At 41.7% G+C, this 70,081-nt stretch overlaps 6 protein-coding genes across 9 annotated transcripts in view; 2 read left to right on the forward strand and 4 right to left on the reverse strand.

The window, feature by feature from the left end:
• trabd2b (TraB domain containing 2B) overlaps nucleotides 1-6,064 on the reverse strand; it is a 71,877-nt gene extending 65,813 nt beyond the window's left edge. For both annotated transcript variants that reach the window (XM_071526132.1, XM_071526131.1), the window contains exons 1-2: nucleotides 5,688-6,064; nucleotides 1,942-2,511 (exon numbers count right to left, since the gene is read on the reverse strand). In XM_071526132.1, the coding sequence (XP_071382233.1) occupies nucleotides 1,942-2,511; nucleotides 5,688-5,804 (687 nt within the window). In that variant the 5' untranslated portion in view covers nucleotides 5,805-6,064. The remainder of the gene's footprint in view (nucleotides 1-1,941; nucleotides 2,512-5,687) is intronic.
• A 19,776-nt stretch (nucleotides 6,065-25,840) lies between these two features.
• On the reverse strand, nucleotides 25,841-31,966 carry lpxn (leupaxin). The gene is made up of 9 exons (XM_071526127.1): nucleotides 31,885-31,966; nucleotides 30,930-31,021; nucleotides 30,560-30,624; nucleotides 29,685-29,781; nucleotides 29,013-29,258; nucleotides 28,648-28,821; nucleotides 27,737-27,818; nucleotides 26,917-27,065; nucleotides 25,841-26,318 (listed from the first exon to the last, which is right to left on the reverse strand). Exons 1-9 carry the CDS (start codon nucleotides 31,895-31,897, stop codon nucleotides 26,052-26,054), a joined length of 1,185 nt encoding a protein of 394 aa, XP_071382228.1. The 5' UTR covers nucleotides 31,898-31,966; the 3' UTR covers nucleotides 25,841-26,051.
• Nucleotides 31,967-35,543: 3,577 nt separating this feature from the next.
• On the forward strand, nucleotides 35,544-44,502 carry scyl3 (SCY1-like, kinase-like 3). 2 transcript variants are annotated; one of them, XM_071526121.1, is made up of 14 exons: nucleotides 35,544-35,802; nucleotides 35,916-36,113; nucleotides 36,891-37,076; nucleotides 37,703-37,816; nucleotides 38,005-38,061; nucleotides 38,178-38,280; nucleotides 38,465-38,576; nucleotides 38,658-38,735; nucleotides 39,466-39,605; nucleotides 39,760-39,950; nucleotides 41,627-41,798; nucleotides 42,105-42,275; nucleotides 42,373-43,178; nucleotides 43,816-44,502. In XM_071526121.1, exons 2-14 carry the CDS (start codon nucleotides 35,949-35,951, stop codon nucleotides 43,876-43,878), a joined length of 2,358 nt encoding a protein of 785 aa, XP_071382222.1. In that variant the 5' UTR covers nucleotides 35,544-35,802; nucleotides 35,916-35,948; the 3' UTR covers nucleotides 43,879-44,502. The 2 variants fall into 2 exon arrangements, with proteins under 2 accessions (XP_071382222.1, XP_071382223.1); XM_071526122.1 differs by lacking the exons at nucleotides 35,544-35,802; nucleotides 35,916-36,113 and having other exon boundaries at nucleotides 37,023-37,076; nucleotides 37,750-37,816.
• Nucleotides 44,503-44,915: 413 nt separating this feature from the next.
• On the reverse strand, nucleotides 44,916-56,934 carry firrm (fignl1 interacting regulator of recombination and mitosis). 2 transcript variants are annotated; one of them, XM_071526130.1, is made up of 23 exons: nucleotides 56,861-56,934; nucleotides 56,662-56,738; nucleotides 55,952-56,056; nucleotides 55,633-55,773; nucleotides 54,554-54,716; nucleotides 54,291-54,375; nucleotides 54,017-54,155; nucleotides 53,344-53,433; nucleotides 53,148-53,212; nucleotides 52,888-53,036; nucleotides 52,299-52,428; nucleotides 51,404-51,590; nucleotides 50,959-51,041; nucleotides 50,533-50,584; nucleotides 49,782-49,871; nucleotides 48,942-49,127; nucleotides 47,410-47,529; nucleotides 47,223-47,318; nucleotides 47,022-47,135; nucleotides 45,800-45,904; nucleotides 45,610-45,690; nucleotides 45,373-45,519; nucleotides 44,916-45,209 (listed from the first exon to the last, which is right to left on the reverse strand). In XM_071526130.1, the coding sequence occupies exons 2-23, from the start codon at nucleotides 56,713-56,715 to the stop codon at nucleotides 45,000-45,002; spliced, it is 2,592 nt and encodes an 863-aa protein (XP_071382231.1). In that variant the 5' UTR covers nucleotides 56,716-56,738; nucleotides 56,861-56,934; the 3' UTR covers nucleotides 44,916-44,999. The 2 variants fall into 2 exon arrangements, with proteins under 2 accessions (XP_071382231.1, XP_071382230.1); XM_071526129.1 differs by having other exon boundaries at nucleotides 56,650-56,738.
• A 6,042-nt stretch (nucleotides 56,935-62,976) lies between these two features.
• Nucleotides 62,977-65,434, reverse strand: LOC139649659 (14 kDa phosphohistidine phosphatase). The gene is made up of 3 exons (XM_071526134.1): nucleotides 65,230-65,434; nucleotides 64,655-64,779; nucleotides 62,977-64,477 (listed from the first exon to the last, which is right to left on the reverse strand). The coding sequence occupies exons 1-3, from the start codon at nucleotides 65,432-65,434 to the stop codon at nucleotides 64,385-64,387; spliced, it is 423 nt and encodes a 140-aa protein (XP_071382235.1). The 3' UTR covers nucleotides 62,977-64,384.
• Nucleotides 65,435-68,217: 2,783 nt separating this feature from the next.
• The window catches only part of sele (selectin E), a 5,124-nt gene continuing 3,260 nt past the window's right edge, over nucleotides 68,218-70,081 (forward strand). Inside the window, exons 1-6 of the mRNA XM_071526133.1 lie at nucleotides 68,218-68,336; nucleotides 68,474-68,552; nucleotides 68,655-69,059; nucleotides 69,252-69,356; nucleotides 69,453-69,653; nucleotides 69,889-70,080. Coding sequence (XP_071382234.1) covers nucleotides 68,334-68,336; nucleotides 68,474-68,552; nucleotides 68,655-69,059; nucleotides 69,252-69,356; nucleotides 69,453-69,653; nucleotides 69,889-70,080 — 985 coding nt within the window. The 5' untranslated portion in view covers nucleotides 68,218-68,333. The remainder of the gene's footprint in view (nucleotides 68,337-68,473; nucleotides 68,553-68,654; nucleotides 69,060-69,251; nucleotides 69,357-69,452; nucleotides 69,654-69,888; nucleotide 70,081) is intronic.

Consider the following 70,081-nt stretch of genomic DNA (forward strand, 5'->3'; position numbering starts at 1 on the left):
AGTCTCTATCTCTACCGTCTCTGTCTTTCTCTCTCTGGGTCTCACTTTTCTTTTTCCTGACTCCCACCCACACATTTTCTCTTTGACTTTTCGTCTATCCATCCTCCTGACCTCATCGCTGTTCCAATCAAGCGTAGAGGGATCCAATCAACCATAGTGTTCAGATTATATCGCAAATTATTATAATTGAGAATAATGGTTTCCATGTCAGTTTCATTTCAGCTCTGAATTGCTCTCGTACATATCTGGAAAGTCAGAAGTCAGAAGTCCAACAGTACTTTGTGCTCTGCTGGGGTGAAATTGAAGTTATTCATCATCCAATTTTGAATGAATTTCCATGGCAATAAAAAGGTTATCTGAATTTCAACGAACACCTGTCTCATAAAAATATTGACTTTATCATCCCTTGTAAATTCAATGCATTCTCCCTTTGCTTTTCTCTGAGGAACAATAGAGGACACTCCCTCGATACATATTGGAGTCGAATGGAAATTCTCAGGAAACAGAAACATTGCTTCCAACAGTTGGATACTGTACCGCAACTCAACCCTGTTACAATGTAATTTAAAACAGTGTTGTTATTAGGGGCAACTGCTGTGCCTGCCACACTAAATACACATCAACTTAAGGGCAGTTACACTGAGAACAGTTTAAAGCTGAAAAAGACAGAGGACATGAATTCCTTTAACATCACAAGAAAAAGACTTGTCTAATGCATATAATAGGCTACACAAATTGCAAAACACTCATAACGGCATTAGCACTTGTCCTCTTCGCTACTGAGAAGCACAGTGAGTCGAGCCAAGCTTATTTCTAGGGGTAGTAAAGCTCCCAGGCATGTGCAGGGCATTCAGTGCGGCTTTGACAGCGTAGTTAGGAGGTGCTGATGAAAGAGGAGAGGCTGTGTGAGCCCGCTGCCTCTCAAATTAGCCCCTTGGACCTGTCACATGGAGGCTCAGGCCCTCACAGATTCTGTTGCTCCACACCGCCGATGTGCGTGCATGGGGCTTTGCAATGCGTGCTGCTTATGTACCTTCGTGTGTGGCGTGCATGCAAAACACATGTGTTTGGTTGTCTCTGTGTGTATTGTATGAACACACACGCACATATTCAGATGTTCTTTGTTCTTAATGTGGAGCAAAGATAATATTGGAGCATAAATTAGAGGAGCGCATCCTCCCCGTCCTGTCAAGGCTCATCACAGATTTTTCTAGACCTCCCAGAGTTTGGAAAATAGACTCCAGCGTCCAGATTGGTGACCTCCAATTGACTAATCCAAGTCCATTCTTTAAATAGACCTATATGTTCCCCTCATCTTTTTACCATCACAGGAGAAATAAAAGACGGACATACTCCCCATGTTTCGCTCATCAAGTAATTAGGTTATTTCGTTCATCTTTCATTCTCCGATTACAGTGCGACACTAGCGATACCGCAGGGACCCAGACAGACAGTCTGCTTTAATGAAAGAGAGAGCTCTCCGTATTTCTCACCTTCTCTAATCTATTCTGCATGTACATCGCTCAGCCTGACACCCTCTCTGCCGATTCAGCTGTTGTGTCTGTTTGTTTAGTGAGGTCAACGAACATCCATAACCGTAAAGCTGTCTCCAGCGGACAGGATTTAATCAAAAAAAATTTCCCCCATACATTGTCTTCTCCCACATTCCCAACTGTTCCTTTCAAGGGATGCAACACCCTCAATCTGTACACACACACACACACACACACACACACACACACACACACACAGGCTGAGCAGTTCTCTACTTCTATATTTGTCACATACAGGGTCTATTCAAAGTGCTCAAAGCAGTGTCTTAAGAAATACGTTTCTGCAAGCAAAAGGACATATAGGGGTGCAGTTGGTATGTAGACTGGGTGCCGTGTAAATGCAGTGGATAAAATGCAAAAAAAGGAGAAAATAAATTAATTTCATTACCTGAGAGAAGTTGAGCCCGTTGAGGGGGTGACACTGCTCCTCCACCCTCTCCACCGCCCCTGTCGTCTTCCTCATCCTCTCGGCCTCTTGAGCCAGGAACAGGTCCAGCACCGGCGTCCCGCGGGACCTGACGTCCCACTCCGTCAGCGAGTTCACCATCAGCATCACCCACACGGGCCTCTTCCTCTCCCAGTTCCCTGCAATGGCGTTGAACAGGTAGTCGGCGTACAGGCCGCGGCCGCGCTGGTCCGCCGTCATCCAATAGGGCATCATGTGCTTGACGTAGTCCAGGTGCCGTTTGAGGCGGCGGTACAGGTCGCGGGGCAGCAGGGTCTGCAAGTTCTCCCCGTGCGGCAGCAGCTGGCAGCTGGTCAGCTTGGAGATGGTCAGAGGGTCGGTCAGGTCCAGCTCAAAGAAAACATTGGAGCTTCTGTGGAAAGCCCGCTTGGAGCTGTCAGGGATGAAGTCCCAGACCCGGGTGTAGGGCACGTGGATGGTACCAAATAAGTAGGAAGGCGGGTGAGGAGGCTCACGCTTCACTGTCCACAGGAAGGAGTTCATGTCACTTTGCTGTGGAGGAGGCAGAGGAGCGAGAGAAGGGAAGGGAAAGAGAGAATGAGGCAGAATGTAAAAGTATAAAGTCAGTATAGAGTCAGAGGAAAGAAAAATACCAGAACCATCATTTTGAAACTGCCCGACTAGCCTTAAAACTAAAGTTGACACATTTTTCCTCTGTTGTGGTTTACTGGCTCATGGGCTCAGGTCAACAAGTTAAATATTGGAATACCATTTTGAGATGAAGGCAGGGGAAGTATGAAGTCTAGTCAGCTCTGGGCTGTGCTGTGAGCGTACACTGCTGTGGTGCAGGCAGGGAGTTTATAGAGGGGCCTTCTGGACTGTAAACAGACCCCCGTGTATTGTTGAGGTGCATACCTCGGTTGCCAAAGCCTCTTTTGGGCTGGGAAGGATTTCGAAGGCTGCTGCCGCAGTGCAAATATACTGTACTGGAGCTCATAAAAGTCAAACGCTGAAAGAAATCTGGGCCTCGTTGTGACCCCACTACGATACCTACTTTTGTTTGTGAAATTGAATTTTACAGAACCAGGCAGGGAGTGCTGGTGCTGACAGCCATACGTACAGCACTGTTTTTATGTTTTATGGCTTAGGTTACAGGAAGTGTTTGTCTATTGTGGTTATGTCTATACAAAACAATGGCATGATGGAAATCAAATAATCACAACCATGGCAAATGAGCATAACGCTGTATTGCAAGCATACATCACTGTGCAAATGTGCTGTGCATGTGCTGTGACACCATGAAATTAATACTTTGATGTTGGCATCGTTGAAATATGAACAAGCGTTTATAAACAATATCAAAATTCTGGCTTCTGAGGCATGGGGTAATCAAGCAGACAGGGGATGGAACCTATTACTGTAAAATAAAGTTATTCTTAGAAAATGTTTACTTCTAAAATTTAATCAAGATTTCCTTCAACTGTGTCCCAATTATACTGCATGCTGCCAATGCTGCATTTGTCATATGAAGCTTTTCAAATGACTGCCAAAAGCTAGTAGAGTCGTCTTGTGCATTTGGGAGTTCTGTTATCACCATAATTAACTGCAACGAACATAATTTCTGGCACAGTCTTTTCCAAGACAAAATAAATAGTGAGCGCTATATTTAATTTCAGAGTGTTTAGCCTGTGCAAATACTGAAATGTTTAAACAGAGTTTGTTTCTAACTTTCTAACTCAATTTTCACATTGGCCGGGCCCGGCCGACACTGGGCTAACGGGAAAGGTTTGGATCGCATTACAGTGCGTTCTCCCTCTACATCATATTTTGGAGACACGCAAACTTGGAGAATTTTTGCATATGCAGCATTTTGTCAATCGTTAACGACCAAATGTGCGCGTCGGCCTATCCATAAAATAAGACTTAGATTCAAGAGAACATGGAAAGTGCGGTGGAGTTTGTCTAAGTCCAGAGGAGAGGCGAGATCCCTCTGCTAAAGCTACATGGACTTCTCTGCTCCAGAGCTCAGGGCTCCTTTTTATGGGGGTAATTACTTTTAACAGAAAACAGAGAGCACTGTACTGACGCATTACAAATCACATGAAGAGAAGGAGCACGAAGCCTTCAATGATCTCTGACAACAGTTCCATTATCCGCGTAGCCGTAATGAAACAAAAGCCTGTGATCTCTAACGACTCCCTAATGACCTCCTCCAATGTCTTAATAACACTGCTTATAGACAACTGCATGTGTCATTTTTTTATACGTTAATTCGCCTGTTGCTGAGATCATGTAATTTTTCTGTTGTTGTGAGGCCTTTTGCTGTTTTGTTTTGGGGGTTTTTTTGTAGCGGGGAATCTGCAGTAGAGCCAGGCGGCGCGTGTGCTGGACGTGATGTCTGCAGTCATGATTTTAATTAAGTTTCCCTTCATCTCCTCCGTCCATGATAAATTCACACTGAGAGACAGACGGGAGCGACAGCCCGGCCTGGCTCAGATTAGAGAAGACTCACATTAATTGAAGTGGAGTAGAGCCGCCTGCTGCACTGCTACACACTCCCTCACGGTATGAATTCAAGCCACTCCATAATTTTACCAATATGCCCGATAAGTGTTTTAATAGGCCGTGTTGCATTGAAACATGATCACTTCTGAAAGGTCAGTGAAACTTTTCCAAATAAATGCACATGAAGTCAAGTCACCCGTGGGTGTTCCCCACTTGCTTTTGTCACATAAACAGCCATAAAGTTGGCGAGCGGCACCAATTTCTCTTGGCAACCGCTTTCATTTCCAAGGCCCACAGCTTTTCTTCGTTCATGGAAGCTCAGGACCAAGTTAGTTAGCCTGAAGCTTTTCTGCGCCAATGCATGTGTTGCTTGAGGATTTACCTTCATTACCTGGACCTGGAACCATATGACACACAGCTAAAGCCTGTAGTCACTCAAATTAGATATTAGCAAAAAAAATCCATGGAAAAAATGTAGCATTATCATTATTATTATCCTTAGGATATTATTATTTTTATTGTTATTATTATTATTATTATTATTATTACTGATGTTGTCGTTATTGTTGGATTGTTAGATTGTCTATATATTGTTCTATATTGTTTTAGTAATTATCCAGGCTTTATATGATAATCCACATAAAAACTGTAATTATACCGTATTCATACTGCATTTCTAATTTAATTCCAAGCTGCATATTCGTTTTATCATCCGTTAAACTCATTTCACATCAAACAGATTATAGGGCAATAATAAATAGCAATCATGGGTTAAAAACGGCCGAAACCTTTGACCTTATTTACAGTAAGCACATTCATAAGGCGCTATAATAGAACATGGTGCTAACTTTACAACATCCCGGGGTGTGATATAGCACAGTCGTCCCCAAAGTGGGGTCCGCGGGACCTCCAGGGGTCCTTGAAGGGGTTTCAGTGGGTCACCAGCTAAATGAAGAATAGTTTTATTTCACTATTATTTCACTCCCCAGACGTTAGCCTGAAGGAACACATTAGGATAACCATTCTGATTACAGCTTTCACTGTCCCCACTTTTGGGTATCACCCCAATTCTGTAACTAACAACATCTTCTCAAATGGGGTTCAAATCGTATCAAATGCAGGTTCGTGGTCGAATGTGTATCTTCGGGTTCCCTGACATGAGAAAGTGTGGGAGCCCCTCATGTAGCCCCCTCAAACCCGCGGTCACAACCAGCACGACTCACCGACTTTGGTGCGTCGCACTGCCTCGGTCTGTCCGGTCGGTCTGCGCCCCGGGGTGCCACAGGGTGCAGGAGAGCGCTCAGCAGGACCCAGCTCAGTCCAGGCAGACAGACCATCATGTCGAGGCGAGAGGACACTTCTGACAGTCTGCTGTTAGACACTTTTATCTCTCTCCTTCCCCTTTGCTCTCTCTCTTCTTACTGTCCTTATCCCCGTCGACTTTGAAATAAAACGTTACCGGTGGCCTCTGGGCTCACATGTGCCGCTCGGCTGGAGGACCATTTCGCCCCTCCGTCATTCCCGACGCTCGTTACGGCTGATTTTTTTTACTTTTTATCTGGGCTGTCTCGTCTCCTTCCACTCGGTGCTGTCCCGACGCAGGAGCCGAGCTTTTTACTCTATGGAGAGTTTCCGCGGTGCGCTCCACAAGTTTGGAGCGTCTTGACTGGAAGAGAAGGAGGTGGGACGCTTTGAATAACCCCCCACCCCACTCCAACACACTCACACACACACAACACACACACTCCTGCTTATTTTAAGAGGAGGGGAGCGCAGGTTCAGAAGGGGATGACAGGTTTGCGTGAGTGAGACATGGACTCGAAAAGATTATGGGAGGGTGGGATCCTTAAAAAATCACTATAATATTCCTATAGAGACTTATAGCGTGTCTTTGGTACTCAATAGTGAGTTTTTATCTCTTGTGTCACTAGAATATTGCTATTCCTATAGTGTCCTGGGTTGGACACTATAGGATTGATTTATGAATTTTTAAACTTTACCATTAATTAATCTACAAGAAGTTAACACAATGAGAGAATGTAGAAGAATTTGATCATCATTTCACTGTTATCTATACAGGTAGTCATTGAATTCTGGACAAAATCATATCTAACAATAAAAAATATTCTCAGATTTGGGTCCGAGAGACAAAGTCTTATCTAATAGCGGTCCGTGGCCCTAATGTGAACCAATTAGGGGTCCTTGATATGAAAGATTAGACAATTAGGCTGAAAATAACTGTTGTAGTGTGCCTATGATACTCATTTATGGTTGATGCGTGACCTGTTATTTTTACCTCCTATGGTACTATTATAATATTCCTATAGGAACATTCTACTCAATAGTGAGTTTATAGTGACTTTCATACTTTATGGTATTTTTCTAATCTTTAATTTATGGTACTACTATAGGATTTTATATGGTATCATTTGTTGACCTATAGCAGCTACATGATTTTATATCATGTCTGTATCTGCTCATTACTGTAATTTCTATTCAGATGAAACAAACAGAGTTGGTGTTTGTTACAACAGTCTTTGGTCAGCTTGTCTTTTAGCTCAGTTGTAAAACGATGACACTTCTGTGCTGTGATATTTGTATGGTATCCTTCTAAAAAAGTATGATAGGATTTTCATAAGGGATAGGGAGTCAAAAAGTGTCAACAAAAAAGCAGATCCAGGAAGGCAGGTGGCACGCACAGTGTTGGCAGCCGGTCCTCTTCAGCAGAGTCGTTCAAAATATCTAAATGAGCAAAATTTCACATGTTGTCATCTGCTTCCTCTTCACCAGCATTACATTTATCTCTGTCACTCCCTGTTTGACAATCCTGCAGCAATACATTTATACAGGTCTTGTTGCAGCAGAGAGTGTCAAACCCCTATATGCATGATTAATGCGCACAAATAAATAGGCCCGAGTAAAGACAACTGTGAGAAGTGTTTTATTTATTTTCAGTCCAACACTCTTCTTAAGATGTATTAGTCATGATGTGGAGCAGGCTGATCTGGAATAAATGGTCATGTTGAGAGAAAGTGGCCCCTCTTTGTGCAGGCCACAGTGTCAGCGCTCCACTACTCCACTACGACCCCAGTTATTGTCCAAGTGGCAGACAGTGTGACAGAGTCAAGTAGTGGGCAATTTATCACGGAGACCCCTCAAACAAGTGGCACCGGGCCCCTGCCTGCAGGCCGACGGCAGACAGGCCCCGGACAAGCAGCTCTTTGTCCTCCGCCGTGTTCTCCCCTCCTCTCCACTCCTCTTCTCACCGCTCCTTGCTCATTTCTGTTACTGGGCAGCGCTGTGAGCGGCTGACTGTCCCTATGCGCTCATTGTATTTTCCATTCAGATGAAACAAACAGCTTGGGTGTTTGTGCTGAGCGTCTTTGATCAGCTTGTCTTTTAACTCAGTTCCACGTTGTAAAACTGTGACATTTTCTGCCCTTCGACCCTTCAACTCCGAAGACTTTTATTGGGTACCATTCATCAAGCTTTTAGTGGCATCTGAAAGGCAGAAAAGTCAATATTTCTTTGTTTTATGCCTCTGCACAACGGCCTATGTGAATGCAGCTTCAGATGTTTTTAGATGTGTGAAGGCAGTGTATAAAGGACTTACACGATGGAACCATGTAGATCTAATCTAATCTTTTTATCCTCGCTACTCTGTTTTCTCCCCTTTGTGGCTCTTGCTCCCAGACAGGTGTGGGATTTCAGTTAGCGGTTTCATCTGCTCTAATATGGCCACCTGCGGACTCAGGTACCTGCCTTAACCACACCTTGTGGAGGGCTTCTCTTTGAAGGAGCTTTTCACATTCTTGGCCGGTTAGAAGAGGGCTTATGAGCGGCTGGCTGCAGGAGATTCCTGGACGGGGGCCAGCACTTACAGCATAGCGCACATATAGCCGGGGACGAAAGAAAAGACTTTAAAGTTAATGTTCTGTTAGCAGACCACAGAAACGCTCACTTACAGAATGCACGTCTGGGGAGGCGTTAGGGGGGGGAGAGAGGGGGAGGAGAGGGGAGGAGGGGGGATGAGAGAGAGAGAGAGAGAGAGAGTGAGTTTCCATTCCAATCTGAAGCTATCTGTGAAATGTTAAACAAAGTCACCTATATCTGTAGCTGAGCCCTGCCAATATTGATATTTTCACCACTTTCATTGACGTTGACCGCATATTTCCCTTGAATGTGTGCATTATGTACACTTACCCCATATGGACAGAGAGAGAGAGGGGGGGGGAAGAGAGAGTGAAAGAGAGAGAGTGAAGAGACCTTGCTAATGTCTGCGGCCCTGCAGCTCTAAGGATCCTGTGTCTACTTGTCCTTGTGGCTCCACGGCTGCCTGTCTGTCTGATGTTGTGCAGAAGGCCTGCCACAAAACCCCGGCATTAACTCGCAGCCTCTCTGCCTCTGCATCATTATTTGTGTATCACTATGTCATGAAAGAGTTACTGCTACTACTGTTATTACTACTTCTACTACTACACCACATGAAAAGGAAACATCCTTAAACATCCACTTAACCGTTACGGAGAAGTGGCTGCTGAGGCTGGGAGTAAGAGCAAATGTTTTTGTTTTTTTATCATGCACACAGGGACCCCTAGTGGCGTGATGAGGAATTATGACGATGTACAGGACTTTTTCCTTGTGTCTGTGGACAAAGGTGAGCAGGACAGACAGAGACGGTTTAGCCGAAGGGAAGAGAGGTAGAGCTTCAAAGAGAATGTGAGTATGATGGATATAGAGGAGTGTCTCATAGCTTCGGGCAGCCATACTTCAGAGGGAAGAGCCTGATTGACTGTCAGACTGACTGGGAAGGCCACGCACTGAACTCTATCTCTCTGTCTCTCTGTCTCTCTCTCTCTCTCCCTCCCCACCCCTCTCTCTCTCTGCGCTCTTGCTCAGGCTCCAATATCCTCTGTCCCGCTTTGAAGATGTCGAGGAATAATATTGACTGAGTCTCTGGTGAAATGTTATTGTGGTTTCCCTTTCCGGACGTCCTGGGAGAGCAGGGGGGGTAAAAGGAAGGGATAGGAGGAGGTGGAGATGGAGGAGGAGGAGGAGGAGGAGGAGGAGGATAGGAAGAGGAGAAAGAGTGTGTTAGAAGGGAGTCAGTCTGCATCCAAAAGGAACTATCTGCCCTCAGACAGGTACAGATAAGTGGGAGGTTAAGACAAATTGACCGCAATCTCTTGTCTGCACTCCCACTGTATCTCTATGCTACGTATCTGGCTTGCGTCCGAGACTTTTAGCGAGTGTTTGCGGAACGTGCGCACACTGACTGAGATAGTGTTTAGTGACAACTGGTCTGTATTAGCATAGCGAGTGTGTTTCTCTGCAGAGGAGAGAGTCTCCCCTGTGGCGTGTAAACACATGCAGCGGATCGCTATCTATCTCTATCTCCATCTTCATCTTCCAGAGATCAGAATGAGAGAGAGCAAGGAGGGGAAAGATGGGAGAAGGCAATAGAGTGATAGGGGTCACGGTCAGGTTTGTTTTCCTAGTTGCGATGATGTATCTTATGGAATTTGTTCTGTCCTCATTTTGGGGTTAGGACAGGAAAGGGCAGTGTGAGTTATTTTTATTTGTTGAAAGTAATTTAATTGGTGGTTTTGATTTTCGGGTTGGTTTGATTTTTGCACTTGGGCATACAGACACACACACACACACACACACACACACACACTGATTCCCCTCACTGACAGCCATATTTGGACTTCTGGAGCCCACACTGCTCTCACATCAAAGGCCTGGCTGGCAAACACATCCCATGATGCACTGGGCTTTCTCCCACTGATCATTGGCTGAGCGAGTAATTGCATTATCCATATCTGGAGCCCCCTGCTATTCGCTCCCTCTCTGCCCCATTTATCCCTGAGAGGGAGAGGAGAAGAGGGGGAAGAGTGAAAAGGCTCCTCCTGCTGTTAAGCAGATCTACCTTTAGGCTATTAGAATGGTAAAAGAGTAAGATATGGAGGAATAATGCTTTTTCCCCACTCGCCATTACAACGACCATTGTGACGCCGCTGCAAATCTCAGCATCGGACAATAGATGCCGTGGATATCATAATATTATGGAAATAACAAGTATAGCTAACATTGGTGACAGTCAGCAATACTATTGGTATTCATTGTTAATCTCCTTATCCTAGCAGGACTTAGAGGGAGGCTGCCAATGCCAAATAAGGCCTGTCGAGTTCACTGGGGGAACATACTGTATAAACAATATGCGTTATGATACCATTTAGTTAAAGGCTCTGGTCTGCGCACATGAATTCCAGTCTCAAGGATCAGATGAGCTCTTCTTTAAGACGACATTGAATCAGGATTTGGACTTGACCTTCTTTTGAAGACGGTCATCCGCACTAATGAGGTTCTTTGAAGATTATCTTATTGTCCAAGGGGCTTTTTATGCCATATATATATATATATATTCACGGCATCAAAGCCCGCTTCAATAAAAGATATCATCCTAAAAGATCAACAGAGATGGGGAAGCAGTGCTCTAACCACCGTCTGGCCACATTGTTTTCATACGCCACCACCCCCCTTTCTTCCTTGCTTCTGTAATGTGAGTTTACAGCGCTGCCTGGAGATTCAAAGCCTGGCCTTGTGTCTGAGCGAGCGGAGGCTCTGTAGGTCCGGCCGGCCGTGGCGAGTTCAGCTTGGTGGCGGTGAAACCCTAACTGTGTTTATCCTGCGTTCATCCAGGGTTTATTTGGTGTATGTCTAGCACATCTCTGTCGGCCCCCCCAGACACACTCGCTAGCTCTGTGGCGGTATTGTGTACCGGCTGCTGTGGCTTATGTTGGATGTAATTGTGTTTGAGGGGGTAGGCTTAGTCATAGGCTGTTCTGAGCTTTGTTTACCCACATCTGTGAAGTCAGCTGTCCAAAATACCACACAGCCTGTACCTGCATTTCAGTGAATTCCCAGAACGAAACGGCAACTGTCTCCCGCGTGTAATCCAGCGATTGTTTTGGAGATACGTGTGCGGCATGAACAAGTGTTTGGCAGTATGAAAACACAAGTCTTCAGATGCCTGACCTGTAGAGTGGGTTCCTTCTGGGTCAGCTTGGTCTCTAGCAAAGGGATAAACAGGCTCGGCGGTAACTCGATCCTCACATCTCAACACACTCACAGAAATAGGCACAGGAGGGCAAACTTTTTGACTCCGACGGCCTGTCAAACAGAGCCGCGCATGAAGGCTTCACAGATAAGAGCGTTCAGATCTCAGTGATTAATATTGGACTTCAGCGGTGAGGAGAGAAACAGTGTGAGGCCGTGGGAGAGAGACATTTCAGAGGCCGAAGAATGTGAAAACCCCTTTTCCAGCGTGCATGTAATGTTGTTGTGGTAACGCAATATGACCTTTCATGTTTCCTCTCCATCATCCCCTCTTTTCTGAGTTTCTCTCTCTCTCTCTTTCTCCCCCCACATCTCCTTTTGTTTTTGTCTGTTTTGTTTTCCACCGTAGATCAAAGTGAGGCTCTGTAGACTGGTCTGTTCTCTCAAACCCAAAGACTCGAGTTCATTTGTCATCACGGCGGCTGTAAATTCATCTAAATAAGAGACGCGAAGAGAGGGAGGAGAGAGGAAGATTGGAAGCAGGGAAGCAGTGATGGAAGGGGGAAGAGGAGAATGAAATATGTCTTGAGGAGAAGAAACAGAGTCAAAAGGGAAAGGTGCTGATGGAGAGCAATTGATGTGAAGAGACGCAGTGATGCTGTAGAGGGGGCTGATCAGGGATGATTGATGATTCTGAATTGATAAAGTGCAGGCTTCAATTTATAACTTTAAAGAGAATTTTCAAGGGTCCACAATTAATGACAACGTCTTTAGAAAGAAGGCAAGAGGAGAAAGAGTTATAGGAGCTTTCTAGATCTGTCTCCGCTATAACGGGCTGAGCGAAGCCCGGCTGTGGAGCTTCATAAACACACACAGACACACACACACACACACACACACACACACACAGCTCCAGACTCCTCTCTGGGCGACGTTCCTACAGCTACTCTTCACTCACACATAGAGCTGTTCTCATGCTTGACAGGGAGCAGAGGGGCTGTCAACAGGCCCGGAGCCTGTCAAGAAGCAGGCTGTGCTGCCACGCTACACTGCTACATACACACACACACACACACACACACACTCATATACACACACATACACATATAGACATATGCGCATGGACACACAGTCAGGAGAAACACATGAAACAGCATGGCTTTATGATCAAACACACACACACACACACACACACACAAGGTCAGGAGGAACACATGAAACAGCATGGCCTTTATGACTGAACTGTAACACACACATACACAACAGAAACAAATTAAACAGCATGGCCCTTATGACTAAATACACACACACTCCCTCTCTCATGCACACACACACATATGCACACACACACATACTCGCGCATACAAATACACAAACCTTCCAGGAAAGGTCTAGAGAGGTAATTTTCTGCTTCTTCAGCTGATCCTGAACATGTGTCAAGGTTTATACTGTAATCTACTGTAAGAGACTGAGAAAAGAAAATACACCGACTTGGCCTCTCCTTTCATTTCCAGATTTATTTATCGTCCCGTCCGGAGCGCTGTTTGGACTGCCACAGGATGTAGTGTGAGAGCGAGTGCTGTCATGGCAAGTGTGTGTGTGTGTGTGTGTGTGTGTGTGTGTGTGTGTGTGTGTGTGTGTGTGTGCTTGTATGCTGGCATGTATGCGTGCATTCTTGTGTATACGTGTACCTACAGGCATGTATGTATGCTTGTATGTTTGAGCGTGAGTTTTTAAATTTGCGCGTGTGTGTGTGTGTGTGTGAGTGTTCGTGCATTTGTGCATGTGTGTGTGATGATGTCATTACCCACTCATCTTGGAAGAGACTGCCTTGGTGCATCAGGCAGATAATAATTAAAGGTTGTCTTAAGTTGGCTTCCCCATAGGCAACTTCACGCTTTTTATGGAACAAAGATTCCCTCAGTGGGAAGGTGCTTTGGGGAAAACAAGCCCAGAGTATCGCTCGGTCCCTGTTGCCTCTACTGCAACCCATCAATAACCCCATGATGACAGCCACCAGTCCCCACCTGGCCTCCTCATAGAAGATGAATTACAGCCTGAATCTGAGGCACATAGTCTCAGCCTGAACCCTAATGCTCAGGCTCAGGCCCAGCTGGTGGCATAGTGGGAGCCGTGACGCCCCACCAGGGAAGCCATTATTGACAACACACTAATGGACTTACATACTGTATAAGTAGACACATACATAGCTGTAAGCATTCGCACATGCACATATCCACGAGTTTGCACATACCACGCATACGGGCCCAAAATTCCATCTATTTATATACATATACACTACCAGTCAAAAGTTTGGACACACCTGATTGAATGTACTATGTTTTTCATGATCTTAAAGCCATTTTGATCTAAAGGCTTATGCTTAAATGCTTCAAATTTGTTTCATAGACAAATTTAAATCGTGAAGTTGATGCCTATGTTTGGATTTCTTTCCAAAGCCTTTGCCTTTCCATCAAGGCAAAGGGCGGCTACTTTAAAGAATCTAAAATATAAGATAGTTTTGATTTGGTCACTGCATAATTCCGTTTGTGTTATTTCATAGTTTTGATGTCTGTTGTTCTAAAATATGGAAAATAGTAAAAATAAAGAAAATGTGGTGTGTCCAAAGTTTAGACTGGTTGTGTATGATCAAAAATGTTTAATATAGACACTGTTGAAATTTTGAGTCAGTGGTTAAATTTACAGTTATTGTACTTTCAAAAATGTTTCAGTGTTAGACTACTTCAGACTACAGTCAACACATCACAACTGGACTTGGCCATGATTGGCGCCCTCAATAATCAATACTAAAATCGTTTCAGGCCAGTTTGCTGCATTTTAACTAGAAAGCCTCCGCTCAGCAGGTTTGCCTCATTTGAATTAGAGGAGCTGCTGTTGTCGGCCAATCAGGGTGCAGCATTGTGACTCTTCTGCCTGTGAGGATTTAGTCTTCAAATTCATTCAATAAATACTCTGAACTACATTTATTTGCACAACATCATGAAGAGCATTATACTTTTCTGGGCCGTTGTATATTTGAAAACAAAATAATGAAAACTGAATAATATGGGACCTTTTATCACACACCCTGTTCCATCCCTTCCCCGATGACAAACACCCGTCAGATGTAGATAGAGGGTGGCTGAGGGTGACTCTGGTGGTGTTCGGAGGCCTGACACCCTAAGGAGCTCAGGGTTTGTATGACTGGACTGAGTGAGTGAAGGACCGCAGAGGGTTAAAACATACATTACACTCCGGGGGGTTCAGGACAGCCGGTTGATTTATGAGCCAGAGCTGAGCCCAGTGCGGCATACTGGGTCGAGGCACGCCATCATGATTGAAAGTCACATCCGAGCCAATGTACCGGCCGCTCACTCACCGCACTGCACACGCCTACAGATGACTGTGTTATGTTTTGATATTTCAAGGTCTCTAATAAAGTTGACAGAATAGCATTTTACAAAGTAATTTGAGCGCACGGGATACAGAGTCTACTGTTCTTGTGAAGTGGTGTTTGGATTTGGCCCCTCGTAAGTCTCTCTCTCCACCCCACCCCCCCCCCCATCTCCTGCCATTTTATCTTTGCCTCCCCTCTGCTCAACTACATGCTATCCTGTCCTTGCATTCAAGTGCTATCAGATATGTTGAATTTCTTACTTGGAAATTTCACATGAACATCATTCAAAGTTGGATGATGAAGTCAAAAAGTTGGTGAAAATTTTGCTATGCGAGTTTCTGAGTTATGACACAATGATGACCTTTAACCTTCTCAGCATGGCAGAAAAATCAAGTTTTGTGCCAGTCAGCGGTAAGAAAACATACACATGCACCTTTATTACACATTTGCTGAAACTGATAGCATTTGTAGCAAGCGTTTTTTTAAAACAAGAAGCATCCAAATCCACATTGTCCTTTTCAGTACGTTCATTTTTGTTTATCGTTTGAATTTCTGACAAAATAGCACATAAATGTAATGCGGTTTAGCTGCCGACTTGGAAGTCCTGGATGGCAGACTTTCCCACCAGCACATGAACACACAATATATCTTGATGCTCACCCTCATCTCCCGAGATTGTGAAATATTTCTTGTAGTGTTTGGATGTGGTGGGGGGCAGGTTACAACTAGAGTCTTAGCTAGCTAGCAGCATATGGTGATAGCGTCTCAGTAGGCAGTAAATGGGCCATGGCAAGTTGACAACCATGCGGTTATGCAGACAGAAGAGGCAGATAGCACTGGTGGGAAGATGCAGGCCGGGTTACAGCAAACCACTCCACACTCCACACAGACCGATCTAAAACGAAATGTTTCGCAACACAGATGACCAAACATAATCCTCCTGCAGTTCACTTGGAGGGAATGTAAGCCTATTGTAACTGCAGTCAAATTACACTGACCAATTTGTGGCAATATTCTTTGATTCGGCACCAAAACTCAGTGTTTACATATCAGTGATTCTACTCAATAAAGCAATAATTGCTTAACAACTTATTTAATAAGAACCTCATCAAAGAGGCAGCTGTTAGGAGGGTAAATGATACAGTAAGTTAAGACTGTTTACACAGAGGAAATTCATTTGGATAAATAGCAATAAGTGGACCATTCATAGAAAAAATAAACATATTGTGAACACCACCATTAATCATTCTACTGTTCAACATTATATTCCACTAACATTCATTTGTCTAACATTTTATCATTGTTCCCAGTTTCCCCACGAGGATCATTACAGTTTCATCTTATACTATTACTACTTGTGCTGCTGCTACTGGTATTACAATCTGCTGTGCATCTTCACTTCTGCCTCTGCCTCTCCTTCTCTGTGGGTTTGATAGTCACATTGTTTTGAGTAACGTCAAGGCCTCTCTGCAGCGCTGGAAACAGATCCTCTCTTGAAATGTGTTTCTCATTTCATGCTATTATCATATCATTGGACATGTCCACATGCACTTTTGTTTTGAAGACTGTGGATTCAGAGAGTAAATGAGCCACAGAGTCAGTAATTTGAGCTCTAATCCTGCCGTAAGCCCCGACTGAGACTCCACTGTTTAGTGGAAACATTTCCGAAGCCAGACACCCGTTTGCCATTCAGAGAGGGAAAATGAAGAAGATGTTGATAAAAATGACTGAATAATCCTAGAGTTCCTGTTTGTCTTGGCTTTGTTGGTTGCTATGTGACTGTCTGACACAAAAAGACAGAGAGAGAGGGGGGGGGGGGGGGGAGGAAGAGAGAGAGAGAGGGAGAGAGAGAGGGAGGGTGGGAGAGAGACAGAGAGAGAGAGGGTTGCTGGTGTTGGGGGGAAAGAAACCAGTATTGGTGTAAAAATCACAGGGTTTCTGTATCTGAGTTTGTGGGTCTTTGCTTATGTAGTGCTGTCAAAGGACTGGGGGGAAGGAAAATCTGATGTACAATGGAAGGATCCTGTCATGAAACTGCTATAGCCGTGGTCATCAGGAAATGCAGCACAGTGTTTAGATACTGCAGGAACAAGTGGAACCAAGTTGCTGCATCATCTTGAGGCAACAACTTCAACATTGTACACCACAAACATTGTTCATATTTTTGTCATTTAATCTTGGATTCATTTTGAATTCTTATTTTTTCTTATACAAAAGAAAACAATCTTGTAACTTTGTGAAATTTGTATTACTTTTAATATAAGGCAAAGGTGAACAAAATGGCAAATCACAAATTAAAAGTTTACAATCTTTAGTACTTTCTGTTGAAGTGCTAAATACCCATGACAACTACAAAAGACAATCGAAGAATGACACATAAAAAACTAAACTAAATATTGTTAAAAAATAATAATACATAATAAAAATAATAATATCTATATTGTAAATTGTAATATTGGGAAAGATCAAATCAGGACTATTTTTCCTACAATAATAATAATACAATTCCAACATATGTTCTTCATTGAAACAATCAAATTAAATTAAATTATTGCAACCCACTGGCAGATATTTTTCTCCCTGTTTCAAATAAAATAAGATTTTAAGATTGAATATTATATTAAAAGATGGATATTTTTGCAGTGTACTGTACCCACTGAGGGAACATTTTTAAAAGGCTCCGCTACTGTGATAGATTAATGGCATGGGAATGACTGAAGTGGCAGGATTATAAAAATGAAGAAGTAATCTTTATGATGAAAGCAATGCAACGGTTTTGAATTACGGCACACTAAATCATTTTTATGCAAAAAAGTAACCCCTACTCCATCATCACATAGCTGTGCACCGGCACTGGGCTCAGACAGCGGCTTATGATTGCATCTTAATGGGTTTAGTGGGAACAGGGTGTCACAGAAAGTACTTGGGGATTAGTGATTAGAAAAATGCCTCCTCAGACCCGGAGGTTTGGAGCGAGCTGCTAATGTATCCTTCAGCAGGGCAAACCTGGACCCTCTCAGTCCAATTTAAATGGATGTTCTGTCAAACACGCCAGAGCTGAGGTGCAGGAAAATGGACGCCTGCTAATGAAATTACTGTAAAACCCATTGGGAGTTGCCAGGATGAAAAGTGTGTGTGCGTGTTTGTGCATTTCGCTATTAAACCCATTAAGATGCAATCATAAGCCTCTGTGTGTGTGTGTGTGTGTGTGTGTGTCTGTCTGTGGGTGTCTGTGTCTCTGTGTGTGTCTAGCTGCAGAGGTTCCCAGTGTTTTCCATAGCAGGCCTGTTGGAGGTTTTCTCCCCCTGCAGCGGCTGTGATTTATCAGCCAGCCAGCACTGATCTGCTCCTCGCTGGGCTTCCCAAAGCTCCACAAACCTCCACAAGCTTGTCTAAACCCAGGAGGCCATTCAGCTCTCAGTCAGCAGGGCCGTAATGCGGTTAACCATCACTCTTTAAAACAAATCTCATAATGATCCATGCTGCGGCCGCTACAGAGGCGGTGGATTTGCATCAGAGCCATATCCCCAGCTGGCCCCGTCCCAGTCCCAGACCCACTCTGCTCGGTTTCTGACCCCTGGTCCAAGCCTCAACCTCACCACCCAGGCTGGGCCGAAAGCCGATGCCCATCTAGCTGTCAACCATCCACCGTACAAACAATGCAGGGCAGCAACCCAGATCCAAGTCTGAACAACAAACCTCAACCCCAGCGTTGAATTGCCATCTATAACCCACGTTTAACCCCAGTGGAAACCCAGCCTCAACCTCAGCCTTCGAAACCAATGTCCTGTGATGTCAAGGCTCCTGGCCAAATCATTACAGGCTTACCCGCCATTCAAAACATGTTCTAACAATTACAAGAAGGGTTTAATTTTCCCAAACAGCTCCATCGATCGCAAGAATAGTTTCGCAGACTGTGCTGCTCAGACACACTACCATACACCCACACATGGACACAATGAAGCAGCATAATGAAACCATCTATCTTCCTGACACTAAAGGCTAGCATACAGAAGGAGCTCAGTGTCTTATAAATCGTTCTCATAACCCCAGCCAGTTTGGTCAGTGCTGTTATTGGGATCCAGATAAACTGCACCACACTCTCTCTTGCTGTGTGTCTCTCTCCCTCTCCCTGTTTTTCCGTGTGCTGCATGGCGGTCCAACTGAGACATTTGGCAGGAGATGTAAGGGAGATGAGACAAAGACATGGAGCGGAGGAATAGGAGATGAAGAGTTTTGAAGTTGTTTGGAGAACCTCCCACACCGCCTCCCTCGGGAACCGACTCCGTTTAACCCAAAGAGCTGGAGACACTGAGTTCACTTGGTTAAGGATCGGCGAACACACAGAGAAGTCAGTGATGCTCACACAGATATCTTTTGTGTCGACCAAACCCAAGAAGAGCAGAGTTTGCTTGGTTGTTTGCTTGTGTGTGTGTGTGTGTGTGTGTGTGTGTGTGTGTTTGTGTGTATTTGCGTAGACCAAATCCATGAATAGCATTTATATGTTTGATTTTGTGTGTATGTATGCATGTATATGCATGTGTGTGCATTTGTACTGTATGTATTTATGTGTGTAGACCAAATGTATGAATAGCATTAATGTGTTTGTTTGTATGAAAGTGTGTGTTTGTGCATGTGTGTGTGATTGTGTTAGACCAAACCCATGAATAGCACTTATATGTTGGATTATGTGTTAAGTTGTGTAGAGCCTTGAATAGAATTTTACATGTTTATTTGTGCGTGTGTCTATGCGTGTGTGTGTGTGTGTGTATGTGTGTGTGTTTGTGTGTGTGTGTGTGTGTGTGTGTGATTTTATAGACCAAGTCAGTGATGTGGGCTACACCAAGATAACTGTTTGTGTAAAAAACCCTGAAATGGTATTTATATGAGTTATATGAGTTGTATGTGTGTGTGTGTGTGTGTGTGTGTGTGTGTGTGTGTGTGTGTGTGTGTGTTTGCATGCGTGCATGTGTGTGTACGTGCGTGCATGTGCAAACACCCATACGCTTGCTGGTGTGTGAGAGAGTGTGAGATAGAAGAGAGCGCTCAGCGTTCGGCCAAGGACAACAAGAAGTTCCTTTCGGACAGAGGAGCCAGTCATGAATCAGGTGTGATACCTGCACCCAGCGCCAGCCGAGCGCCAAAACAAACACACCCAAAGTGGAGCCGCTTCAGCCCAGTCTGAACACAGAGCGCTAATCAGCCGCTGCGCTCCAACTCAGCTTCTCTCTGGGCTGCGTGGAAGTAATTACAGAGGTGTTGAAGTTGTCACTTTTCCTTTCCTGTTAAAAGCACATCCATTTGAACTCTAAAATACACACACACACACACACACACACACACACACACACATACACAAACACACACACAGAAACACAGATACTGTACATACACAATAATGGTGCACTACCATTATTGGTATTCCTTTAGCTCACCTATAGACCTATTCAGTCTACATAAAAAGACAAAGCCTCATTGCCTTATTAGGTGTCCCATTTTGTTATGAAAAATCTTCACAACATATTCTCTTTTAATTTAGTCTCACAGCATAATAAATTACATTGCAGTATGGCAAGCCATGGGGTTCATGCTGAGTGCTTTTAGGAGGGTCATTCATCAAGTCACACTGACCAAGGATGCCATGGTTACTGATGTTTTTGTGGTGGAAAAGTGTTACAGTGCTGTTATTGTGGTTGGCTACATTGTTACATTTTATCTGAGCGTGCCAATTAATCATGGGAATTTCTGACAGCAGGTGAAGTAATGAAGTTGCCTTGGAGTGACAGCATTACAGTGACAGTGGTTCTCTGAAATGTAGCCTTAAAGATGCACGCCACTGGAAAAACAACGCTGATCATAACCTTATCCACATTCCACAACTGTAAACATTCTTGTACAGATTTGTTTGGTTTTATACTTATTAAGTAAGTTAATTTGGATCTGTCCTCTAAATGATGTAAGTTGCTTTATGTACAGTAAATGTAAGAAGTAATGCAGTTAGGCCTTCGTAAGCATTCAAATAAAACAGCCAAATATCTAGAGAACTGCACCAAGATTCTTTCTTGGAGAATAAATCAGACTGAAGGCTGCAGCATAATATAGTTTAGATGTGGGTGCAATGGCTTTTTAATGTTATTTTAACATTAATCTGCATTTTTGTATGTCTCAAACATTTCCACTTGCGCATGGTAGAGGCAGGGATGTTTTAGTTTTTTCCTGGAAGGGTTTAAAGGGGAAATAGATATTACAGGGCCCACTGTCATGTCTGCTTATTGGGGTAAAATTCATGACAGCACACCCAATCAAATATTTAGAATCTACAATTTAATTATGTTGATTTCAAGAGATTGGAAAAAATAACTCTTTGACTTTGGAACACAGATTAGATAATGAAATAAATGATTTGATTCTCTGGTGAGGGTTAAAGAGTGTTAATGTTAATGTCATGTCTGCTTCTGGGTTCAGAGAGTTTATTTATGTTGGTGTTTCATGTCTGTTGTGTCTGGGATAAAGAATGTACCTCCGCTCATCTCTCCCATCACCAAAACTGCCCCTTTTTTAGACATGCACCCTTTGCACACACACTCACTTCTCCCAGCTGCGGTGCAGTGCTCCAAGCTAAATATCACAGGATTCAGATAGATCGGTCTATTTTTACATCACAGCACCGACTCCCACAACAAATTCTTCAAAGTATTCTCAGCTGTGTAGATGCAGTGGCCTAATGAGCTCATCAGTATGAATTCCCTGTGTACGTGGATTTGCCTGGTAACGATCTTACAGTAATCAGATCCGTGCAAGTTTTATTACACCTACTGGAGCTGTATGCGATTTCACATTGTCAGGACTGATTTGCAGCCGGAGTTGTCTCCAGCTGGCGGTTCCACGGACCTGTGTGTGTGTGTGTGTGTGTGTGTGTGTGTATGTGTGTATGCAGTTGTACTGATTAATGAGGCAGTCTGTACCTAAGCCCTATTTGACAGTTATGGGTTCCAATGCTGATGCGAACTGCTAGGTTTACAGGTTGGGCAGGGCCAGCCCAGTCTGGGTGTGACCCACAGTGGGGCTGTATGGGTCTGCACAGGCAGCCCTACCGTCCCCATCAGGGGTGGCCCAGCGGACACAGCCATTTTAAAGCAGGGGGTGGGGGCAAGTGTAGGGTTTCAGTGTCACGCAGGGGTAACTCTTGCAACTGCACTCCTCACCCCCTGCCCTCCTCACCCTACCTCCCTCAGCACCAGCTCAGTATCCATTATGCCCCAGTGTGCGCCTCGCTCCGCCGTGCCCTCGCCTTCCCTCCCCCGTTCAGCTGGAGCGGCCGTCTCATGGCCCAGTGCGCTCCCAGACCGTTCCTACCCTGTTTCACTGCAGTAAATGTCACCTGAGTTACACTCCCTCTGCTCCCCACAGACGGCCCTTTATTCACCGCCCTTTTAAAAGGACCCCCGCTCACATTTCATGTTTTCTCATTTTTACTATGTGCCAAAGAACCCCTTTCCTCCCCTTTTCATTCAGTCATACGATAACAGTCATACTTTTCCTGTGAATGCCAAATTTCCTATCCTGCATTATACTTTTATTTTCTACTTTTCAACTCTTTGTTTTACTCTTCTTTTCTACTGTCTTTGTAAAGTGGCTGCATTGTCAGTATTTCAGTAAGGAGAATACTGCGCTCCACAGCCAGGATTAGTGTCCAGATGTGTGTCTGAGGTTTTTCACCAATCTAAATTTAGGCTAACCACTAGTTTACAGCTCTTTGAAGCCATATGTAGGAAAGAGAGCGTTAAACAAGCCTTGCCACTCATAAGACTGTGTTGGCATGTTGAACCAGCGGCAGGTCCAGTCACAACAGCATGCAACTGTGACACTGAACTGTGCAGAGAAAACTTCTAATAATACAAGAACTGACTTACAATTACTCCTCTACGGAAGAGGATTAGGGCCACATGTGATTTGAAAAATGTATTTGAGTTCTGAGTTTAAAGTCAGAATTCTGAGAATAAAGTCAGAATTCTGAGAAAAAAGTCAGAATTCTGACTTTAAAGTCAGAATTCTAACATTAAACTCAGAATTCTGACTTCTGAGAAAAAAGTCAGAATTCTGACTTTAATAAACTCAGAATTCTGAACTTTATTCTCAGAATTCTGACTTTAAACTCAGAATTCTGACATTAAACTCAGAATTCTGACTTTATTCTCAGAATTCTGACATTAAACTCAGAACTCAAATAATTTTTTCACGTGGCCCTAATCCTCTTCCGTACTCCTCAAGTCACATGAGCATGTAAAATGTCACTATGATGTAAAATGCAAAGGTCTCAGATCAGAATTCCTACTCCTACCTGTGTCATGGAAATCATGAATATGTCAAGCTTCATCAAAATGTTTCAATTTAGGTGGCTTTACCATGTGGAATACACACTTTCCTGATCTGCTTGATTTTGCTTTTCATATGCTTCATGCTGGAAAAATATTTCTTTTGCAAGCTGGTCTTTTCAAATTTGGATCAGGTGTGCACTTCCCATTCTCTCCTGTCATACAAACTGCAAATTTCACAGGTCTCTGTGAACACATGTAACATTTAACAATAACTCTTAAATGAGTAGAATGGGAAAGCATCTAGGCCACAAGGCTGTTAATTCATAAAACACTCACAATCTGGGTTTTTGATATAGCATGACATATTCACACTTTTCCATGATGCAGGGTCCCTATTCTGTGCACTTTATAAGTATAGGCCACAAGAGACCTGGTCTGACAGTGATGACAGCATGATTAATGCACACCTCCATGCCCACTCACACACTGCCTTTACACAGCAAGTCTAAGTGGCCCTGTAAAAAGCTGAAGAAGTGTGCCTGCAGGCCAGCAAAAAGCAGCCAGAGTTCATCTGTGCATAAGATGCTGTTTCAGTTTGACATAGGTTAAAGGATAAGGCATTGCTTACCGTCAATAAATCCTATGAAAATAACAAAATCAACAATGCGTTTGCTCTACTCCCGTTACTTTCTGACTTCCCACGTACCGTTTTTAGCCGTCAACCTGGAAATCATTGGCTCCAATTGTAAGCTAAAAACCTTGAAATACAGCTCACAAAGACATAGTTTCAATTTTAAAAATTGCTAACTGTTACCACGAAAAGTCAGGCTGTTGTAGTTATTTTCAAATCAAATTCAAATGGGAACAAATTCTTCATGGGGACTATTTTTGGTGCTACGGAACTACTTTCCTGAGATCGCAAACGTCTTTACAGCCGGCTTATTAAGTTGTTTGAGGAAAAAGTCGGCTGGCCCGGGGCATCGCGATGATGAAATATGCTGCCCAGAGCAACGGCATGGCTCTTTGACGTGTTTTTAATCATTTTTTTAATACAATGGATTTCTATGGCTGCTGGGACATGGCTGCATTGGGCATCGGCTACATGGACGAGACTTGTTGGCAAAGCAAAATCATTGCTGATTTTGTTATTTTCATAGGATTTGTTGACAGTAAGCAATGCATTCAAAAACACCAGCCTTATTAAGGCTATAAGGATCCCAGATTATTGTTTACAGAGGTTTGCAATAAGAAAAATGAAAAATCCACCACCAGATACACTGTTAGATATCATCAATCTGATGTTCAGTGCATTCCAGGAGTTATTTGGTGATGAAGGGTTGTAAAGTTACTATTTTGGTGTGCCCACTTTCCCTCAACCTGCCTCGTCTACTTCCACTTTACTTAGTGATTTCCTACATTTCCTAGAATGATGTTCAATAACCCCCACAGAACAGATGTGAACTTGTTGCATTCAGCTGTGGATTATACGTGTAGGTGGAGAAATTGGTCTCTCTGCCTCTTCTAGGATGGATTTCTCCCTGTATGAGTGTTGAACGTCGGTGCAAAATAGCGGCTCTTGAAAAAAGCAGTTGCTCTTTGATTCAGAGAGACTGACACCAAAACTTCTTACTGCTGATGTTTTAAATAGATGAAAAAATGTCTGATATCAAACTCCATTGTAGCCATGCTGGAAATATCGTTTATGTTTGGCCAGTTATCAGTGAGAATAAGAAAAATACACTGTCAAACAACAAAATGGGCCTAGAAATGTAAGGTTCCTCACCAATAGCTGTTTTTAAAGTATTACAGTGTTTTAGGGTGGATTTTTCCTTTAACAGTCACAACATAAAGTAAGGTGCTGAAGGGATGCAGTGATGAGAGGGAGCTCCCTCTGAAACCACCTTTGTCCACTTCAGCACCTTCATCAATCTTCCATCGGCTGCAATAAAAGCGCCTGTGTGGAGAATGGGGAGGCTGTCTGAATCCAGTGCATGCCAGGGGGCAAATGGTCAGTCTGGGTAAGAGGAAACTCAGCTTGGCACAGCGGTTCCATGCCAGCGACTGCCAATACAAGCTATCAGGCCGCATAGACAAGCCCCTTGACAAACTACAGTCTGAATCTGCAGCCTCCATACTGCCAGAGAATATCTCCACACTGCCAAGTCTTATGGCAAACTGAGGATAGCTTTATGGAAACCATGGATTTTCCTTGCAGGAAAAACTGCACTTTTGTGTTATTCTTTCTACTTTTATAAATGTTATGTGATCATGATGTATGAAATCCCATATAATTTTAAGTGTCAGCGACACACCTTTTAGAACCATCCAAAGTTCACACATGTAAAACTTCATTCAGTCTTTTTATCACAGGAAATAGGTATTTTTCTGGTGTTTTACAACCGAGTGGTTTATTATCTTTCTATGTTTGCATTTTTTCCCTTGGTATTTTTACCTTTTATGTCAATAAGATACGTCACGGTCCAAGCCACCTAATCACACAATACCTAATATCAGCCTCCAAAATCCCTGTTAGACTAATTCCATTTAAAATATCAGGTACCTCAGACAGCCATGAAATACTGAAAAACTGAAAAGCATGAAAAGAAAAAGGTTTTATTGCTCATCTATTCCAATACAAATACTCCAATACAAATAGTCTTGATAATGATGACAAAATAATAATGGCCATGTTTTAATATATTATATACTCTGAAGGCAAATCTTAAAGTCAATAATTAAGTGGACAGCAATATACTGTTTGATATGTTTGCATGTTGTATTCTTTGGACCGTATGTTATGTATGTATGGCTCACAGAAAGAGTTTACTATGGCAGGGTGAGCAGTAGGGTTTCCCTTTCTGCTCCTTGAAGATGCCCTGGCTGAGCTGCCGCAGACAGAAGGCGCACACAAAGTGCTGCGGATGAAACTTGCGATTGAGAGCGGAGATGCAGCGGCCGGTGATGGGCTCGCCGCAGCCGCCGCACAGCGTGCCCTGCTGGGAGTGGAAGTGCAGCGAGCAGAGCGGTCGACCGTTCAGCTCCATGAAACAGCCATCAGTGAAGGGCTTCAGACAGTCCTGGGTAGGAACAGAAAGAAAAGGTAGAGAAAGTGATATGGAGAATGAAGGAAATGTGAGTTAGAGATTGGTGGGAAAGATGGAGGAAGATGGGTAAGAGTGTAAAATGTGTTATTGCACTTTTTGTAAATCACCCTGGATGAGAGTTTCTGCTAAATGCCTTATGGAGTAAGATTTGGGAAAGGTAAGAAAACCGTGTTGTGATTGTGTTTGCTATCATAATCAAATTCTGGGCTACTGTTAATGTATCATACTACATGATTTAACCAGATCTCCACTGAGAGCATTCTGTCTGTTTAACGGTAGCTTGTAGCTGAGTAAAGCAGAAGTAGAAGTGCACACCCAATCATTTCTGACCAGATGCTGGATACAAAAGTAGGCTTGAAGAATAATGAAAAAGATACCCACACTACGGAATATGGTTCCCTTGATTTATTTGCAACATTTCAACCACAACGTGTTCATCAGGCATAAGGTTTTCATCAGCCTTGTGGTCGAAATGTTGCAAATAAAGCAAATGTGCGGGTATCTTTCTCATTTATTCCCGGGCTTGTATCCGAGCCAGAGCCGTGTGTGTGGTCTGAGGTAAGAGGCTCACTGAGCAGACGAAGCACTCTGAATGCCAGGTGCCATTGGCTGCAGTCAGGTAGTTCTCCTTCACCGACTCCCCACAGCCTGAGCACTTTGGAGCGAAGAGGTGGTAGAAGTCCCTGTTACAGTATGGCTTCCCGTCCTTCTCTAGGAAACCTGGGGTTAAGAGGAAGACAGACTTACTGACTGACTAATTGGAGAAGGTAAATTAATATACACTAACCGGACACTTTATTAGGTACACCTGCTTGTTAACGCAAATAGCCTGCAAATCATGTGGTAGCAACTCAATATATAAAGCATGCAGACAAGTGGTTCAGCTTTTTGTTCGACCAAACATTAGAATGGGCAAGATGTGTGATCTAAGCGACCTTGACCGTGGTCTGACTGTTGGTTCACCATCTCAGAAACAGCTGCCCTCTTGGGATTTTCACACACTACAGTCTCTAGAGTTTACAGAGAAAGGTGCAATAAACAAAAAACATCCAGTGAGCGGCAGTTCTGTGGCCAAAAACACCTTGTTAATGAGAGAGGCCAGAGGAGAATGGGCAGACTTGTTCAAGCTAACAGAAAGGCCACAAATACTCCAGTATTTGTGTATTTAACAGCTCTTTACAACAGCGGTGTGCAAAAGGGCATCTCACAACAGGTGTACCTAATAAAGTGGCCGGTGAGTGTACATTCCATGTGACAAGCCTAGAATGAATTTCATGTTTTTTCTTGTTGTTGTGGTCTCTGATGGAGGGAAATAAAGTTATACAGTCAGCAAAACATCAGATAATAAACAAAACACAGTCTGACAGCAGAGAAGACTCTGAGGCTCTGACCATCAGGTCCAAACAGGTCTCCACAGTGGGTGCAGAAGAAATGCTCTGGGTGCCAGCTCTGGTCCATGGCTGTCAGGATGTTCTGGTGGAAGAGCCAGACACAGAAATATAACATGATTTTGGGGATCAAGGTTGGGGATAAAGTTTGTCTTTTCTAATTTTTTCTCATGTCAGAAAGCAGAAAAAGTTTGATCCAGAACCTAGTGAAATGAATCATAAGGGAAGCTGCATTAGTTTGTGATTAATGACTCTGGTCTGCAGCAGAGTCTCAGAAAGCCAGAGGGTTTTTTTTTTTCACTTACTAATATGATATGTGGAATACTTCCAGAAAGATTTACTGCAATGTACTGTGATCATACAATCCATCAAAGATGACTGTGCAACTGAAAGGATGTAAATATATAATATATAATTGTATGAATGAGTGAACAAATGAATGAATGAATGAATATGAACCAGTTTGAGATTTTTCATTTGTTTTTATTTGTATTGGTTTTTATTTTTATTTTATGTATTAGTTATTATTTGTATTACTTGTATAGTTATTCTACTTAGTTGTAGTTAGTTTTCAATGTCCAGTTTCTGTTTTAGTTTAGTTTTTTTTGTTTTAGTAGTTTTGGTGTGTGTGTGTGTGTGTGTGTGTGTGTGTGTGTGTGTGTTGGGGGGGTTATTTTAGGTTTTTTGTAATTGTGTATTTGTGCAATAAATCATAAATTATTTTTTAAATTATTTGAATGCATTGCATTTACAATTTTTCAATTAGTGTTCAGTAAAAAATTGCCAAATATTCTCCACCCCAAATTAATTATCTCTTTTTTTTACCATGCACATAAAAACACCTAGTTTTTGTCTCATTTTTAGTTTACTATAATAACCTTGATCTGAACAGAAGTGAATGCATCCCTTCCCACCTGCATAATGGGCCCCTTGCAGTAGGCACAGCGAGGAGAGAACAGCTGATGGTAGTCTTTGTCACAGTACGGCCGTCCGTCTCTCTCAAAGAAGCCGCTGACGCCCAGCTCCGTCTTACACGCCGCACACACAAAGTGCTCAGGGTGCCACACTTCACCCAGCGCTGTGATCATCTGGACCATTCCAGAAAAGTATAGAAGAAAATGTAAAGGTTGAGGGAAAACAAGAGGAGATTTTGAATAAGATTTTATGTGAATCGGCATAATTAGCCACCAGGGTAATAACTGCTGTTCTTGTTGTCATTTGTGAGCTATTTCTAAAAAACAGTAGATGGATTTCTGTTTGTTTATATGACTTACTGTACCTTTCCCACAATGCATTTGCCACAGGAAGCGCAGTGGCCCTTGGCGGTGGTGCGTACACCAATCTTCTCCAAGTCGGAGCTCAGCCCCCCCAGCAGGTCGTCTATAGCGTCGGTCTTTCTGCTGGGGGTCGAGGCCTTGGCATCTGAAGCTGCTGCGGTGCCGCTGTTCTCTGGCAGCACACCTTCCTTCCTTTTCACCGACAGCTTTTGTGTAAGTGGAGGCGGAGTTGAGGAGGGTGGTCTAACCTAAACGATAATTTGCCAAAACTTGTATTTAATTGTATTCCTGATACATTTATTTTTAAAAGAGCTGCTTGACATTCTTTTATTGAAATTCCATCACTGAGGCTGGTGCTGTGTTGAGTATATTAGGTTTGCCAATGCTGCCCTCTGTTGTTATATCTGCGTAATTTCACCAATCTGTTTACTGCAAGTCTAGTGCTTTCCCTTACCATGTCCATCAACACTGTAAATGGAACAGGTTTATGTATATGGAAACAGGGTTATGTATCTTAAACTGTCAATTCTTCTTGTCAATATTTAAGTGCAGGGATAATGATGTGAATATTGGCCCTCCTTCCAAAAACATTATTGTACACCAGCATGTTTGAGTCATCACAAGACATAATTTGCACACATTACGGGACCAGCACATGCAGCCACTATACTGACCCCCGGTCCCAGGCCCAGCAGATCTTCCATGATGGAGTCCAGCTCGTTGGTGGCTGAGGCCGAGCTCTGCGAAGCTGCCACAGGAGCCGGCAGATCACTAACACACACAGAAAGGCAAATTAGAGATTAAAGCATGAATATCTCAATTTAACCTGCAGGAAGACTAAATAGCCTCCCTTGACTGTAACATTCATATTAATGGCATATGTTGGCATTATGTTCTGCCTGAATGTATGTCCTGCACTTAATGTGGGATTGTGTATGTTGTTTTACCATCAGTGTCAGTGTCAGTGTGTAATGTGGAATTATGGACTGCAATATGTCTACACAAAAAGACTAAATCAAATTCCTTGTGTATTCATACTTGACAGATAAAAATGTATTTTTTTTATTGTGATTCTGAAAGGCTGGCTGATTGTTTACATGAGCTTTCCAATTCTGAGATCAATTAAAAACCATACTGGGACCCTGATGATACAGATTAGAATAATCCAGATCTACATAAAGATTAGATCTTGACTTGGTGTGATACTTGATGTAATTTGTAATCCATATAATTTGTGAGTTTTCCACCATTCTAGACAAAGTGACATCTATTTTCTTAAAAATTATTCCTGGCAAGTAAAACTCATTATGGAAACCCATCTAAATTACTCTAAGTAACTTTGTGAACAAAATATTAACACTTTTTCAAAATAAAATGTAGACCTTTGAAATATTATGTGATGAATTTGGGGTAAGATTTTTTTTTCTCAATCAGTATATAGTGTTTTGGAGTGAAACTCTCTCTCTCTTTACACTAGTTTCTACAGCAGTATCTAGAGTTTACACAGTGATAATAAGGAGTCAGCAGGAGTCGTGAACTTCCGGCTCACCTGTAGACATTTGAGCTGACAGAGTTGTTTCCTTTCTTGGTGAGTACAGCATAACCTGCTGGGAACTGTGGGGAATGAACAACCAACACAATGCAAATGTAGTTAAGGTGGAGATTTGATCTAATTAGTTGAATAGATTGAGGACAAACTGATGAACATAATTTTGCAAAGTTCCCAGATTTCAGGTCAGCGGCTTTTTCTGCCTGGTTGCCTGCTAAATGAGTTAGGAACCAACATGTAAATAGGTGATGCAACTTTATCATGTCATCCAGATAGTTATACTGTATGGTTGTATTTTAATTTGTGGAATTAATGTATTTAAGCAATGAACTCAACCAATCAACAACAGATCTTGTGGTTTTGTGATCACCTCTCCGCAAGAACCAGCGGCCTCACTGCTCTTGTTCTCAGGAACGCTCTCTGCACCACTTGGATTCAGGGCCAACTCTTCCAACAGCAAATCTATAATAGGATATGGGATGTAAATCATTGACTATACATAAACACACACACACACACACACACACACACACCATTCTGACTCTGAGATTTCTCTGTCTTTACTGTTAAAACAAATATGCATCATTTGCAGAGTGAGAGGCTTCCTGCAGAGCCATACGGTGTGCTTTTACACTTCAAGGTGTGAGCAGAGCAGTGCGGGGTTGCTACGTTCAAGGCAGCTTCCTGAGGATGTGATGACACACATATTGCAGAAGTGAAACTTTTGAGAATGTTGCAACACTCAGTAACAAATATTACTCTGAAATCAAAAAGCCTCCTTCACATACATCGCAAAGGCATAGACATAAGAAAGTGTGAAGATACTGTTGAAAATAAAGCCTGCTAAGGGGAAGTCTACAGGGTGGCTGTTGAAAATAAAACAAAAAGAGTGTTCTACGTTTAGCACTGAAGTCTGAAAATCACAGTCATTGTCTTCCCATATGTTTATCTGTATTTCCATGTCCTCTCATTTATTTTTTACACCACAGTGAAAATCAAAACAATTGTTCTATGCCTTACGAGACAAAAGTTGTATAATTCAGTGTAGTGCATCCAATAAACTATCAACTAATGCAACAAGATACTAAATAAATTACAATCTGTTGCATTATATATAAGCTTAGGGTGGATGAATGATTACCCACAGAGCAAATCAGGCACTGTAATGTTATGATCAATTCTTCATTTCACTTCAGATGTCTAACTATACGGCACTTGGTATTACAAATCATCCCTTCTCTGAATCTGTTTTTAATTACCATGATTATGCCATATCTTACGTAATATATACACAGTAAAACATGAAAGAGAGTACGTTCTCTTACCCAGCTCATCCATGCTTGCTCCTTCCCTCAGTAAGAACCTACAGTATCAGTGTATCTGTGTGTGTGTGCATGCGTGTGTGTGCGCACACTAGCCACAGTGTGTGTTTTCTGCAGCTGGTTAGTAACCAGGGTAACCAGCATAATCTCTCATCAGGTCAAAACGGTCACTTCCTCTGAAGAAGTTTGGTTTTCCGTTTTTACTGAATGAATAATTATTAATGTTTGTTGAGGACAATGAGCATTAAAAAAAACAGCTTTTGCATAATCTATCATGTAAAAGTTTTTTTTAAGTTCAATGTTCATTGACTTTTCCTTTTAAAATGGTAAGATAATAATAACTACCTATAAAGCTATAAAATGAATTAACAATTTCAAGGGATTTAAATTTATGACATGACAGGTGTTGTTTCCTGGTAGAAAGGAAACTGCACTGTTAGAGGAAACATTACCAAACATGGACTAATTTAGTATAGAGTGCAGCTGAGAAGTTTAAGTCTAATATACCCATTTTATGAATTGTTGATTGTGCTATTTTATTACTCCTATAATACAACAGCAAAACATTACAATATCAGAAAACCAATAACCTCTTCAGATGGTATCTTCAAGTATTGTAACTCATGTGTGTCTACAACCAGAAATTATTGTTAATTAAGATTATTAATATAGTTTTATTACTTACTTACTTACTGACTTACTTACTTATTTACTTATTCATTAATTTACTAGTTATGTTATCAGTAACTTTATTCATAAAAGTAATAAAGGTGCTATGGTCTTAAACTCATCTGTATACAGGCCAATATATCAACATTAGTGGTGTGATTATATGCAGCACTGCAATGCAATGTGGGATATCTCAGACTTCTAGGTGGATTCAGTTGTCTAATAAATGTACAATAGCTCAATCACATGCCCTACAGTATAGAAAGAGTTAACAGCCTATGCTGGTATGCAAAACATCAATTTTTTTTGACAAGTAGATAGATGAACACTTGAGCAACATTAGAAAATCATATGAAAGAAATCCTGTTTATATTAATTTTAAATCTAGCCGGACACAAGCAAGATTTTAATATATATATATATAATAATTTAATATCAATAATTTAAATATATGAGGCCATGGTGCCTCAAAATAATGGAAAATCTGTGGTTCTAAAGCTCTAAAGAAGAAAATTGGGAAAACTCTTCACTGAGCTGCCTGTGATGGGTTGCCATGGCAGTTAGGGTAGATGTACTCTATAGTATCTTGACCAGATTAAATCCCAATTAAACAGTGTCATATCGAGGGCTTGGAGCCAAAGGGGCGTAAGTGCGTTATAGCAGATTTTACAGGAGAGCCAAAACAAATTTTGATCAAACTTGTATCAGCTGCCGTTACCACATACTAAGCACAATATTTTAACTTTTTGTGTTATCAGATTGAGCATTACTATAAAAACAATACTGCTACAGTTTAAGTTGAATTATATTTGTTAACTTTTTTACTCAAAAGAGTGAAATACGCCTTTTTTGGCACAAACATTGTCCCAATACAGCCATGCAGAGTATGGGCGTAATTATTGTAAAACACATTCATTTTAATACAAATCTAGCAATTACACTTCAATCAACACTGAAATATAAAACAAGATCAGAATGAATATCTTTATCTTGAAGTAATGCTCAGCAACTTTCATCAAGGCCTTTAAAATTGTAGGCCACATGGAACATATGAAATTGATTGATACATTTTTTCTGTTAAAAACTTTTAATAAACCTTTTTAATAAACCTCTATAGACATAAGAAACTACTTTTGATTCTAAACTACTACTTTTTTTTTTCTTTTGCTAGTATAATACATTTTTATATGTGTCCCAGGACACATCACTTATTGATGTGTCCTGGGACATGTTCAAAGACCTGTAAAACTCCTCATAACACTGAGGGAGAACTTCAGCTACCAGCAGTCTGACTACCAGAGCTCATCTTGACCAGTTCACACTCCTGACATTATAAAATAACATTTTGAATCTATAGGCCTAAGTATTTAATGGGAATATTAACATATTTACATTAATCTAATATTGACCTAGAATATTAATTAGGATATGAATAGGACACTAAAAATGATGTGATCATGCTGCCATGCTAGCATTACTTATGTCAGCATGCATTTTGAGTTGACCTAAGTGCTGTTAGAATCCTCTGCCCACAATGCTTGTTCAGTGTCAATAGTGGGTTTTTCTTGGTGTCAAAAGGGCTTAAGTGCAGTTACGCCCTTTTGGCAGCAAACAAAACCCTACTTTTACTGTTCCGGCTTTCAGTTTTTGTTTAGTTAAAACTTATGGGTCATGGTTTCAGTTGTGTCCTTTTGGCACTGAAAAGATCTCACTGAGACCTTTCAATTGATAATACTCATATTCACCCAAAATCCCACTTACGCCCCTTTGGCTCCAAGCAACTCTCACCTCGTGTTGGTATTATATATCCATAAATGTCTGTGTATACACAAGCAGACACAGTAATTTATGTTGACTAATGGTTTTCACTGCACAGACGTTTTGTACAAAAATGAGCATCCTCTTTTTCACATCTCCCGCTCACTGAACCAGCAAACTGTGACATATAAAATGTGATGATACATCAAGCCTAACCGGTTTCCTGGGTTTGGCCTAATGTCAGTGTATTTAGAGAAGGCTACAGACACAATACAACTTGGCACAACTATAGCAGTTACCTGGCTAGTTGCCCTGTTATGAATCTTCTGGTCATACCACTGAGCTGGCACCAAATTGTTAGGAATACTGGACTAACCTGTATTGAAGAGCTGAGAGAGAGAGAGAGAGAGAGAGAGAGAGAGAGAGAGAGAGAGAGAGAGAGAGAGAGAGGTCAGTGCCTCAGATTTGCAATGATGATGTTTGGCATTCATAACCACAGTCAGTTTGTCTTAGGATGACTCACTGACCTCTCTGGAAAAAGTTCACAGCCCCCTTGAACCTCGGGCACAGATCAGATTGAGCAACCGTGATCTGGACGTGCAACCTGTCAAATCCTGTCATGATCAACTTCAGCTAGACTTAATCCAGTGCTGAGCTCCCTGAGAGGGTTGCACACATCAGTCATCATGATAAAAAATAAAGAAGTAAATCCCCATTTAGCCTCATTGGATTGCAGGCTGGCTTTCAAGATTGTGGTTTGACTCGGTCAACTATGCTCGTGTCATGTCACATAACTTTATTTCCGTCAAGAAAACACGGGATCTGATTATTAGTGATTATTATTATTATTATTATTATTAGTCAACAACTTTTTTCAAAGATGATTCGTTGAAGTCTATGGTGATGTCTGTCTGTTGCTACTTGAATTTTGCATTTGTGTAGTCACCTTGCATACCTGCGTTATCTCACACCACTCTAGTTTCAACCATTATCATTTAAAGTAGGGGTACTTGTGATTTTGTTTGAATTTGATACATACTACTAAATCGATTTAACTAGCATTATATACCGCATTATAATAAACAAATTGAGTACTGTATACAACTACTTTCCCAAATTCTCGGAGATGTTTTGCAGCGAGTGGATCATTTCTAACATTTTAACATGAAATCCACTCGCCCGGTCTGCGTGGTTTCGTCTCTGACCGGAAGAGTTTGTGTTTACAGCTTGCTCCACGTTAGCATTGCCGATTTGCCAGGCAGCGAAGACCTTTTCCCCTTTGTTAACTGTATTTGTAACTAACCGTCTGACCATTTTGTAAGACTACTTGGACAATTGTGAATGTTTCCGCGGCTAACATGAATGCTTTGTAGCGGAAAGGCTACCGACAAGCATCGCAATGACTAGCTGGCCAACGTAGCGGCGAGGTTAGCCAGCTAACTACTAAAGCTAGCTAACTTCTCGTACAGCACTAAAGCTCATACGGTGAAACAGGTAATATCATGTCACCTTCACCCTATAACGAGTATTTTTTTTGTGCGTTTTCACGACTGACAACCTCGCATCGTCAAATGCCCCCCCCCCCCCGTCTGTGTGTTATACGACAGGCTGCCCCCTCCCAGGTCCGAGAGTAAGCAGCCATGGGCGCGGAGAGCAGCGCCGTGCGGAGCTGCACCCTGGAGGAGCCGCTCCTCACCCTGCCCTCCGGACTGACCATGTACTCGGCGGTGCTCCAGGATGCAAAGCCTGCGTCCGTGTTTGTCCACAAGCAGGGCAACGAAGACAAAGTCAACAAAGCTGCTAAAGTAAGAAGGCTTCCAGATGTTGTTTATTGTGGGTGCCTTGCGTGGCGTAGTTCTCAGAGGGTTGGGGATGTTGTATCTTAGGTATCCAGAAATCTTGGGTTCTTCCGGACTCTGTGCAGAGTCCCATGATGTGATCATGTGCCTCAAAACGTTAGTTGTTAACCTAAAATTTCTGTATTAAGGTCCGATTGATAATTTGATTTATTGGACTGTAGCCTCTCCAGTCTCATACACAGATATCATAGGCCTATTTACAAGGGAGTTGATTTGTGTTGCTCTCAGGAGACTCACCATCCCACTAATGGGATGGTGGGTATTTTGTATTGTATTTTGTCCTTTGCAGAAAATTCTGTATTCATCATAAAAACAATACACAATATGCACAATATCAACAGTGTCATACAGTATATCTGCTGTTTAATTGTGTATGCAGTGTAATTAAATGTACTGTGTAAGCACCATATGTCACACTGTCTGAGTCCAGCTAAAGTACCATACTCTATTATAGAGCCAGTGCCACTAAGTGAAGTCTTTATGCTTTTACTTCCATTGACTGCAGTGCAGTCTGTGTTTGATTTAAGCTGCTGATCAGTGGCTCTGGCGCCATTGATCTTTTTGAATGAACACTCAGGCTGCATTACTACTTAGAGCCCTTGTGTTCTCACTCAGTTGCATGACACATCAATTTTATCTTTAATCAGTATCTTGAAGGAAATAATTAAATATAGGATGGCTGTAGGTGCACCTTCTGAATCTGCTTCCCTTCATATCCTGCAGCACCTGAAGACCCTGAGGCACCCGTGTCTGCTGCGCTTCCTGTCATGTTCTGTGCAGGACGGCGGCATCCACCTAGTGACTGAGCGGGTGCAGCCCCTGGAGCTGCTGCTGGACAGCCTCTCCCCGGAGGAGATCTGTGCAGGCATCTACGACCTCCTGCAGGCTCTCGTCTTCCTGCATGAGAGGGTGAGGGGGGAAACAGCATGCACAAGTTGCTCTGGGTGCAAGCGATGTAGTTTAGTCAGGACAACTCACGTATTGATATTAATATGTTTATAAATGGTTATGACAGCAATAAGTTTGGTTTTGGTGGAATAGATCTGCTTTTATGGCTCGCTGCTGCACATTAGACCTTAGGGAGTACATAACCAACCATATAGTACATAAAAGCAGATGTAAGCAGGTGGGGAGGAGGTGGGTGAACAGAAGCAGTAAGTCTCATGACAGCAGACACAGTAGCAGTGTGGCAGTCTGCACAGCGAGCTAGACAGTGAGTGAGTACGTGTCATTTAAAAGGTTTGACATTAGGTTGTGTGTGTATATTGATTGGTTCACTTGCAAAGGTGTGCTGCTGAGTTAGTCCAATCAGCTGAAGACACCAGCTTGAGTTTCCTGCCTGAACTTGTGTTGCTCAGTTAGAAACTCCCGCAGGCTTATTTGCATGGGATTTAAAGAGTGATAGTAAGAAAGAGAGGCCGCCCAGAGGGCATCATCATGGAAAGTAACTTTTAGCTTAAGTTAGTTTTATATCTCCAGCATGTGCCAGTGCTTCTTCCACATTAGTCATAAGTTCTTCCCCTGTCTCACTCCAGGGCAAATCAAGCCACAACAATGTATGCATGTCATCTGTATTTGTTAGCGAAGACGGACATTGGAAACTGGGAGGGATGGAGACTGTCTGCAAGTTCTCTGAGGCTACTCCTGAGGTAAGAGGTAGAAAATTAACTAACTTTAGAAAAAAGTTCACCATCAGCCCAAATAAATTCCCACGGTGCACAATGTTATTGTTTTTTTTCTTCCTAAAATATAAAGCACCTGCATCAGATATTTGAAAACTCATTCAGCAATATATCAAGTTACACATTTTGATTTTAAATTTTCTTTATCTCCTCAGTTTCTCAGCAGCATTCAGAATGTGAGAGAGACCAGTTCTGTTCCCCCAGAAGAGCGGGTAAGCATAATGAAGGCCAAGACGGAAAATGGAAAAATTGCTCTTGTTCTGAGATCAACAAATACACTTTTTTTTTTTTTTAATTAATCTGTTCACTTGAAACATGTTGTCAACAGGTTGAGGGCTTTAAAACGCTCCCTGATAAACACGCTCACTCTCGAGACTGTTTCTCTTTTGGAATGATGGTGGAGACCCTTATCCCTCTCCTGAATGGCTATGGTGAGTATCCAATGATGATTAATTTGACAGTTCATTTTTATTTTCAATAGAAGGTGTGAAATAGGGTGGAAAGATCAGTTGATTCTCATGCTTAAGTGTAATGTTTACTGATGATCTCAACCCTAATGTGACATCTTCTCAAATTTTATCATCGTTTACCTTCATCTTTTCTTTTTTTTTCCAGTGTCAGAGGAGCTGTCTGATAGTCTGAAGAGGACCCTGCAGGCAGGCTTGCTGAACTCTGACCCCTTGTCTCGACCTGCACTCAGCTCCTTGCTGACTCATGACTTCTTCAGGTTTGTCTGGTTATGTCTGCTGTCGTTGCCGTCTGTACATGATGAAAAGAATTAGATTGTATTTTTCCTGATACATAACAGGAATGACTTTCTGGAAGTGATGAATTTCCTGAAGAGCCTGACCCTGAAGACAGAAGAAGAAAAGAATGAATTCTTTAAGTGAGTAACAACTCCTCTTTTGTTTTATGTATGCTCTGTTTTATATGTAGCCTGCAGTGTTCCCCACAAGTTGACAGCTTACTTGTGGCAGTGTTTGTTTAGAATTAGAATGAATTACTGGTGATCAGGGGCAATATGCAATGAAATCTCTGCACTGGGCTCATGTTAGGTTTGTAGTGTTGAGCAGTGTTATAATTTTCCTAATTAAAAGTATCAAGTTAAGTTTCACTATCGTTTTCACACTGGGAGGCTCTGTGGAATTGAGTACAATGCTGCTGGTCTGTGTATCAGCAAATGACAAACATGTTTGTCCTGGGTCATGTTTGACCAACTTTTTATTTTGTGGTGGCCATGCTGATATTGTGCCATAGATGAGCATATGTATGGGAAACACTGGCCTGTTTTGTTTCCTAGCCAGTTAATAGTGTAATGTCATCATGTAGAACAGGTTCCTAAGATACACATTAGGATAGATACACATTAGACGGCAGACTTGTATTTCCTAAGCCCATCCTAGACATTTTTTTTGTTGTTCGACATTATTTCATATTGAATTATATAACTGTTTATATTGTAGACAGGTGATGATAATGATGGGAGATTCTTGTACATTCTCTTAGGGAAATAAGAATGAAATTCAACTAATGATTTTGCCAGGGAGCCCCTTAATATGCCAGCTGTATTTATTGTGTTTGTGTGTGTGTGTGTGTGTGTGTGTGTGTGTGTGTAGGTTTCTGTTAGACCGGGTCCAGAGCCTTCCTGAAGAGCTGATAGCTACACGCCTTGTCCCCAAACTCCTCAACTCTCTGGTGTTTGCAGAACCTATGGCTGTCAAAAGCTTCCTGCCTCATCTCTTAAGGCCAAAGAAGGGTAAGACGCCGTTTTAGTGAGGCACTCTTCATCCTGCTGGAATGGCTCCTCAGATCAATACGTCCCCTTTCAAAAACACAAGAGGCACAGTGGTCAGGCAGAACTGTAGTGCGATAAGCCACTCTGTCACTCTTCATCTCCTCTGTGTTGACAGATTCCAGTAGTGGCGGTAGCGGTGAAGAATGCCTGCTGTCTGTGTCCCTTTACCGGAAACACGTGGTTCCTCACCTCTTCAAGCTCTTCAAAGTCAACGAGGAGCACGTCAGGATTGTGCTGCTGGCTCACATCCACGTCTACGCTGAATTCTTCTCCCACGACGAGCTCAAGAACCAGATCCTACCGCAGGTGTAGTATTGTCACAATACCAGAATTTTTAACTTGGATACCAATACCAAAATAAAAGTTTTAGGGATGGGACGATACACTTTTCTCACAATACAATTCGACACGTGATATGGGGTTCAATATTCGATACAACCACGATACGATGTAATAAATAGTTTCAATGACAATAAAGTCTGACTGTGCAGAATTACGTTTATTTCTGAACCACAGATCTTTCTAGAAATGGCTTGGCTTGCTAGAATGAAAACAACAATTTAAAAATGTCAATACAAAGTGCCTGTGAAATTATGATGGACAAGCAAACTTATTTGTGATTACTACAGCAGAATAAAACATAGCTAATATCACAATGCATTTTTCTGCCCCACGATGCGCATTTTCACATTTTTGTGAAAACTTTATTTACATTTTCACAATACAAAATATATTCAAGTTGGACTATGGTTACATGTACATACTGACTTATCACCCCCACCCACATCCTCCCATCCAGGGTCACACAAACAACAAGGAGAAGAAAAAAAAAATGTTACCAGCCTTGTCCTTTTTGACCATTTTTGGTACTTAAATTAACCAGTTTACATAGATGACAGCTACATATTGTTCAGTCAAAGGATAGAGCGATCCCATCCCTATTAAGTTTATCAAATATCAAAACATTCTACAGTACTACGATACCACGGCAAACAAGAAAAACCATCAAGCAATGTCACAGAACAACTGAGATGCATTGCAAAGTTACTTGTGTTACCGCACTTGACCTGGACTGCTTTGTGGCAACTTTTGCACAGGGGTTTTGATATGTTGGTCAAGTGTCCACCTTTGTTGGTTCTGTAAGCGAAATGGATACATATTTCACTTCAGCCACCAGTTTTGTCAGCTAGTTTAAATGGACTGCGACTGCTGCAGTCTGCTGTCAAGAGTCAGACTGTAGTTCTGTCTATTCCACTCCTCCTTTTTCCTATTCTTTTAAAGAGTAATTCTGCAGGTGTCCTGGTGGCTCAGTGGTCTAAGACACATGCCATATAACCGCAACTTGGTTCTAATCCGGCCCAGGACCTTTGTCACATGTCATCCCTCTCTCCTAATCTTTCATGTCTCTTTTTGCTTTTATCTATTTAATAAAGGAAAAAAATGCCCACCCAGTGCACCCAGTTTGAGCTTCTCTCCACCTGCTGTGTGATTTTTAAAAAAATTAAAAAAAGTGCAAGAGCGTGGGCGTGAGAACGGGGGAAAGGAGGGTTTGGGGTTGGTCCGGGTTGGTGAGAAGAGGAACAGGGTGAAGTGTTTGTGGGCATGTGCATGCACTGATGGGCTTGGGTGGTAACCTTTTTTTTACCACATGACCTATCTTAGGACAAAATCCTTGAACACGGCTGCATTTTAACCACTGGAGGGCGAACTGAGCCAGGTTTAGTGAAAAATAAATATGGCACCGGCACATTTGGCCTCAAATGTTGACAGTATAACCAGCATTGTTGTATTTTAGAACTACGTAGTACCAGTCTATAACTCAAAAGCGTTTTAGTGTGGAGTTACTCTCGAACTATTTCAATGTTGTGATATGGATTTTATTATGAGTTATGAAGTATTGATACAGGTGTCAGTATATTTTGTAATCCCTAATATTTCCAATAAAGATCTTGTCTTCCCTTCCGCCCTGTCTTTGGCTGCAGGTTTTGCTGGGAATGAGAGACACCAACGACTCTCTGGTTGCCATGACGTTGCAGAGTCTGGCAGTGCTGGTGCCCTTGCTGGGGGCCCAAGTGGTGGTCGGGGGAGAGAGAACCAAGGTCTTCAAACGCACCACACCTAACTTCACCAAGTCCACAGAGGTCACCCCTGAAAGTAAGGAACACTGACCTAATGATAACAATAATAATAGTAAAAGAGCATTACTCATTCACTTTCCAGCACATTTTCCCAGCTGGTTCAGGAACCTTCTGGTCACCGGTTTGAAGAAAATCTGGGCATGGAAAATTAATGAGTATCGCTCTACCCTCCCTCCCAGTTGTAAATTTGTATAACTGTATCCATATGAAGTAGGGTGTTACTGAAAAGGATGTGCACACTCAGCAAACCATTCCTGGGTAAGTAAAGGTTAAAAAAAATAGCATTGCGTCGGTATTAATCTCATCTTTCTCTGTTCTTCAGCCTCTCCTGTCCATATAGTTGGAGGGTCCCACCCCCAGATGGCCCAGCCCTCTAAGGTCCTGAATTTGTTCCCCAAACCCTTAGGGGCTGTAGGCCTGGTCCTGGGAAACATGGATAGCCTACAGAGGAGTAGGGAGAATTCCAGGAATTACCCACTTGCACCAAAATCAGGTAAGATGACACCGTTCCCTCCATACTATTGATTTCAATTCACATTTCGACATTGTTATGCCTGACGCTCAGCCTACTTTTCTGATCTGTGTTTCAGCTATCACTAGAGAGATGTCGCTGCCTTTGAACGGCTTCAGCCCAAACAGTGAGGTGGAGTCACCGTCGTACAGCCCAGAGCAGACAGACAGACTAGAGGGTCCGGTGGAAGAATGGCCTGACTGGGGCGACCCAGAGGAAGGCGCCAAGGACAGAGATGGACAGCCAGTCCAGATCCACATCCAGGCCTCAGGGAGAGCCGCTCCAGTCGCCAGCAGACTGCCTCTCACACCGCAGGAAGTGGAGGAGCCATGGGACGACTTTGAGGACACTGAACCTACCTCAGACCTCTCCCCTACAGCTCCCACACCAGACCCAGTCATCCTCACCCCACCCAGAGGGGGCGCCACTTCTGCACCTATAAACCCCGCGCCTGAACCACTGAGATTGGCGTCCTCCAAACCCCTCAGATTGAGCTCCACCCTGCGAGGGTCCGCAGAGAGCAAGACCACTTCGTCATGGGACAACGGCTGGGGTCAAGAGGAAAAGGACTCACACAGCGTCCCATCAAACCCCAGGCCCAAGCCCACGGTGCCACAAAGGAACGGGGGGATGGGCGGTCTGGGGGAGGAGTTCACTATTGAGGTGAAGAAGAAGCCGGAGAGAGACCCAGAGCTGGACTTCTTTGCAGATATGGTGCCAGACATCAAGCTGTCCTCTCCCACTCTGCTGCTACCGGGGGAGAGCAGTTTGAGTGACGCCAGACTGTTTACGGCTGCCTCAGGAAACACTGAAACAACATGGGCTGACGCATCCATAGATACTTTAACACTCACTGCCAAGTTTGCAGCTGCAGACCTGACCGAGGTTAGTGTGCGTGTGAGTGTGCGTGTTGGATCAAATCTCCAAAGTTTTGCACAGCATTTTGACAGTATTAGGTGCAAAGTCACAAGTGAGGTGCAGTTAAGGTGGTTGAAAATTTTCTAAGCTTCTACAGCAATCTTTACAGGCAAAAAAAGGATACCTGGTCTCTTAATGTGAAAATATATGTACTTGTTTTGTAGTAAAGGATAGAGTGAGTGGTAGATAGGACTGCCACAATAATGCCAAACTGGATGGGTTTTTCTCAGTAGGTGAGGTCAAAAGCTGAATATTCCTTCATGAAGCCAGGTAAAACTAAGCTGTTTCATCTGTGTTGAGTATGTAGTGTGCTAAAGTGTTAAAGTGCACTATGCTGAACTGAATACTGGACAGATATAAAAGAAGTTAGCAATGTATTTGTCACTTGGCAGCAAGTTTATGAAAGAGCTTATTTGCCATCATATAATCAGGGTTTGTGTGTCAAACCCTGGTCATTTTTTTGTGATTTATTTTTATCTTGTCAATTGCCTAGACATTATCCTAATTTATGCATTGAAGCAAATTTCTTCCCATCTATAATTTGGCAGTCTCAATTAAATTGATTTTTTTTTTAATTCACATGTTTATTTTGTTTTTCTCTCAGACTGAAACAGATGGCTGGGGAGATGGAGATGATCTGAACTGGGAGGATGAGAACTCCTGGTGATGAACGGTCTCATCTGGAGCAACATTTTAGAGACTTACCACTGGAAAACTTCAATTCTCAAGATGCACCACCCTTAGAAGCGCCATTTCACAAACGGCCAATGGACTGGAACTTGCTCCCATATACAGGGATTCAGTCATTTAAAAATATGATGCAGTAATAATGAAATGGATGACTTGAGACTGTCATACTTTTTTGATATCATATACTGTGAGTTCCCAGACATTTAATATCTTTGTCTTCATTCATGAAGGTAACTTTACTTTTGTACTGGAAGGATGGGCTGCTTATCAGATGGTGGTTATTACCAGCTAGACTGGGACATTAATGAAGCCATTTTTAATTGTTTTGCCAAATGAGGATATTAGTGGACTTGTGATGAATCAGGACCTTAATCTGAGGTGAATGGCATCTTTTTTTTCTTTTCATCTGCTTCTCTAGTTTTTAAACTGTGCCATACACTTCATTACTGGCATCAAGATTCGGGTCAGATTTTGGCAGGACACTGACTTGTCCAAAATGTGACAAGTTTGATTTACAGGAGGCTTGCACTTTGAATGAATGTGAAATAGAGATTGACATAATTTATTGGTAGCTTTATGGTTGCTGGTGAAATAAAAGGTTTACGGTATCAAATGTGCCCAGTTCTTCTGTTTAAATAGTATTGTCTGAAAGAAACGCCTCTACACAAACTCCATATGGGTGCCAAATGCAGGAATTTATTATCAAATTAATCTGCCAACCTGGAATGTGTTATGGTTCAATTGCATGATTCTTAAGTGTTAATTGGGGATGACCAAATCAGGGTATGTGTAGTAGTATACACATCAGTCCTGGAGATGGTGGCTGTTTATGTTTGGCCGCACTGTTTTCCCAACAACCCCCACCGACCCATTCCCAATTAGTGGAGACTCCAGCCAGACTGATTCCTAAATAAAAAGGAATCTTCAACAATGCTTGGTATTCAAAAGGTAATAAAGTTTAATAAACAATTAGATGTCAGCTGAGACTGACCATAAATTGACTGTATAAACCATTTTAAAAAGAGGAGAGAAACACAAATGTCAACAGCAGCAAACCGTATACAGAATTTCACCAGTTCACACGTAACTGTGGAGCTGCTAGGTTGTGTGTTGGGTCGTGCTGATTTGAGTTATAAGAATCTGAAGCTCCTGTAGTCTGGATCCCAGCCACTGTGGAGGGGGGGCAGCAGTGGTGGCTTCGCCCTCGGTGAGAGCCTGTAGGGCCTTCAAAGCACTCTCAGCTGTCTGGACGTAGCGGCTGTACTCCTCCTCTGCACTGGTCTCCTGCCGCGCCCTCTTGGGGCAAGGCTGAGAGGGAGGCAAGTTGCATCATTACACAAAAAAATAATCTTTCCTTGAATTCTCACTGAGACAACATAATTCGATTTGATGTCAAACAAGTCTTGCTTTGACCAATGATTTTCCCTTTTCAGGTTGTTTCATTTATTCACATATTAATGTCACCACTCACCTCTGAATCAGCAGCAGCCTCAGCATCCAGCTTGTAAGCAACAGCTTCCTTATTGGTCTCCAGGCTCTCATTGTGCTGCTTAATAACTGGTGTCTCCAACTTGAGTCTCTCAAGCCGTGACTCCACATCTTCCTGTGCATTAACAGTCTACAACAAAACAAAGTTAACAATAGTCTCATTCACATCTATCTGTCCTGTTTCAGCTTGATCCTCATGATACATACTGGCATTCCTTACCTTGCTAAGGTAATTCACCACTTTGGTTTTGATCTCTTCTACAGACAAGCTCTGGGAAATCACCTCCTCATGGTTTGTCATCTAAAACACCAGAAGGACATATTCATAATGTTTATATCAGGGCATCAACAGTGTATAGGCCTAAATCTTTAACCTTAGGCCTACTAATATCTATCATTTCTTTCCCCACCTCTGCAAAGTGAGAAAAGGCCTCCAGAGCGTGCTGATGCAGCAGCCACGATCTGTCAGCCAGCAGGACTCCAAACAGGCTACTCAGCCGGGGAAGAACTTGATTCTGTGGGACCAAAGGGTGCAAAGAGCAAATGAAAAAACAACTATATCAATCCATAAAGGTTGTTGGGAAGATTTCAACATTGCTGAAACATGTTTTCAGCATGCATACCTCCATATAAATTTGTGAATAGTCAACCACCACTAAAGCCTTCAATGGTCATATATTTTTTTTCCATGTCCAATAACTTGCGTAATTACATTTAGATTGTACATTTTAGGAATTGAGCAATTATTCTGCTCTTATCCAGAGCGACTTCCAACGAGTGCAACAGTAGAACCATTTTCCTCGATTACTCAAGAGTGAAAGGGGCTAACAAAGTGAAATAGTCTATGTGATGCAGTGTTAATTTTGACATAAATTTTGATTTAGTTTTAGTCATAGTCTTTTGACTAAAACGCCATTTAGTTTTAGTTGTATTTTAGTCATCTGAATTGTTTTAGTTTTAGTCTAGTTTTAGTTAATTTTCATCAACTAAATCTACAATAGATTTGGTCGATGAAAATTAACAGGTTTAGTTGAAGTGTAATGCATTATTTAAACGTTTCTCTTGAATTTCCAATTAATTTTCTTAAAAATATAAACAGTGCTACAGTGTTCTGTTTGTTGCTTCTTTTGTCCTGTCTACAAAATACAGAAGAATAGAAATGAGACCCTTTTACAGAGAAATCTGCTTTTCTGCCCTGCTACATCTCTCTGTGCTGTCAGTTTCACCTGTATCTTTACATTGTTAAATTACTAGCCTTTGACATTACTATCTACTCTGTTTTACTGCTCAGCAGCTCCTCTGGTCCAGACCTGCTCCTCCTCAGGACGAGGTCCGGTGAGAGAGCACGCGAGAGAGAGAGAGAGAAAGAGAGAGAGAAACAGAGCGACAGAGAGAGAGAGACCACAGACTACTTCAGTTTGGATCTCTTCCCAACTCGTCTTTCCTTAACATTTTCGTCTCGCTTTTATTCATTGATGAAAGTGTCAATACATTTCATCATAGTTTTTGTCATCATAAGTTATTTTTTATTTAGATCTCATTTTCGTCAATGAAAAAATGTTGAGGAAAACTGTGACGAAAATTATTCGTCAACAAAATTAACACTGGGGTGATGGTCTTTCGTTTCAGTACCTGGCTGTCATGAGGGACAAAGACCTTCCCTAGAGAAGCTAGGAACTCCAGAGCAGCCAGCATCACCTCATCCGGACACTTCTGAGACACCAGAGCAGCCACACACACCAGAGCCTGAGACACACACAACAGTCAAATGTGCAACTCTCCATTGTTGGCCTGTTCATATGACAACTGTGAGAAATAATAGCATAAGAATACCTGACAAATGACTTGAGGTTCCATGCTTTTCACTAAAATGGCCGATATCGACAGGAGCAGCTGCAGAGTACACTGGAGCACCGGGTGGGTCTGCACCTGAAGAATGATGGGTGAAGGGGATAATGGTCACGTATGTACATCAATGTGCATTTAGGTGTTTATGTGCGTGTGCATGTGTGTGTCTCACCTGGTTGGGACACATTTGTAACCAGAGCTGTGTGACTATCCTCAGTGCAGACAACATACACTGTTCCTCTGGAGATGATTCCCCTCGAACCACCACTAGGAGGGATAACAGCACCATGTTCTGGAGACAGGAGGGACATCACAAACACAGTGTTCTTTCACATTTTCCCCCATTTCAAATTTCCACACTTTTTCTAGACCATATTTTCTTGGCTGAATTTAATGTTTCTGGTCAGTGTTCAGTATGATCTATGAATAATGTGAAAAGTGGGTGAAGGGACAGTGGGTCTACAGCTACATAAATGAGTAGACATTTGTGTATCGAGACTGAACAACAATAATTTTCCATACCATCCCAGAATATGTCGAATTCTTAAACTTTTCAAGACTCTTCAAGAAATTATCAAATTAATTTTCCAATCCTTTCCAGACCTGCATAAGAACCTTGTGAGTACCAGATGGGTGGGGTTTACCACATCCGGACAAATCAGATTGAAAAAACACTAAATTGACTTTCTACTGCTTTCCAGTCAGTCCATTCTATTACAATTACAATTACACATTTGGCAGACGCTTTTATCCAAAGCGACTTACACATGAGATTTTCATACAACACAAGCAAGGTTCTAGTTAGGAGAGAGCAATGAGAGTAAGTGCTATAAAGCTAAGTTCTGGTCCAACAGGACATAGATGCTACGAGGCAGTGCTATAAAGCTAAGTTCTGGTCCAACAGGACATAGGTGCTACGAGGCAGTGCTACAAGGCAGTGCTATGAGGCAATGCATAGAGTGCATAGAAGCAAATTTTTTTTTTTTGTTTGGTTACCCAGGCCATTAGGTGAGAAGGTATTTACTAAAGAGCTGGGTCTTTAGCCTTTTCTTAAGGATTGAGAGGGACTCTGCGGATCGAAAGGAGTTTGGTAACTCGTTCCACCACCAGGGAACCTATTACTCATTGCATTGTCTTAGATTCCAAATCCCACCAACTGGTAATATTAGTTTTAGTATGTTGCACAGTGACAAAACATAGGAGGGTGTAAAAAAACACAACAATACAATAAAGCTGACATTTACTTATCTCTAATGTTGCGACATAATGACCCAAGGGGTTCATGGAAACACATTACGTCAAATAAACCAGATAGTGGCTTCTGGTACGTCACCACATAACAGAAAATGCTATTTGAGCCAGGTGTGGCTCTCACACCACTTAAGCACTGAGTTTTCCATGACCAACAAAGGAGAGAGGTCGCTTACAACAACCTTATCTGTCTGGTTTGTTCTCAGCCTTGTGAACAAGCTTATCTTATTCTTATTTTATCTTAATATCACTTGCTGAGGTCACTGGTCTTCGATCAATTCTCTTTTCATTGCACAAGGACAGGACCACTAAATTAGGTATTTGCATACACAATACAGCAGCCTTGCCCTTGATTTGTGTACTGCCTATTTCTCCCTCTCTATTCCTTGTCATGGTCAGTAAAAGTTGCCTTGGCACAATCCCCCACTGTTGCAAATCTGAGGTCGTCCTCACCACTTTGTCCACTTGTCCCAGTTTGTACCCTCCATTCTGCCAGTCGGTCAGGGCTTTTTGAGTGAGACCGATGATGTCTGTCTCTACACGGTGACGGGTGTCATGGGAAAGAGCTCTGAGGAGGACATGACGCCACACCGGAAGGTTCTCCACCTGAGAGGGCGGGAAACGCTCCACCAGCTCCACCTGAGACACAAATTACCATATGTCACGCCTATAATGTTGCATAGTTCACTCTAGATTTGTTACCATGAACAACTAAACATCAACTAAAACCAGAAACAAGAGCTAGGACTCTGAACCAGTGGTTTTCTGGGGGTTGGGAGAGATGAGATGATTTATATATATAAAATATATTGTCATGTTTTTAATCTTTGTGATGAATGCCTTTTTCTTGTGACACAATGGAATCAACTAATACAGCCTGAAAAAGGAAAATAAAACTCATCATACTGCAATAAAGTTCAATATGCAACAAGGGACTGCACGTTTTTATCACTTTGATTTTGTGGGTCATGAGGTGAAAAGTTTGAGAAACACGGCGCTAAAAACTGATATCACTAAAAGTTAATGTTGAGAGTCTCCACTGATGATGAAAGGGAAACCAACTTTGTGGAAACAGACACTACCCAGACATGGACACATTTTCTAGTTCTAGCAATACTACTGAATAAAAGTAGTTTGGGTGCCAAAGATGAAAGGAATAACTATGGGTATTCTGTTTTAGGGTGAATTTCACCACAAACAAAAAGACTGTTCTAAGTTAGATTTGAATAGATACTCTGGGTGTCGTTTCACAGGTTTATGAAAATTCCCATTTCAGTTCCCAGGGTTTCTGACCTGGTGGTTAGGTGTCATGAGGAACACCATGCGTCTGAGCAGCAGGCCCAGGTGGGACAACTGGTAACACTCACCAGCGCATGTTTTCACCTGAGGGAGGAGAGGGAGAAGCAGAGAAGAGGTGAGGGACAGAGTCAGTGTGGAGGCTCAGGGGGAGAAAGGTTAAAACCTGAAGGGGGGAAGTGTATGGAAATGTGTGATTTTCGGCTTAATCCGATGCCACGTTATGACGCAATGAGTTACGGACAGGTGTCACAGTCCCCCCAGGTCCAACAACACCAATTGTCACCTCTGTTGGGGTGTCACAGAGGACAAGCAGGACCCCCCACTAACCCCACAGAGAGATTAAGGGATTTAGAGTTATTTTAGAGTGTGCTCAGGAAGAGGTCATAGACATGGAGTAAGGTCATGGCCCCTGTGGTCTCTACCCAAGATGGCCAGGGCCAAGATTTCGGAATTAGGGACGTGAGCCTGGTCCACTAAGTCTGCACAATATTATAATGAGTCATTTTTGTCTACTGATAATATTTGATAAGACGGGCCTATACAGTATTGTGTGCCGTGGCCTTTCCTTCCATCAAATCAGACTAAAACATGACAACTGCAAATATGTATTATGTGGATGAAAGAAATCATGAATACTAATTTATGAGTTTATATATCATGGACTTGGATATGCAAGTCATGCATTTCTGAATCACAAACTCAAAATAGTTCCTGTCTAACATGTATTCTCTTGGTCTCTACCCACCAGGTGAGCTATGAGGAAAACGTGATGTAGACAAAGTTCCGCTGTCCCATACCTGAGGACAGAGGCGACAAGATCAGCAGTGACATAACACAGAAAAACAACAATTTACAACCGGACCTATCAAACAGTAGTTGCAAATACTATTTGTGGTTTTCAGCCCTATGGATCCAGAAGGGTATGGTTTATGACATAGGGTGATACAGTGAGTGCCAAGAAATTTGGACAATCACAAGAAACTATTTAAAAGTCCATTCAGTATACCTCTGTGACTGACAAATATTATCTGACACTAACAAATGAAAAAACACAAACACCATGAATTATTTGCCACAAACATTTTACCCAGATCTGTTCCTAACACACTAGGAAAATCTACTGTAGGAGATGATGTATGGTGACAGCTACTGGAACATTACTCATTCTCACCGTGCTGTAAAGCACCACACGTCTGTAGCCAGCAGAGCTGTCTGAGTATCAGCCTGCAGTACAGCCTCAACCAAACAACGCTCCTGGAAAACAGAGCAGGGGAGAGAGGAAGTGAGAAAGAGAGGGGGGGAGGGAAGGAGTGGAAGAGAATGAGTGAGGGAGAAAAAGTGATATCAAGAAATCAAACAGAAACAGAAAAAATGAAAGCAAACGGCTCAACTATCATGAATGAGAGGAAATCCTGCACAAAAACATAGCTGGTGGGCAGAACGCGATACGATACCTAAATGAATAGCCTAAAAAAAGCTTTCACCAGAAAAGCACCAGTTACCACTCAACATCATTAGCCAAGTAATGGAATCTCCTCTGACAATATTGAAAAAACAAACCCATATCTCCTCTACTGATGCCGCCAGTATACAGTGTGTGTGTATATAATCCTCACCAGCACGGGGAAGTACACTGTGGGAAGCGCAGCCACACTGGCACAGAGTTGCACACAGACGTGGTGGTGCAGAGTGACCTGGCCCTGGGCCTGACCTTTCATCATCACCCCCGGCAACAGCACCGGTACCCTACGCTCGATACAGCAACGCCGGAAACTACTGAACATGGCCTGGTAGAGAGGGAGCCTGGAGATACAAGGGATAGAGTGTCACATTAGGCCTTTATGAACACTTTAGGAACTTTTTAGACATTTTTGCCAGCCTAAAAACAAAAACACAGTGAACTACAGTTGAGGATGCAATGGTATAACCCTTTAAGGGATTGGGACAACGTGTTATATACAATTTCACACTCTCTACAATATCTCCCAGCTGATGTCTATATTAATTATATGAATTAAGAAGGCTTCTGCTTCTATGTCATGCCTTAAAGGCCTAAATCTAATATTCTAATGTTCTGGGTCATTGCAATCTGGCAAAAACAAGTTAATTGTGAAGTCCTTATGGTATAACAGTCATCATATTCTTTACAAGGGAAATAAACTAGGCGGAATCCAGAAATGGGGTTTTCCTTAAGGGGTTTAAGTCAATAACATCTGGTACTGTGGCAGGATATGTGGTGAGGGCTGGGTATCATTTGAAAATATGGTACTGGTGCCAACACCTTGAATTCAATACTGGTACCAAAAACAATACTTTTTCCATACCTAAGTTGAATAATGTAATATGTGATGCAATAGCTGAGAATTTCTGACTACCATATATTTTTGTCATTAGTTTTCCCAACTAAAAGAAATAACATATGAACCCTTGTGCACCCTAAGTATTTATTTGTTCAAACCAACCATTAAACCATTAAAGTACCAACTGTCCAGCGGCAGCCCCACTTCTTACCTGGGTGTCTCTTCTGAGAACTGGCTGCCATTGTACCAAAGCTGCAGTACCTCATCTGGCTGGGAGGCCAGCTGGCCCAGGACACTCACCAGCAGAAGACACTGAGGAAGCTCGCACTCAGCACTAAACCCTGTGCATAGACAAACAAGACAAAGGTCATTCAAAAACTAAGAGATTACTGTTAAGACAAAGAGAGTACTGTTAATTCGACTACATCTAGGAGTGTGTGCTACATACTTCATTAGCAAGCATCAGCCTGCCACTAGCACTTTAGGTCAACATTCATATAACTATTGGCACACAGTCAATGTTCATTTGAACAAACCACAGATTTCCTAAACATGCCACACACTGTCAGGCTTGCAAGGCTTCATTGCATGCCAACTTTTGGCAACAAAAGGACTGGAGTCAGCAATCGTGTGTCCTCAAAGCCCAACAGGTTGTGTCTGGCAGTACATGAAAAATGACAATGACTGTGAGAAAGGCTAAGTAACAATGTCCCATTACAATGAGAAGCGGAAGGCCATCCATCATCCCTTCTGCACTATCTGAAAAAAGGGGTAAGCTGAGGACAGGCTTTCATACTCACGCTGGTCATGCTGGAGGACAACCTCAGCAAAGGACCGTAGGGGCAACAGCTGGGACAGGAGGGCCTCCATGGGAACCAGAGCTGCCATGTTCAGCTCCTCAGACAGAGGGGAGGGCAGTGCCGGGGCAGACAAGCTGGGAGGAAACTTACTGAAGGGGAAACACAATATGCATCTAAGAATGAATGTTTTCTACACTGTGCAATATTTGATGAATTAGGATCAGATCAGATTTTCCAATCCACAACAAAAATTCAAATACCTGATGATCTGGAGGTAGAGTTGATGAAAGCAGTTACAATACTTTGTCAGAAAAGATTTGAATTCCTGTTATGAGGGTAAAGAGTGACAGGAATAAGTTCCATTATTTTGATTTGTAAAGTGGAGATAAAACAAATGGATGCACTAGAGGTAATAAATAGTACTTTCAGAGGGAACATGGTTGAAATGTGTAGTACCTTTATGTAATGAACTAAAGTGTTGGCAAAGAATCTGCACATCTTTGTGGTTTTCTGGAACAGCTTGTATTCGGGGCTTTGTGCTGCCTCCTTAAAAAAAGAAAATGACAAAAGAGCATGAAATCAACAGGGTGACAGAGCACAGGTCTACGAGGGATTCTCCCCTCATTCTCCCCTGACCTTACACTCACAAACACAAACCTCACTGTGTTCGAAGAACAAAAGGGTATAACACAGGAAAAGTTCCTCATTTGTCCTACAAAGCGGACACAATAAATACTAAATGACACAATAATCTTCACTAATGTGGTGTCTCAGTTTAGTATCAAGCATGTAGTCAGTGCAGACAAAAAAAATACTGCATTGTAAGCTGCTACATTTATATGACATTTTAGGGATCTATCTGAGTATCATTTTAAAGTGACTTGCAGTAACTGCAAAATAAGAATAAGCTTAAATTGTCAAATTGTCAACAGTACAAGCAGCTGACAGTAAAGACTGCAAAGGTCAAAAACAACAGCACCCAGGTAAGAAAAGAAACAAATACTCTGTGGAAATAATCAGTGGAAAGCTGCTTAAGAGCTACAGTTGATACAGATAATCTTATTTATTTACTTATTCATTCAATTATTTCTTAGAGAGTGCCAAGTACACCGTCAGAGAGCTTTCCTACCTGTGGCCCTACATATTTAATCTGTTCAGCCAGCTCCAGACAGCTGTGGATGGAGGCCAGCAGGTTGTCACACAGGCTGCTGCTGATGTCACCGTGACGCAGATGTTCCTCCACCAACGACTGGTACTTCACACTCTGTCTGAACACGGTAGCGACCGTTAAAATCAGCCAATAACTGAATAAACTATTCAATCTATCCATTACTTACAACTAAGGAACTCTTCTAATATGTCAGTCTAAACAAAAAGTCAACATGAGTGTGTGTGGTACTGACTTAATAATGAATTTCCACGTGTTGGCATGAAGTGCAATGTCCAGGTTTGAGATGATGGAGCAGATATCCAGGAGGTTGTGAATCACTAAGGAAGATTAAAAAACATCTTCAGTATAAGGATGACCGCTTTGAAGGCAGAGGAGTATGATGATGTAAAAGGGTAAATACCAGACAGCATGGCGGTTGAAAACAGAGACATGCACACACACACACACACACACACACACACACACACACACACACACACACACACACACACACACCTGTGACAATGTCAGAGACCTCTTCCTCTGAAGCATTGCTGTTGAGGGAGATCCTGTCCAGCAGCTCCATCAGGCCTTTCTGGAGGGAGTAGGCCTCCTTGTAGAGTCCCTGCAGCAGGTCAGCCACCAGGGACAGACGGCCACAGTAAACCACCTCGCTCTCCTGAGGACAACGTGCAGCGTTTACACAAATCTGGCACTACTTAAGGTTAGGGCTGCACAATTAACCGTGTATAATTGTTGTTAGTCCCCACAGTTAATTGCAGTAATCAATCAGTAATATTGAAACATTTAATTTCACTTGGAATGTCTGCTGTGGCTGAAAATGGTCAGCATAGGCCTACCAAAAGAAGCAATAAAATAATTGAGTTCCTCAAATTATCTAGATTGATAATCATAATTAATACTCATAATTCCAATATTTATTACAATATTCCGCTATAATTTTAGCCATAATTCTGCATCCCTCCTTAAAGGACAGTCATTGGCTAAAAGTCATTGTAAGCTAAAAACCTTGAAATACAGCTCACAAAGACATAGTTTCAATTTTAAAAATTGCTAACTGTTACCACGAAAAGTCAGGCTGTTGTAGTTATTACCAAGTCAAATTCAAATGGGAACAAATTCTTCATTACGCCGGGGACTATTTTCGGTGCTACGGAACTACTTTCCTGAGATCGCAAACGTGTTTACAGCCGGCTTATTAAGTGGTTTAAGGAAAAAGTCGGCTGGGCCGGTGCATCGCAATGATGAAATATGCTGCCCAGAGCAACGGCATGGCGCTTTGACATGTTTTTAATCATTTTTTTAATACAATGGATTTCTATGGCTGCTGGGACATGGCTTCATTGGGCACCAGCTACATGGACGAGACTTGTTGGCAAAACAAAATCATTGCTGATTTTGTTATTTTCATAGGATTTGTTGACGGTAACCAATACATTAAAAAACACCAGCTTTATCCTTTAAGGTGCATAAAAACACACAATACAGACAATGAGGAAAAGTTTAAATATGCCAACTTTTGCATAGAGGTGAAATGTACTGGTTATTGCCATCGGTGAACTAAACAATCTTACCTTGCAGTGCTGGAAGGTGTCCCTCAGGACTTTGAGGATGCAAGAGGGTAAGGAGCGGATGGCTTCCAGGTCCGGGGCTTCCTCAAATGAGCAAACATGACGCACACAAGCGGACATCGCATCTATTATCTGCACCATTGCCTGAAACAGACGGCAAGACATTTTACATTTGGTTATGAGGAGAGAAGACACACCACCACTTACACACCACAAATATGTATGATACGGATAGTATCATTTTTAATGAATACGCAGCCTTAATCTGCAGTGTAAAACAAGGCAATAGAAAAAACTCGATCAGCAGGGGGTAATGAAGTACCTGCAGAATGTTCCTCAGTAAGGCACGCAGTTCTGTGTTTTGACTGGACAGCCCTCCAGCTTGGTTTGAGATCTCTGTCATCAGGCTGTCAAACATTTTGACTGCCTGCAGATATTCGTAACATACATAAGGGCAGGAATCAATTCAATGCAAGATGTGAAAATTGAAATAGTAATGCACAAGAAATAACAGAGCCATTTTACTACATTATGTCAATATAGGCAGAAAAATTACTTTTTTTAGGTTTCCCAATTTCTGAATTTTAAAGAGAACCCACTTTCTGAACTGACTGAAAGTTGTCGAAGGTGCATTTACCTCAACCCTAATGCACTTATTGATTCAGGATGTCTGTCTTCATGTGTCATCAAGCTGGAATTAAGACTTTTTAATCCTAGTTTGCAATAGACATAAATATGAAAATGAAAACAAATTTAGACTGCTCTGTCACCCTGTTGATCTGTGTGACGCACCAAGAAACCTCAACATTTTTAAGACTTCTGAATCAATTAAAGACCTAAAATCTTACATTAACTATATTTAAGACCTTTTAAGGCCTTGAGTATAGATAATATAATTCAAAACATCTTAAGACTCTTTCCAGAACCTACAACCACCCTGTGATTACTAAACTGAGCCTAGTGTTTGCATTCACATTTAGGGTCATTAGGGGAATGTGCATTCATTATGTTGTTATTCACCTTAGGTAAGACCTGAGAGAAACACTCTGCCTCCAGCTCTGACAAACCGATATGAGGGAGGAACATGTCTGTGATTATCTTGAGTATACCTGTAGAGATAGTTATGTTATCATGAAGCATTTGAACTGTGTGAACAGGTTAAACTCTCAGTTCATACTGACATAGGCACAAAATAATTTGTAATCACAGTGTGTGCAATTAAGAGACTTACGTATATGATCATCCCAGCTCTCAGACTCATGCTGCAAAGAGTACAAACAGTTAAGGAAGACCAAGGTACTACAGTAAGTTGACTTCTGAGTAAAGTTAAATTTGCTACCCTGCCAGGTAAATTAGGATTGCAATAATAATGTTGAGAAAGATTCAAGATTCAAGATAAAGCAAAGTATTCCTACACAGTTTCACTTTGAAAATTCTTTACTTTTTCCAGACCCTATTTTCTTGACAGGATTTGAGGATTTTGACGAATGTTTTATATGATTTATAATGATAGCCATAAAGCCTCACACCTATGAACTACTCCATACTAGGGCTGGGCGATATGGACAAAATCAAATATCACAATATTTTTGACCAAATACCTCGATATCGATATTGCGACAATATTGTAGGGATGACTAGCTTTCACAAAATATTTACACAATGAGATTTTTGATAAATAATCATCAGTAATGTGGATATAATGACCAAGTGGGTAAAGGCAAAAAATAGAACAGCTAGAACCATCTGGTAAGTTCAGAAAATTACATCACTTTACTGTAATGCAGCCTTTAAAACCAGGAAAAGACAACACTTATGCCATATCACGATATTAGGATATCCAAAATCTAAGATGATATCTAGTCTCATATCACGATATCGATATAATATCAATATATTGCCCAGCCCTACTCCATACCACTCTATAGATAATTCTTCACAAGGAATGTTCTATGTGATGACAGTGGCTCTACTTTTTGTGCAGTTTCCAAACTTTTCAAGACCTGGAAAATACCAAACTCTGTTAGCATACATGAGGTGATGACATAAAATGGCTTTGTTTTGAGAGGATATGGTGAGTTTGGGCAGGACAGATTTGAGCTCTTGGCGGCAGGTGTCCTGACTCCACTGCACCACCTCCTCCAGCAGAGTGGTCTGAGACATGCTGACAGGAGGGACCGGGTCAGGTGGGCTGTGCAACCAGAGGACATTTAGTTTAGTTCATTAGACATATTTCAAAAACACAAAAAAAATCAAGGATAACACAAAAAGTCCACACGTATCTGATTGTGGTCTTTGTTGGTGTAGTAAACAGTGAAGTGATGGGGCAACAGTATTGGAGTGACATCAGATGCATAACCATATAGCTTTGTCCAGGAAACATTAAAATCCTATTCAATTTGCTCAACCTTACAACTGAATCCTTTCTAGCAACCATTTTTCAACTTAATATTAAAATGTAGCGTGGTTTGAATCTTTTTTAAGAATAACGTCACTCAGTATAGTAGTAGCTTTATCAACATTTTCGTCCAGCAGGCTGGTAGGAGTTCGCTTACTGGATAGAAAGACAGCTGGTTAGGAAAACATAACGTTAGTCAATCATGTTCAGCCGAGACTTTTTAGCGTTGTGTGTTTGCTACCGTATGTTTTGCTAACGCTAAGTTAACGTTAGCAAGTTATTTAACTTGGATAACACTTACCATAAACGCAAGCCACTTTCTTCTATTCAGTAATATACAATCATAACAAAGTTCCTACGTTGTAATTTCCAATCTAGTTACTCCTAGATTTGCAATTTTGTTAGTGGTTAAAAATGTAGAAGACAGTGAGGAAAACAGTAGACAACTTTGAATTTCCATAGCCTGGTAATAGCAGTCGTAACGCGCGCTATCGTTTGAGTCGGATGTGACGTTGGGACAAACCTGGTCATCTGACATCACTCTGATTGGTTAAAATGGTAAAATAGGTGGCGTTGAACCAATCATATCGCTAAATGATTGCACATCGCTGAAAATAAAAACTGGGACAAAAAGCAGCTTTCGATTGAGATTGAGTGTCTTCAATCCTCTACAGAGGGGAATTAAAACAATATCATTGGAATATAACTTTGAATTTAACTTAACTTGGACTAAAATGTTTACTAAAACCATGCATCAGAAAAGAGTACAATCTCGAATATGGGGCCATATATTTTTGTAGGGTACAACCAAGTGAAATGTGATGACAGAAATACATTGAAATACCAGGGCAGGTAATATTCATAATATGAAACATTGCATTACATATATTTTCTCAAACCACTCTGTGATGTCTAATTGCATTCATCAACTATCAAAGGTCATTATCATTTTCATATGTTTTGGTCATGTAATTTACTTTCTTTATTTTGGAACTCCGCTACCAAGAAAATATCACAATGTTTACATGTAGGCCTATCTATTCCCTTTTCACCTCGTTTATGTCTTTTGGGAACTAGTATGTCTGATAAGTGGAATAAATATGAAAGCAGGTACATAGATCTTGCCTTGTTGGCAGCTAGGAAGTGCATAGCTTTAAATTGGAAAGTATCCAAACCCCCAGTAATAGTCCACTGGTGGAGCTACCTTACATTGGATAACATTTGTTACAAGAGTAAAGGCAGATCCTCAGACCTTTTAAAAAATATGGCAATTTCATACAGAATTTGACTTTAAGAACCTCTTACACCAATGTCAGTGACTATGACAACGGCAGGATCTGAGTGCAATAGTTTGTGTTGTTTTGTTTGTCTATTTATCTTGTTTGTTTTTTGTTTTGTCTTTTATATCTTGAGGATATGATATGTTTGGATATCAATCAGGATCCCTGATTGTTTGGAGTAGGCTCGACCCTCATTACTCCACTGACTAACCTTTTATTTTTCCCTCCACATTGTCACATGATTGTTATATCTCATCATGTTGTGCTTCCCTTGCCTTGTTTTGTCTGTTTTGTTTTTGTGGGGGATTTGAGATATGGGGAATGAGATATATGTATGTATACTCCTCGTGTTGTTCTTAAAAAGATAATTTAAAAAAAGTCATTATTATATGTGAAGTAATTACACTCATAAGCTTCCAACACCCAAGGAGTTGAGTCTATTGATGTTATCTCCATACTACTCTACAGATCAGGCTATGTTATATTGTGGTATGTTATGCAATGCAGTTGTGATATGTATCTTATGGTGGGTGTAGTATATTGTAAAAAGGTCACACATTCCAGAAAATGAGAGTGAAAATTCAAAATGCGTTCAGAATTAGGCTACTGGACAATATCAGGAATTTAAAAAAGGTGCCATTCTTATTGACATGAGTAGTTTCCCATAATGATGAGATGATAACCATCAAATCATAATACATTTAATTTCAGAGCATTTAAAAAGTGTTTTACAGACAAGAGGGGATTAAGATAACCAACAAAAACACCACATTAGGGTTGTATGACAATGTCTTTGTCATACAATCCAAATATTGATAATTTGTCAGATAAACCTATAATAACCTACCAGGCTTTTGGCCTTTTGGTTACACAGACTGCTCTGTGACTGAAGGGTTGTGGGTTCAGTCCCTTTCCCTCCCCGTCAAAGTGAACAAAACACATAATCCTGCTTGAGAAACTCCAGGCTGCTCATCTACTGTGACCCCCCTGGTGACAAGTTCAAGTTCAAGTTTATTTATATAGCCCTTTATCACAAGCATGTCTCAAAGGACTTTACAGAGAATGAGCCTAACTAGATCAAACTGATCAACAACCAACCATAGAACAGTATGACATACTGCAGTGATAGAGTTAAGGTTTCCTAGTTGCACAGTTTGTAACATGATATTTCTGTTACTCCTAATTTAAAACTATAAAACAATGTTTAAAAAGTCAATAACTTTAGGCCCACTAAGTGAATGTCCACCCGAGGACCATGCAGGTAGCTTACAGAAAATTCTTGAGACAGACGAGTATGTCATTTAGGAATTTTTGGATTGTATTTAAATCAGTTGGGGGAAAGATGGTAATTCTCCTTTTGAAGTCTCTGGAAATTCTGCTGGCTGTAGCCTGAACGACCCCGAGTAATCAGTGTAAGGAAAGCCATTGTTTTAATGATAAGATCTTGAACACTGAAGTAAACGGTCTCCCTTTTGCTTTTCCTTTGTTCCCGGCAGCCTGAGGTGTTAGCTGCTGCTGCTGCTGCAGGAAGGGGCTAACTTCTTGTTTAGAACACGAGAGTCAATAATCATTGATGCTTATCACATATGAGTCATCTTTGTGCCCTACTTACATTGGGAATGAAATATCAAAACTGGATTCAATTACCTTTAAAGTTAGTATGTTGTGGCAAGGAGGATTTCCTGTCAAAGGTGGAGATGTTATTCAATGAAACACTATTTTTATTTCCTTTTCTATGTTATTTCATGTTGTTAATCCATTCACTGGCATAGTGTGGGATTCAAAAATAAGAGGAATATATAGGGTTAGATCAATATATCAGATTGCAGATATATTGACCAACATTGGCCTTTTATTAAAGGTTGGATATCGGCCAGTCATGTCATCCACTGTGGATATGATGGAATTTCCTCTATGACCACAGCTACATAAAAAGAGTAATTTTATTTTCTTTGCATATTTTAGTTATTAACTGCTCGATTATGTTTTTGTAAATCAATTCTTTCCCTTACCAGCCTGCCTGGTAGAGCTGATAACCCTAAAATAATTTAATTATGGGCATCAGTGGAGAATTTTAGTGTCCCATGATGGTCTCAGTGCTTTTTCAGAGGCTTTTACCCTGCCAAGAATATAATTCTGAGGAAAATACTAAATGGTAAAAAAAAAAAAAAACAAAGAAAGAAAGAAAAATAAATATAACCCTAACCCTAACCCTTAAAAATGGTCAAATTTAAAGATATTCAATATCGAGCACAAAATAACGTCCATCAATTTCAGTCTAAAAATAACAGTATTATCTGCCTTCAAAAACCCATATCGGTCAAATCCTAGTGTGCATTGCAACTGCAGAATGATGGAGAGCATGTTGCTGTCAGGTAGTGGGGGGTAAACCCATAAGGCCAGTTAACTAACCTACTTTTTTGATCCTCATAGAAAAATTCTCTTTTCACTTGTCCCCACAGCCACAGAGCAGCGCCTCTAGAGCTTGCAGGGTTTCATTGTCTTGCTCAAGGACACTTCAGCAGGAAGGATGCTTGTCAACATTGGGGACTGAACCTGGCTCCAGCTGAAGGGTGATCTCCATCATCACCCTGCTGTCCCCACAAAAGTTCCCAAAAAAGCAGATCAAGCTTCATTAGGCTATACAAACTCAAAGTATTCATTATAATATGTGGGTTAAAATGAATGTACAGTACGCTATTTAAATATATGGCCACTTCAAACAAATTGAAAGAAATACTACTCTGAGAAAAACATATTGTTCATACGAGTGGTTGTTAAGCTTATGGTGATGATCCAACTAGATTTCAGATTTGCCCACCTTCCTCTTTAAATGGACAAAATGGACTGCATTTATATAGCGCTTTTATCCAAAGCACTTTACAATATGCCTACATTCACCCATTCACACACACATTCATACACCGATGGCAGCAAGCTACCACGCAGGGTGCTGGCGTAACCATCGGGAGCAATTTGGGGTTCAGTATCTTGCCCAAGGACACTTCGACATGCGGACTGGAGGAGCCGGGGATCGAACCACCGACCGTTTGATTAGTGGACGACCCGCTCTACCTCCTGAGCCACCTCGTCTGTGTCTGACGATAAAGCAGACATACAGTACATCACAGTTTGGTCATGGACAAGTCTATGTTTAATTCTGTAATTGCCCATCATAAAAAAAAAAAACCCAATTCTCTCTTAATACCTTTGAAGCTCTGGGTTTCCAAGAAGAGGGTGGAATCTAGTGCAGTAAAACTCTTCTCCCTCCAGCGCTGACCTCCTCGGTTGTAGATAATGGAAAGGTTATCAGTTTGCAGGAAACTGGCTCCTGATGTGGTATGGAAACTGGAAGGAGGATGCCTTTTTTTGAGGTGGTGTGGAACCTGCCAGGATGCAGTCAGAATCAGTGTCTATGTTAGGTCTGCTAATGAGGGTCAAGGTGAGTGGAGCTCTTTTCAGTGTGTGCAAAGTGCAAAGTAGCTAATTCTGTTGTCTGGACAGTTAAGAGCCATGAGCAAAAACAGAAAATAATGGCAGGGATGTGAAGCTCTTCTGCTGGAGTAGAAAATGTAGCTTCCCTTAAAAGATCCAGTCAATCCAGTGTAGGAATATGCCACACTGAAAAATAATTTACTCAGTATTCTTGTGATCTTGGACACTTGAGTCTTTATTTGCGCCATTGGCCATGTGATTTTACAGGGAGAATGGGAAAATTATCTTATTAGCTGTGAAATGAAAAACTAAATTGGACATCCTATCATTGTACAGGGCAACAAATCTGTCTCCATTTCAGTGTCAGTTGAACAGCCAGGTATCATTGCTTGCTGGCAACACAGATTTCTGGTTTCTAGTTTGGGATACTAAGTTAACAGTGATGGAACTGTCCAAAGTCATAAGAATACCAGATATGAATTGTGTTTTAGGGTGGATTTTCTTTTTACAAACAGGTGCTCGATAGCCTAAGATGGTTTATAATCGGCAAATTTTCTTTCTGATGCAAGGAGAACACAAAGGAACTGGAATGGAAATCAGCTCTTGAGCTTTATTGTGCTGCTATCCTGATGCTTTTCTTTTTAATTCATGTATTCTGTCTAAAGAACTGTACATATATTGTTAAAAAAAAAAATCAAATCAATAGATATAAAATCAAAATGAATGAAGAATAGCCTGGAAAAAAGTTGTAATAAAAGAACAAAGAGGATCAGGATTTTCCCTCCAGACTCCTAGACTTTGGAAGAGCCTGTCTGGGGAGCCTGGGCCGGAAAAATCAGCATGATCTCTTTTTATTCTCCTGTAACCTTGTTTTTTTTTAATTCATATCTGGCATTTATTTATTATTGTTTTATTGTCTGTGGAGCACTTTGTACCTCGGGTTTGAAAGTGCTATGAAGTTTATTATTATTTAGCATTACACACAAATAAAAGCATTGCCATGGGAGTCAGTAAAAGTCCCTCTTATCTATTTCTGGTTCGTCAAACAGCAACTTTCCCTCAGAGTAACAGGATATGTTCTGTGATTCCAACTCACGCACTCCTTCCTGTATGGACTTTACGCTTGGCTCATAGCCTCCGACTCTGATTGAACCGCATCCATCTAAACTGGTATAGCTACTCAAACAGCAAGTAAAAGTTAGAAGGGAGGCTTATTTGTTAAAGAAGGGGAATTATGTTTTGTAGAGTTATGTCCTTTTATGTTTTAGGCGTCTGAAGATCACAGAGCTTGTATTCTAATAGGATTACCCCAACTAGACTTTGTGTGAATATATTATAGCAGTTCGTTTTTGTGCTGCTCCTTGTCATGTTGTTTTACTGCCGTCTCATTTTTTCTCCTTCAGCTTATGATTGTTGTTATCTTTGATGTGCAAATGTGTGACTTATCAGCGTAGTACTAACCGTCACAGAACTGTCACAGAATCAAAAGCAAGCAATGAAATGCAGGATGGTGTATTTGAATTGTTTACTGGGTGTATGATACAGAAGGGCCAATGCATTAACTAGTGGTATTCATGGTCAAATTGATACGTATGTACATAGACGTTTAAAGTGAGTTGAAATTACTCTGCAGGTGTCCACCCTATTTTTTGTCATCAGACCAGGTGATCTCATAGTCACCGAAGGCACTCTTCAACTTCTCTACAGACACAGAATGGTCTGCTTTGCCAAAGGCCTGGAAAAAGAAAACATGGATATTAGCACATTAAAATATTGATCCGCTTGAAAAGGAGTAGTGTGTGTGTGTGTGTGTGTGTGTGTGTGTGTGTGTGTGAGTGTCTGTGTATAACAAATGTAGCCTACAGTATAATTTAGCTTCTACTCCAGAAGTTTCTCCTCTGCAATCACTTACAGTTGATTCTCCAAACACCCTCAGTTTCTTCTCTGTGTTGTTGTGCTCTATCTTCCCTCCTCCAAGGCATTTACACTCCATTCCCAAGGCCTCCATGGCTGGGTTGACCTTCTCAAATATATGATCTGTAAATCAGACACAATCTGGTTGGTTAGGCTACATGGACGGCCATGAATAATCAACAATTAATGTAGCAAATTTAGACGAAATGAAAACTACTTTGGCATTATTACTCTCAAATCTAAGCTTCTAGTTGTAGCTACAGCCTGCTATTAATAACCAAAAATCTGGTGCTTCAACAGCCAATGTATCATTTTACAATATGAAGCCTGGTAAGCATTGCATCTCTGTTTGATGTGCAGTTATTGGTGCACAAAACGGTTAGCTGGGTGAACCATAAAGACCCTATAAGGGGTTACTAGTAGATGCTGCAACAATACAACGTGTCGACTCTGCGTTTGCACGTTAACTACAGTTGAAATACTGCATTTGACATTGTTTAAGCAGTGGCGACTAAACAGCTAGAAGCACTGTCGGTGAATGTAGAGCAGCAGCTATCACAATAATGAACTTACTGTGATACTCGGCACTTTTTGTGCCTCGGACTATATCTTTATGCACATCTCCATCTTTTACTTTCACCCTGACTAGAATATACTTAAAGGTTCCCTCTGGATCAATCTCTACATCGGGGACTTTAGCCAAAGTGTCTGCCATTGCGCCTGTGGCGGCCCGCAAAGCTCCAGAAAGTCTGATCCCTCTTCCGACGACAGACAACATGGTGCGTTCACACTAATGCCTTATTTGGACTGGGGCGTCCCTTTCCTGTCTTAAAGAGACAGACTTTGGAGATCTTTAAAGGTGCAGTCAGCAATACATTTTTAAAGCTGCACAAGGTAACTTTGCACATTGGCTTACATGATTGACATTGTGAAATTAATAAACCACAGCTTATGTTTACCTGGGCGATCGTATTATAGGCTACCAAAGGGAAGAAAGGGGCAAACACTGGTCTTTCTCTATAGACAGCTTTATATTTTGCTCTTAAGTTTTGATTCATTTCGATGTCCATTCCCAACATCATAATTAAATTTTGGATTTTGAGCAAATAGTGTGAATCTGTGGGGTCAAAATTAGGGGGGATGGGGATGCTGTTCTCTGTTGCGACCCCACTTTGTGATTTAGTGTATTTTTACATAAAATCTGACATAGTGCAGCCTTAAATGTTGAAACATTTTGCTTTTGACAATCAGACCAAGTTATAGAGCCTTACTGGAAGACATTTAAGCAGTTCTATTCACCTTGCGGCAAAAGAATAATAATAATTATTTTGATAATAATACATTGATCTACGAAGGGGAAATTCTCTTCTTGCTTGCTTCCCTCCACAAGGAGGTCAGAGGTCAGGCTCAGCTACACAGCAGCAGGCTGCAGCTGGTAGGGATTCAGTGTCTTGCTCAAGGACACTTCGGCAGGGTGGATGCTTTCTGTCTCAGGAGTTTGAACCCTCCTGCTCCGGCTGCAGGAGGTTCACAAGACAGTCACAAACCTCTCCTCAGGAAACATTTCATATTTTATCATCCCAAACACCTTTCCATAGGACACTGACGTAAAATCAGTAAAGCGGTTTGATTTATTGTGTTAATGATTCAACATTTGATGATTTGATTCAAGCATTTCTTTTTTTGGCATGTAATCTCTCCTGTATGTACATTGTTGAATTTGTGTAATAAAAAATGCGCATGCTCACAATTTTCTGTGAATGTCATTTTGTATTGTAATTTATATTCTCTTTCATAATTAACTGCACACACCTGTAGTTGGAAACAATATGGAATCAACAAAATCAGCATGTTTTCCAATTCTAATACAGTAAATAGTTATTATTAGTAGAATCGCTTTACATTACTTATAATAATAATAATAACAAACAAGTTCAAATAGTGTGGTCTAGTGGGTGTTGACTATGCCAACAGTCAAGTCAGACATTGAACCCCTAACCTGCGCACTCCGGATAAAAAATGTGAGCTAAATCTAATCTGGAACTTGTCATCTGTCATTGCGCAGACATTTAAGCATCTTAATCAGAGTCTGTTCAGGATGTTCTTATCAAATCCCAGTGAAATGGAGTTTCCCCCTTGGCATTTAGCTGTGGATGAGTGTACACAGCGTGAGTGTCAATAGTTGGAGTGAGGGAGGTGCGTCTGGGTGGCTTTCAACACTGTCCGCTGTCTTCGGTCAAACAGGAAGGATATGAACCATCATTTCTGGAAACACAGGCAGTCAACAGGCGCCTCTGCTACTGCATCACACAGGCAAAACACTTTTCCTGTTCCCGGGACCCTCATAAAAATACTTGCGAAGCGTGTGTTAACTGTCATTTCATTGTGTCTTTTTCTTTCTTCTTTTGCTGAGCACATCCTTGACAGGAGACGCTGATTTATTTTAGTGTTAGGTGTGTAGAAAGCAAAGACAACGTCCCACAGTCTCCGGCTATTCCATTTGCACACTGTGTACTATGTCTGGCCCTGTATGCATTACTCTGACACATATGAACCATCATGCAAACTCATGACACTTCCCTTTCCCACACTGGCTCCAGATTGCCTCACTAACACAAGAAAGCCTCATATACTGTCAAAGATTCCATTATTTGCTTTGACTTACTGAATAATGACTAAAAATACCCAAATAATCCTAATAAATGGAAGCAGTGGGAATACCCATGGCACTGGAACTCTCTTTCACTTTCTCTCTCTCTCTCTCTCTCTCGCTCTCTCTCTCTCTCTCTCACACACACACACACACTATCATGCCTTCCCAAGGAAATGTATCTGTTTCTCCTGTTGTGCCATTCATTCCTTCCATGCTATGTGTACACTAATGTTTCTAAATGTGTGCTAAATCGGACAAAACACACAACAACAATAATGGTAAAGATAATGATAACAATAATGATGCCACTGATAACAATAATAGTAATAATAACAATAATAATAATAAGGTAAGACTTTATTTGGATAGTCCAATACTGATACTCAGCTTACTAGCAAGTGACTTAACGTGTCATTAAAATGTCTCCTGAGTTTCAGGTGATACAAGTGTGAAAGTGGTCTATACATATTCAGTGCCTGGGTTAGGGTTAATATTAAGGTTATAGGGTTGTGGTGAGGTTTAAAATTTGGATTAGGGTTAGACTAAGGTCAGGGTTAGGGCTACATAGTCTGTACAGATGCAGCAAACAGGCAAGTGACACTTTGTTGAACATTTACTTTGTCTCTGGTAGTTGAATGTCAACTAGCCAACTAAAGTGTTACCAATAATAATAATAATATTCATAGTATTCATGATAATGATAACAATGGAATTCCAGCTAAAACAATAGGATTCCTCTGCTTCACAGTGGGACCATAAAAAGAGAGAGGGAAAGTTTCCAAGGTGGTGGGTGGGTGGGTGGGGGGGATTTCCACTGAAATGCCCAGCCATCATGATCGCTTCCAGGAAAAGTGGACCGGGCTGCAGGAGTGAATAAAAACAGCAGAGCAGCAGAGAAAACACAATCAACTCCTGCTCAGTCGCTCTCAGAAAGAAGAAGTACTCTCTCTCAGAAAGAAGGAATACTCTCACTCTAGAAGAAATACTCTAGCACCTGCTGCAGATTATCACACATACACTTGCAATGGTGAGTGTGGAACAATCAAATTAGATACATTAACAAATTAAAATTTGAACTGCTTTGAATTTTCTATTTAGTGCAAATGCCTTCATTGCTTGCAGAAGTATGAATTTTAACCATTTGCCTTTATTTGGTTCCCACAGGAGTTCTACTTTGGATTACAGCAAGCCCGTGGATCTAAGATCTCTACCTCATGGATCACCCTGAGCTTTCTTTACTCAAGTATGTCAATCTTAATATCACCTTTAGCATCCCACTCCCACTCTCTCAACTGTTTTTTTTTCAGATATGACACTAATATGCATCTCTGTCCTCCTTCCACAGTGCTGTGCATGTGGACGAGTGTAGAGTGCTGGTCCTACTACTACTCTAACACCACCATGGATTGGCAAAACGCCAGAGACTGGTGCAAGGACCACTACACAGACATGGTGGCCATCCAGAACCAGGATGAGATCGCCCATCTCAACAGCTGGCTGCCCAGGAAGGACGGCTACTACTGGATAGGGATCCGCAAGATCCAAGATGTCTGGACCTGGGTAGGCACCAACAAGCCTCTGACAACAGAAGCAACCAACTGGGCAGACAACGAACCGAACAACGGCAGAAATGGAAAGAGCGAAGGGAAGAACGAGGACTGTGTGGAGATGTACATTAAGAGGAATATACAGCCGGGCAAGTGGAACGATGAGAGGTGTGGGAAGAGGAAGACAGCTCTGTGCTACACAGGTGAGCAAAAACTATGGATGATGATACATGACCTGCTCATCTTAGCTGCCTTAATCCTTGTTTATTAACAGGAAATCTATTAATTTGACAACTTCAAACTGTTCATGGATGATGTTTTTGAACATCAAAGATTACAAAAACTATAGATTTTGTGCAGGCCATATGAAAGTAACCTAATTTTTCTTTCCCCAGCTGCCTGTAAGAATGACTCATGCTACCATGGGGAATGTGTAGAGACCATTAACAGCCACAAGTGTGAGTGCTTCGACGGCTTCTATGGAGAGAAGTGTGAGCACGGTAAGAAAACACAATGATGTTGCACATTTTTAAGTCTCCATTACAGCAAAGAGATGTCATTTCTAATTCCGCCTTCTTTGTTTTCTGTGTTGGCAGTTGTTCAGTGTGAAAAAGACGAGGTGACAGTTGCTGAAAAAGCAAGTTTCATTTGTTCTCATAAGCATGGAGAGTACTCCTATGACTCCTCATGCCAGTACTCCTGTGAGGACGGATACCAGCTGAGTACATCAAACCCCATGAGGTGCACTGCCTCTGGAAACTTGGGAAAGTGGTCCGAGCGACCTCCTACCTGTGAACGTAAGTTGAGGCACATTGCAAGACCACAGAAAATAAAGAAATTAAGTGACGTCATTGCTTTCTTTGTGTGTGTAAAACCTTAAAGAGGTTTTTGGCTACACTATTTCATATCACAAAGGCAATATTGACCATCATTGCTGTTATTTCAAGTGAATAATATTTGGACTATGTGTTTTTCATTCAGCAAATAGAAGGAATGTGTTGTAAGGTGTTTTGTTGGTCCTCTTCCCCACAGTGGTTCAGTGTAATGAGCCGTCCACACCAGAGAAAGGCTTCATGGAGTGCTCCGATCCTCTGGGCTCCTCCAGCTACCAGTCCACCTGTGTGTTTTCCTGTGAGGAAGGCTATGTACTGGTTGGTTCCCAGTCCAACAGCCTGCAATGTGAAGCGTCAGGACATTGGAATGACTCAGAGCCATCCTGTGTTGG

The sequence above is a fragment of the Centroberyx affinis genome, unplaced genomic scaffold (genome assembly GCF_046629955.1).
Source record: "Centroberyx affinis isolate AG114_WGS23_722 - 3 ecotype Tasmania unplaced genomic scaffold, CSIRO-AGI_Caff_v1 ptg001386l_1, whole genome shotgun sequence".
Classification (NCBI taxonomy): domain Eukaryota; kingdom Metazoa; phylum Chordata; class Actinopteri; order Beryciformes; family Berycidae; genus Centroberyx; species Centroberyx affinis.

Bases quoted from the DNA above. Each gene is read 5' to 3' on its own strand.
- scyl3 (XM_071526121.1), top strand. From the start codon at position 35,949: ATGGGCGCGGAGAGCAGCGCCGTGCGGAGCTGCACCCTGGAGGAGCCG. The intron at 41,799-42,104 runs GTAAGGAACACT...TCTGTTCTTCAG, and splicing joins CACAGAGGTCACCCCTGAAA to CCTCTCCTGTCCATATAGTT. The intron at 43,179-43,815 runs GTTAGTGTGCGT...TTTTTCTCTCAG, and splicing joins CAGCTGCAGACCTGACCGAG to ACTGAAACAGATGGCTGGGG.
- lpxn (XM_071526127.1), bottom strand. The intron at 28,822-29,012 runs GTACAGTAAGTC...GGAATGGTCCAG, and splicing joins GCAAATGCATTGTGGGAAAG to ATGATCACAGCGCTGGGTGA. The intron at 27,819-28,647 runs GTGGGAAGGGAT...CTCTTCCACCAG, and splicing joins GCAAGGGGCCCATTATGCAG to AACATCCTGACAGCCATGGA.
- firrm (XM_071526129.1), bottom strand. From the start codon at position 56,715: ATGTTCCTCCCTCATATCGGTTTGTCAGAGCTGGAGGCAGAGTGTTTC. The intron at 45,905-47,021 runs GTACTGAAACGA...TTGGTCCCACAG, and splicing joins TTGTCCCTCATGACAGCCAG to AATCAAGTTCTTCCCCGGCT. The intron at 45,691-45,799 runs GTGGGGAAAGAA...CTGGTGTTTTAG, and splicing joins CCTTTTCTCACTTTGCAGAG to ATGACAAACCATGAGGAGGT.
- LOC139649659 (XM_071526134.1), bottom strand. From the start codon at position 65,434: ATGTTGTCTGTCGTCGGAAGAGGGATCAGACTTTCTGGAGCTTTGCGG. The intron at 64,780-65,229 runs GTAAGTTCATTA...TCTGATTTACAG, and splicing joins AAAAAGTGCCGAGTATCACA to ATCATATATTTGAGAAGGTC. The intron at 64,478-64,654 runs GTAAGTGATTGC...TTCTTTTTCCAG, and splicing joins GGGTGTTTGGAGAATCAACT to GCCTTTGGCAAAGCAGACCA.